This window comes from Aegilops tauschii, chromosome 5, assembly GCF_002575655.3.
Source record: "Aegilops tauschii subsp. strangulata cultivar AL8/78 chromosome 5, Aet v6.0, whole genome shotgun sequence".
Lineage (NCBI taxonomy): Eukaryota > Viridiplantae > Streptophyta > Magnoliopsida > Poales > Poaceae > Aegilops > Aegilops tauschii.
In genome coordinates this window covers 554,640,125-554,712,213 of record NC_053039.3, presented here as the reverse complement: position 1 = coordinate 554,712,213, position 72,089 = coordinate 554,640,125, and the positions used below count along the sequence as shown (strand labels likewise).

Sequence of the window (72,089 nt, the reverse complement as noted above, 5' to 3'; positions counted from 1 at the left end):
CCGCCACCGCACAGCGCCGCCGGGCAAAGACCGGCCGGCGTTGGTGGCGGCGGGGATCTTGCCCCTCCTCGCGGTTGGCGTCCGGCGCGGGACGACGCGGCGCGGGACGGCGCTGGGCTGGGCGGGGCCTAGCGGCGCGGCGGAGGGCGTGCTGGGTGGCGGCGTCCCTGCCTGGCGGCGGGGCTACTGCGGCTTGAGCCCTCTCCAACGCGCGGCGGCTGCGGCTTCTCTAGTGGCGGCTCGAGGTATCCCGGCGGTGGCTTGGCGGCGTGGCGCGGCGAAGCTCCGGCGATGACTCGGCGGCGGCCTCGAGGGCTTGGCATCGTCCAGTGGTGCTGCCTCCGCGGCGGTTACGGCTTGGGGCCCTGGACCCCGATCTGGTTCTGGGGGTGCCGGGGTCTGGGTCATGGCGGCTGGAGGGGTATCGTCAGGGCTTGTCGGCCTCTAGGCACCATGGGGGTGCCGGCGGCGACGCGTGCCAGGCGTGATGACACTGCTGGACGTGGTGGTCATCTTCTTCCCGAGATGGCCGGCCAGAGGCTTGGTGATCGGATCTCGAGATCCATCATCTTGTCCCGGCTGCGAGTAGGGGAGACATGGTTGCCGGTGAAAACCGAGCCAATGGCAGGCGATGGCGGCGTTCTCGCCGTTACCTTGATGAAGGCATCGTCGTGTAACTATTGTCGACCCTCTCGTGCTGCTCCGGGGGAAACCCTAGGATCTGGTGTTCCAGATCGGACGATGGCGGCACTGCGGTGTCGTTTCTCTCTTGGGAGCATCGTTTGCGGAGCAGCGCTGGAGGTCAGAGGCAGGAGGTGGAGCGGCTTCATCTTGCACGGAGCTTCGGTGGTGATGTCAAGTCATGCCTGACCGACAGGTGCTACGCCTTGTCATGCCTGGTCGGCAGGTGCTACGCACGACAGATCTTCCAAGGACTTCAAGCTGTGTCGGCTGGTGATACTTGGCAGCATGGCGCTGAGGTGTATCAGTGGCGACCGCGACGTGTTCAGCTGTTTGCGCGCAGGGAGGAGGTGTCGTTTGGCGCCGTGGTGGCGTCGACGTTAGCTAGACCGAGCAAGGTTGATGCATCAGGACAGTTTTGAAGATGGAGCGGTGGCAGTTGGCGGAGGCGGCATCTGAGTGCACGCCGGACCGGTGAGACCCATGCCTGGCAGGCGTCCTGGATGGGTTCTCAGGTCTTAGATGTTAGGTTTGGCTGCGATGTCTGTTTGGTATTAGGCCCAGGCTATCTGCGCCCCTTCATCAGCGGGATAGAGATGATTAGACGGCGGCTTTAGTCTTACTGTTGTATTACTTTGTAAGGTCTTGTGAGAATAATTAATAAAGTGGCCGTATGCATCGCCCAGATGCAGAGGCCGGGGGTCATCCTCCTTTTCTAAAAAAAAAGGTGTCTTTGTCCGCGTCCGCCTCCCACTGTTTACCAACCATTGTATTCTTGATTCCGTCTACGGCCTACTCCTCCAGAGGGACGAAGACACAGCCGTCCGTCTCCTCCACCCTTTCACCGGTGACATCGTTGAGCTTCCGTGGCTTACCACCCTGGTCTCGCAGAAGCCCGAGGGAGGAGTTTGGCCGCTCGAGCTTGTTGTGATGAGACACATCTCTACTTGTGCTTCCTTTGTTTCAGGAACTGTCACTGTTTTGCTTACCTTCAATGTGTTTGATTATGTGGCTGTTGCTACCTCCCTAGATACGCAATGGACAATGCTAAGTTGGACATGCCCAGGGTCATATATCAATGGGCCGCTGCCATTACACGGAAAGATATACGCGGTTCCTGACTTTATCACTCCTAGGAATGGTGCACCACGGATTTTTGAGATGGACGTATGCCACTATCAAGACCCACCAAAGTTGATCTTCACAGGCCCGATAGAGAAACAACACCTACACTCTTGCCACCTGGTAGAGTATGGTTCGGAGATCTTAGTGGTTGCACACGACGATGCTCAGCTATCCCATATAACGGTTTATAGGCTTGCTGACCTTATCTTGGGAAAATTCATTCCGTTAACAAACATCGGAGAAAACACTATCTTCATGGGACCAAGGAGTATCTGTGTTTCTTCCAGGGCATTTCCCATGGTCAAGGCCAATACTATTGTGTACTTCCGTCCACAAAAGCACCGTTTTGCGCAATACGACATCAGTGCTCGCACCTGGTCACTAGCTATGGATCAGTGCAGCATAAATGGCCTTGCACAAGGCCCTCGTAGCATTATATGTCATATCTTGACATGCTGCTCTCACCAGCATTGGTATGTACTAATCGTGCATGATAGTGAACACATTTGTTATATTATATAAGTAATTGGTTAACTATCTCTTCTCTGTGCTTGTAGGAACAAAGGAGAAGATTACACATATAATGAAACAGGAGGTCCATCACCCAAGTGGAAGGTGAAGGAAGAGTTTCGAGCTGGCTCATACGTATGTCAGTCTTACTTGTTCTCCTTGATATATACAGTAGCATGTACTCTTATACAGTGCAACATTTTCAAAATTTAGGATGTAGGTCTTCAGCTTTCGTACCGTACGCAACCAAGTTAACCATAAGCTTATGAAAGGATAGCACGGCTCTATAATCTATCGATGCATTTTATACAAAAAGATGGACAAAATGAGTGTTGCGGAATACTACTGCATTCTGCTTTCCTATGGTTATTGATCATACTAGCTAGGTGTGTCGTTGGTATTATCCTTATTGTCTTCTTGTTTTCCTCCCAGGCCTAAGTAACATACTCGTAACCAAAGCTAGTGGTGGACGACATTCATTCATCCTTGCGATTCGAAGAAGAGAGGAGTTTTTGTTGATAGAGAAAGTCTGTCACTGAGATATACAAAGGAGAGACACAAGTTTTACAGATTCTCCGCAGAGAGATTGCCGTGGAGTGGGATCCATCCGGCGGCAAGCAATTTGAGGCGGCAGTGGAGAGCGGAGCAACAAGAAGTTAATTTTGTTATACTGATTTTATGAGATGTGATCTACCGTGTGAGATGGAAAGTTTGATGGCTACTTCACCTTAGTATTCTCTGTTAAAGTGTTAATTGTGTCTGGAGTCCCTGAAGCTGGGAGTTGTTAACTTATTATATTTTCTACGTCATTTTTGTCTAGGAACAGACCTTTTGGCAGCTTTGTTGGTTCGCCTGATCTAGCAGCATTTTCTGTTGTTAAAATTTGTGAGATAGAACAGGTTCGCATTGGCTCCACGCCATACACCAAATCACTGAGTCACACAACATATATGGTACTACAGTTTCATGTGATATGTTGTGTGACTTATTGGTACTACAGTTTCGTGTGATATGTTGTGTGACTTATTGGTACTACAGTTTCATGTGATATGTTGTGTGACTCTGCTTTTGTATCTCTGTGTGTGTGAGTAAAACATGAATCCATGCATAAACTGTCCTAAAGATCACACTGTGATACACACTCTTGAGTTCCATCGTCCGAAATCTGGAGGGTCATGGCAGTATTTTTCTCACCAAACCCTTTCGTTTCAGAGTCCAGAATCCTGATGGCTATTCTTGTAAACACAAAGCGTTTTACAACAAAATTCTCCCAAGTTTCTCAGGGTTGAGAAACAAATTGCTTAACCCCATCAAGACCTACACTTGGCCATGAGCAAATGGTTCTCCGGCGAAACATCTGATGGAACGTAGCTTACGAGGTCTGCATCTAGACCCTTGGATCTAAGCCATAGCATCCTCCCGGTGTCAATGATATCTTTGCACATGAATCCCAGTGCGCTCCTCTCCACACCCGGTATACCGCGGATGATCCTCTCGACTCCGACAATCTCCGGATCAGGCTTCTCGGTTCCTCTGTTCCTTGTCCAATAAAACGCGGTGTTAGAAACATAGCAAGCTTTCGGTGGGACCATTAATTGTGCCGAGGTTCCAGTGTTCCAGAATGAATGGTGCGGACTTTTTTAATTTTTTTTGCAATGTTGTAAGTTTAAACTTTTGCTAGTAAAGATGTAATACAAGGGTGTTAAAGATCTAGATATTTTGCAATTAGCAAACTGTAGGGCAGAGTTAAGAAGACTTATTTAGTTGAGACTTGTTCTAATGATTCCTTATTTCACTTCAGAAATGAATGACGAGTTAAAACTTTCGCTAGCCACGAGGGTGATAATAAAGGTCCTAACAAGATTCTAACAGAAGGTCTTCTACAGTTATAGCAACTCGTAGCAGAGTTAAGGCTTAGTTGACACTTGTTTAATGATTTCTTACCTGATTACTTCAGAAGATGTGTCTTCAGAGTCCAAAGAGTCATGGGAGCTGTGGTCACCATCCACAGCCCAACTGCTAAACCATGTCATGGCATGGAACTCTTCCTCCACAATCCCTAGTCGAGAGAGGAAAGCTTTATCTGCAATCACAAAAATATGATTCTCTTCAAAGCAATTCAAACAGCTTTAATATACCTTCCAAAGTATTGAGTATATAACAGACTTTGTTAGTATTATACATGCAACTAAGCAGTAAGTGGCATGATATATCCCAAACAGAATTTGCTGCAAGGCTTGGCAAGCTGTAATTACTTGCATAATGCTTCCATTGGCAAAGATGGTGGCAGCAGGTGGCTAAAGCAAGGCCCCGGAGCTGATGCTTGTCGTGGCCTTTCTCTTCTGTACGATTGTGTAGTTCATGAAGACAGCACATTATGGTCATATCTGTGGAGGAAATAAAAGGTTTCTCAGGAACATTCAGCTAGCCTCACGCACTTCTGTATCAGTACACCTATACATGGAACATTGCATTGTTTACAAATGCAGGAATCACCTGTTGCAGGCCCACATAGATGTTTTCCGATTGCTAGATACGGACTTCCACTCAACGCTTTTACTCCATGCAGGTTCAAATCCTCAACTGCATTCATATCAAAGTAGAAAACATTAGTGTATGACAACTTTGGTTTGCAAAAGCATAACTTCAGCACACAAATACATGAGCAAATGCACAGGATGCAAATACATGAGCAAATGCACAGGTAAAATACTGAGCGCCCAAAGGCGCTCGCAAGGTACCCAGATGCCCCTGTCAACTGTGCAATAAAGAAAGAAAAGAAATCTTACTATCTATCCTCAAACGCTCCAATTTAACACCCTCATTTTGCCTTAAACTTCGATCAGCCTACAAATTAGAGAGAAAAGGAAGACAGGACAACAGTTAACGAGGAAGTGAAAGAACTAATCCTGAGTTGCTCAAAAAAAAAAAAGGAATGGTCCTGGTGAAATTAGGTTTAACAGAACAAGTTGTTTGACTGCCAGAATTTTTTTTGTTTGTTTCATGAACATCATATTTTCTATATCTAGCAGCATGCCAGAATGCTTCAAAATTTACTTCAAGCAATCTGAGATGGTCTTCGTACAACTATGGCACAAAAGATCAGCCATTACATTCAAGTTTTGAGCGCCTTCAAATTAACAATGGCAAATCCGCTAGATATTGAATCTTGAGGAGCTAACTAGGCCGAAAAATAAGCTATATGGTTGCAAAGTTTGACACGAAAATTAAGTTGCATTCAGCAAAAATGGGGTAACTAACAGGTATCATCAATGAACATAATGTAAAGTTGTAAGCTAATCCCCAAAACGAGGTTGTTTGTGCACATAAGCTGACCTTGAGCTTGTACGATCGTCTCTCGACCAAGAAGATATTCTTGATCCCATAACAGTCTGCCAACATCTGAGTCAAGTAACCCCTCCCAGCACCAAATTCAACAACTGCCGGAGCAGTCTTCACTGCTATCTCCTTCATTGCATCCTCAGCACCTCCCCTGGGCAGCAAACCAAATGTCTCCATGTTCCCCACGATCGACACCTGCTGCACAACGTGCTTCTCCTGATACGGCACCTTCCTATCCAAAGCGCCAACATAAATCACTCCTGAAGTCTCACAGGAACCAAAGCACTACAAAAATTATCGCAACCCCCTCAAACTGCCATTGCCAAAGCACCCACCTATCAACTTGTCCCTTCATCCACTTATCACAGGCATCCGGGGCGATGTAGGACTCGCGCATTTGGACGGCCGCTGCCGTATGCGCCGACCGGATCTTCGCAACCAAGGCCCAGAACTCCTCCTCTGAGAGCTTGTGCACGGAGGCGCGCTTGGCGGCGGAGGTGACCGCGGCGACACCGGCCTCTCCCCCGCCGGAGTTGATGCCCTTGGAGTAGTACGGCTGCGCGGCCAGCGCGTCGGCATGCTTCCTGAAGGGGCACTTGCCGACGTGGGCCTCCAGGTTCTCCTCGAACACCGTGCTGCACAGGGGAAAATGAAATCAGCGGATAGGAGAAGAGTGGTGGCGCTGGAGCTACCTGGGGGAGTGGTACAGGGGGCTTACTGGGAGGGGTCGACCGGGCAGGGGACGCGGCGGCGCGAGTCAGAGGAGGACTCCGGTGAGTGGTTCCCGCAGTACCTGAGCAGTAGGGTGGTGGTGAGCACAGGTCAAGGGGGGATATGTGGGAGGTTAGCTGGAGTTACTTACTGGGAAGATGAGAGGTGGGAATTGGCGCAGTGGCGTCGCTTGTTGGGGAGCCAGAAGTGGCAGCGGCCCGGGGGAGGTGGCGGAGGCTGCGGCGCCGGTACGCCGTTCGCCGGAGGGCGGTCCATCGCTGGCGGCGGCGGCGGCGGCGGAGTGGGAAGGGAGAAATCCAACCTGCTGAGAACGCAGCAGGAGGGCCTCGCTGAAGGATCGGCACGCGTGCGCGGCCCAGTAAGCCCGGTTAATTCTGACAGGCGTGGACGGATTTTGGGCTTGGATGCAAGCTTCACTTTTCCTTCCTCCCTCCTTCCTTCACTTTTTCTTTAGCTAGGAGGGATAGATATATTCAGAGGAACCCCCACTATGGGTATCTTACTGCCATGGACCATGCCTCGTTTATTGCTGAAGGCCAGTGTGGTCTTCTTGTTGGAAATATATGCCCTAGAGGCAATAATAAAATGGTTATTATTATATTTTCTTGTTCATGATAATTGTCTATTGTTCATGCTATAATTGTGTTATCCGAAAATCATAATACATGTGTGGATACATAGACCTCAACGTGTCCCTAGTGAGCCTCTAGTTGACTAGCTCGTTAATCAATAGATGGTTACGGTTTCCTAACCATGGGCATTAGGATCACATCATTAGAAGAATGATGTGATGGACAAGACCCAATCCTAAGCATAGCACAAGATCGTGTAGTTCGTCTGCTAAAGCTTTTCTAATGTCAAGTATCTTTTCCTTAGACCATGAGATTGTGCAACTCCCGGATACCGTAGGAATGCTTTGGGTGTGCCAAACGTCACAACGTAACTGGGTGGCTATAAAGGTGCACCACGGGTATCTCCGAAAGTGTCGGTTGGGTTGGCACGAATCGAGACTGGGATTTGTCACTCTGTGTGACGGAGAGGTATCTCTGGGCCCACTCGGTAATGCATCGTCATAATGAGCTCAATGTGTCTAAGCAGTTAGTCACGGGATCATGCATTACGCAACGAGTAAAGTGACTTGCCGGTAACGAGATTGAACGAGGTATTGGGATACCGACGATCGAATCTCGGGCAAGTAACGTACCGATTGACAAAGGGAATTGTATACGGGATTGATTGAATCCTCGACATCGTGGTTCATCCGATGAGATCATCGTGGAACATGTGTGGAGCCAACATGGGTATCCAGATCCCGCTGTTGGTTATTGGCCGGAGAGATGTCTCGGTCATGTCTGCATGATTCCCGAACCCGTAGGGTCTACAAGGTTCGATGACGGTAGGGTTATAGGGAAAGTTTGTACGTGGTTACCGAATGTTGTTCGGAGTCCCGGATGAGATCCCGGACGTCACGAGAAGTTCCGGAATGGTCCGAAGATAAAGATTTATATATGGGAAGTCCTTATTCGGTCGCCGGAAGTGTTCGGGGGTTTATCGGTATTGTACCGGGACCACCGAAAGGGTTCCGGGGGTCCACCGGGAGGGTCCACCTGCCCCGGAGGGCCCTATGGGCTGAATATGGAGGGGAACCAGCCCCTAGGTGGGCTGGGCGCCAAACCCCCCTAGGGCCCATGCGCCTAGGGTTGGGGGGCAACCCTAAAGGGGGCGCCCCCTTGGCTTGGGGGGCAAGCCTTCCCCCCTTGGCCGCCGCCCCCCCTCTAGATCCATCTGGAGGGGGCCGCCCCCCTCTCCCTTGCCCCTATAAATAGAGAGGAGGAGGGAGCGCAGCCGCACCACAATCAAGGCGCAGCCCTCCCCCTCTCCAACACCTCCTCCTCCTTCCGCGGTGCTTGGCGAAGCCCTGCCAGAGTACCACGCCGCTCCAACACCACCACGCCGTCGTGCTGCTGCTGGAGTTGTCTTCCCCAACCTCTCCCTCTCTCCTTGCTGTATCAAGGCGTGGGAGACGTCACCGGGCTGCACGTGTGTTGAACACGGAGGCGCCGTTGTTCGGCGCTTAGATCGGAATCAACCGCAATCTGAATCGCTACGAGTACGACTCCTTCATCCGCGTTCTTGTAACGCTTCCGCATCACGATCTTCAAGGGTATGAAGATGCACTCCCCTCTCTCTCGTTGCTAGTGTCTCCATAGATTGATCTTGGTGATGCGTAGAAAAAATTTAATTTCTGCAACGATCCCCAACAGTGGCATCATGAGCTAGGTCTATGCGTAGTTTCTATGCACGAGTAGAACACAAGTTGTTGTGGGCGTCGATTTTGTCAATTTACTTGCCGTTACTAGTCTTATCTTGATTCGGCGGCATCGTGGGATGAAGCGGCCCGGACCGACCTTACACGTACGCCTACGTGAGACAGGTTCCACAGACTGACATGCACTAGTTGCATAAGGTGGCTAGCAGGTGTCTGTCTCTCCCACTTTAGTCGGATCAGATTCGATGAAAAGGGTCCTTATGAAGGGTAAATAGAAATTGGCATATCACGTTGTGGTTTTGGCGTAGGTAAGAACCGTTCTTGTTAGAAACCTATAGCAGCCACGTAAAAAATTTGCAACAACAATTAGAGGACGTCTAACTTGTTCTTGCAGCATATGTCGTGTGATGTGATATGGCCAAAAGGATGTGATGAATGATATATGTGATGTATGAGATTGATCATGTTCTTGTAATAGGAATCACGACTTGCATGTCGATGAGTATGACAACCGGCAGGAGCCATAGGAGTTGTCTTAATTTATTGTATGACCTGCATGTCAATGAAAACGCCATGTAATTACTTTACTTTATTGCTAACCGTTAGCTATAGTAGTAGAAGTAATAGTTGGCGAGACAACTTCATGAAGACACGATGATGGAGATCATGGTGTCATGCCGGTGACGATGATGATCATGGCACCCCGAAGATGGAGATCAAAAGGAGCAAAATGATATTGGCCATATCATGTCACTATTTGATTGCATGTGATGTTTATCATGTTTTACATCTTATTTGCTTAGAACGACGATAGCTTAAATAAGATGATCCCTCGTTAAAATTTCAAGAAAGTGTTCCCCCTAACTGTGCACTGTTGCGAAGGTTCGTTGTTTCGAAGCACCACGTGATGATCGGGTGTGATAGATTCTAACGTTCGCATACAACGGGTGTAAGCCAGATTTACACATGCAATACACTTAGGTTGACTTGACGAGCCTAGCATGTACAGACATGGCCTCGGAACACGGAAGACCGAAAGGTCGAGCATGAGTCGTATAGAAGATATGATCAACATGAAGATGTTCACCGATGATGACTAGTCCGTCTCACGTGATGATCGGACACGGCCTAGTTGACTCGGATCATGTATCACTTAGATGACTAGAGGGATGTCTGTCTGAGTGGGAGTTCATTGAATAATTTGATTAGATGAACTTAATTATCATGAACTTAGTCTAAAATCTTTACAATATGTCTTGTAGATTAAATGGCCCACGCTAATGTTGCCCTCAACTTCAACGCGTTCCTAGAGAAAACCAAGCTGAAAGACGATGGTAGCAACTACACGGACTGGGTCCGTAACCTGAGGATTATCCTCATAGCTGCCAAAAAAGCATATGTCCTTGATGCACCGCTAGGTGAAGCACCTGTTTTCCTAGCAACTCAAGACGTTACGAACGCCTGGCAGTCACGTAGTGATGATTACTCCCTGGTTCAGTGCGGCATGCTTTACAGCTTAGAACCAGGGCTCCAAAAGCGTTTTGAGCAGCACGGAGCATATGAGATGTTCCAAGAGCTGAAAATGGTTTCCCAAGCTCATGCCCGAGTCGAGAGATATGAAGTCTCCGACAAGTTCTACAGTTGTAAGATGGAGGAGAATAGTTCTGTCAGCGAGCACATACTCAAAATGTCTGGGTTGCACAACCACTTGTCTCAGCTGGGAGTTAATCTCCCGGATGACGCGGTCGTTGACAGAATCCTTCGGTCGCTCCCACCTAGCTACAAGATCTTCGTGATGAATTTCAATATGCAGGGGATGGAGAAAACCATTCCTGAGGTATATTCAATGCTGAAATCAGCGAAGGTGGAGATCAAAAAGGAACATCAAGTGTTGATGGTCAATAAAACCACTAGTTTCAAGAAAGGCAAGGGTAAGAAGAACTTCAAGAAGGACGGCAAGGGAGTTGCCGCGCCCGGTAAGCCAGTTGCCGGGAAGAAGCCAAAGAATGGACCCAAGCCCGAGACTCAGTGCTTTTATTGCAAGGGAAACGGTCACTGGAAGCAGAACTGCCCCAAGTACTTAGCGGATAAGAAGGCCGGCAATACCAAAGGTATATGTGATATACATGTTATTGATGTGTACCTTACCAGCACTCGTAGTAGCTCCTGGGTATTTGATACCGGTGCGGTTGCTCATATTTGTAACTCAAAACAGGAGCAGCGGAATAAGCGGAGACTGGCGAAGGACGAGGTGACGATGCGCGTCGGGAATGGTTCCAAGGTCGATGTGATCGCCGTCGGCACGCTGCCTCTACATTTACCTACGGGATTAGTTTTAAACCTCAATAATTGTTATTTAGTGCCAGCTTTGAGCATGAACATTGTATCTGGATCTCGTTTAATGCGAGATGGCTACTCATTTAAATCTGAGAATAATGGTTGTGCTATTTATATGAGAGATATGTTTTATGGTCATGCCCAGCTGGTCAATGGTTTATTCTTATTGAATCTCAAACGTGATGTTACACATATTCATAGTGTGAATGCCAAAAGATGTAAGGTTGATAATGATAGTCCCACATACTTGTGGCACTGCCGCCTTGGTCACATTGGTGTCAAACGCATGAAGAAACTCCATGCAGATGGACTTTTGGAGTCTCTTGATTATGAATCATTTGACACGTGCGAACCATACCTCATGGGCAAAATGACCAAGACTCCGTTCTCCGGAACAATGGAGCGAGCAACCAACTTATTGGAAATCATACATACTGATGTGTGCGGTCCAATGAGTGTTGAGGCTCGTGGTGGTTATCGTTATGTTCTCACCCTCACTGATGACTTAAGTAGATATGGGTATGTCTACTTAATGAAACACAAGTCTGAGACCTTTGAAAAGTTCAAGGAATTTCAGAGTGAGGTTGAGAATCAACGTGACAGGAAAATAAAGTTCTTACGATCAGATCGTGGAGGGGAATATTTGAGTCACGAATTTGGCACACACTTAAGGAAATGTGGAATTGTTTCACAACTCACGCCGCCTGGAACACCTCAGCGTAATGGTGTGTCCGAACGTCGTAATCGCACTCTATTGGATATGGTGCGATCTATGATGTCTCTTACCGATCTACCACTATCATTCTGGGGTCATGCTATAGAGACTGCCGCATTCACTTTAAATAGGGCTCCGTCGAAATCCGTTGAGACGACACCGTATGAATTATGGTTTGGGAAGAAACCTAAGCTATCGTTTCTGAAAGTTTGGGGATGCGATGCTTATGTCAAGAAACTTCAACCTGAAAAGCTCGAACCCAAATCGGAAAAATGCGTCTTCATAGGATACCCTAAGGAAACTATTGGGTATACCTTCTACCTCAGATCCGAAGGCAAGATCTTTGTTGCCAAGAATGGATCCTTTCTAGAGAAAGAGTTTCTCTCAAAAGAAGTAAGTGGGAGGAAAGTGGAACTTGATGAAGTACTACCTCTTGAACCGGAAAGTAGCGCAGCTCAAGAAAATGTTTCTGTGGTGTCTGCACCGACTAGAGAAGAAGTTAATGATGATGATCAAGGAACTTCGGATCAAGTTACTACTGAACTTTGTAGGTCCACAAGGGCACGTTCCGCACCAGAGTGGTACGGCAACCCTGTCCTGGAAATCATGTTGTTAGACAATGGTGAACCTTCGAACTATGAAGAAGCGATGGCGGGCCCGGATTTCGACAAATGGCTTGAAGCCATGAAATCCGAGATAGGATCCATGTATGAAAATGAAGTATGGACTTTGACTGACTTGCCCGATGATCGGCGAGCCATAGAAAATAAATGGATCTTTAAGAAGAAGACAGACGCGGATGGTAATGTGACCATCTATAAGGCTCGACTTGTCGCTAAGGGTTATCAACAAGTTCAAGGGGTTGACTACGATGAGACCTTCTCACCCGTAGCGAAGCTGAAGTCCGTCTGAATCATGTTAGCAATTGCCGCATTCTACGATTATGAGATATGGCAAATGGACGTCAAAACGGCATTCCTTAATGGTTTCCTTAAGGAAGAACTGTATATGATGCAGCCGGAAGGTTTTGTCGATCCTAAGAATGCTGACAAGGTATGCAAGCTCCAACGCTCAATCTATGGGCTGGTGCAAGCATCTCGGAGTTGGAACATCCGCTTTGATGAGATGATCAAAGCGTTTGGGTTTACGCAGACTTGTGGAGAAGCCTGTGTTTACAAGAAAGTGAGTGGGAGCTCTGTAGCATTTCTCATATTATATGTGGATGACATACTATTGATGGGAAATGATATAGAATTCTTGGAAAGCATAAAGGCATAATTGAATTAGTGTTTTTCAATGAAGGACCTTGGAGAAGCTGCTTACATATTAGGCATCAAGATCTATAGAGATAGATCGAGACGCCTCGTTGGTCTTTCACAAAGCACATACCTTGACAAGATATTGAAGAAGTTCAATATGGATCAGTCCAAGAAGGGGTTCTTGCCTGTATTGCAAGGTGTGAGATTGAGCACAGCTCAATGCCCGACCACGGCAGAAGATAGAGAAAAGATGAGTGTCATCCCCTATGCCTCGGCCATAGGGTCTATTATGTATGCCATGCTGTGTACCAGACCTGATGTAAACCTTGCCGTAAGTTTGGTAGGAAGGTACCAAAGTAATCCCGGCATGGAACACTGGACAGCGGTCAAGAATATCCCGAAGTACCTGAAAAGGACTAAGGACATGTTTCTCGTTTATGGAGGTGATGAAGAGCTCGTCGTAAAGGGTTACGTCGATGCTAGCTTCGACACAGATCTGGATGACTCCAAGTCGCAAACCGGATACGTGTATATTTTAAATGGAGGGGCATTCAGCTGGTGCAGTTGCAAGCAAAGCATCGTGGCGGGATCTACATGTGAAGCGGAGTATATGGCAGCCTCGGAGGCAGCTGAGGGAGTCCTGGATTAGGGGGTCCTTGGACTGCCGGACTCTATACTTTGGCCGGACTGTTGGACTATGAAGATACAAGATTGAAGACTTCGACCCGTGTCCGGATGGGACTCTCCCTTGCGTGGAAGGCAAGCTTGGCAATTCGGATATGTAGATCTCCTCCCTTGTAACCGACTCTGTGTAACCCTAGCCCCCTCTGTTGTCTATATAAACCGGAGGGTTTAGTCCGTAGGACAAGAACAACAATCATAATCATAGGCTAGCTTCTAGGGTTTAGCCTCTACGATCTCGTGGTAGATCAACTCTTGTAATACTCATATCATCAAGATCAATCAAGCAGGAAGTAGGGTATTACCTCCATCGAGAGGGCCTGAACCTGGGTAAACATTGTGTCCCCCGCCTCCTGTTACCATCCGCCTTAGACGCACAGTTCGGGACCCCCTACCCGAGATCCGCCGGTTTTGACACCGACATTGGTGCTTTCATTGAGAGTTCCACTGTGCCGTCACCATAAGGCTTGATGGCTCCTTCGATCATCGGCAACGATGCGATCCAGGGTGAGATTTTTCTCCCCGGACAGATCTTCGTATTCAGCGGCTTCGTACTGCGGGCCAACTCCCTTGGCCATCTGGAGCAGATCGAAAGCTACGCCCCTGGCCATCAGGTCAGGTTTGGAAGTTTGAACTATACTGCCGACATCTGCGGAGACTTGATCTTCGACGGATTCGAGCCCATGTTAGGTGTGCCGCACAGTCACGACGAGCATGACTTAGCTCTGCCGCAGGACAGTGTTCAGGAGATCACACCTGCGGCTACTCCGGCCCTCAATCTGGAGCAGATCTTGTCGTCCGAGGAAGGGTGGATAGACCCCACCCCGGAGGCCGCGCACTCAACGGCGATAGAGCCGAATGCTGACTTCACCCCCTATGAGACCTGTGCTGCCGGACACTTGGATTCGTCCCCGGCCACGGGCTCCAAACCGCCTGCGTCCGTGCCTATCGAATTTGATTGGGCACCGATCATGGAGTTTTCCTCCGCGGATATCTTTCAGCACTCACCCCTGGGTGACGTGCTAAATTTATTAAAGTCTCACTCCTTGTCAGGAGACCCTTGGCCGAACTATGTCCGGCTCGAGTGGGAAGCGGACGACGAAGAAATGCGTTCGCCACCCACCACCCACTTAATAGCCACTGTCGACGACTTAACTGACATGCTCGATTTCGGCTCCGAAGACATCGACGGTATGGACGACGATGCAGGAGACGAACAGGAACCACCGCCCACAGGGCGCTGGACTGCCACCTCATCATATGATATATACATGGTGGACACCCCCAAAGGAAGCGATGGCGACAAGGCAACGGAGGATAATCCTCCCGAAAATCAATCTAAGCACCGGTGTAATCGGCGCCGCTCTAAGCCCCGCCATAGCAAAAGCAGCGATACCGGCACAAGAGACAATAACGCTGGGGATATTGCCGAAGACAAAGACAATCCCCTCCAGCCAGGTTTCGAGCGGGAGGATGGGCAAGCTAGCCCTAAGGAACAGGCAGCAGACGGAGAATCAGAGGATGACAATTACATGCCTCTCTCCGAAGACGAGGTGAGCCTCGGCGACGAAGAATTTATCGTGCCTGAGGATCCCGTCGAACAGGAGTGCTTTCAGCGCCGGCTTATAGCCACATCAAAAAGCCTGAAGAAAAAACAACAGCAGCTTAAAGCTGACCAGGATCTGCTAACGGATAGATGAACCGAGGTCCTGGCGGCCGAGGAATACGAACTCGAGCGCCCAACAAAAAGTTACCCAAAGCGCAGGTTGCTACCCCAACTCGAGGAGGAAGCATTAAAACCTACATTACCAGCGTATGATGCAGCTGATCGGCACCTCGTGGCCGAGACAGAGCGGCATATCAGCCCGAAGTCCAGCCCGCACCCCGTCGCGAGTCAAACAAAAACACCAAGGCCCGGGGCAACACGCAGGACCTGCGAGACGTATTGGAAAACAAAGCAGGACATACAAGATCGATCTACGGATCACGGGGGCGCGCCCCAACACGTGACGACGATCGTCACGCCGGATAGACTAAAAGCAAATCCGGCCGGGCCGAATACAGCAGACAAGACTCGTATGAACTACGTCGTGACATAGCCCGGCACAGAGGCGCCGCACACCCCCTATGCTTCACTGATGAAGTGATGGATCACGAATTCCCAGAAGGATTTAAACCCGTGAACATTGAATCATATGATGGTACTACATACCCCGCGGTATGGATCAAGGATTTCCTCCTCCACATCCACATGGCCCGTGGTGACAATCTACATGCCATCAAGTACCTCCCACTAAAACTCAAAGGACCAGCTCGACATTGGCTGAATAGCCTGCCAGCAAACCCCATTGGCAGTTGGGAGAATTTGGAAGATGCATTCCTTGACGACTTCCAGGGCACTTATGTGCGACCAACGGATGCTGATGACTTGAGCCACATAACCCAACAGCCAGGGGAATCGGCGAGGAAATTCTGGACTCGGTTCCTAACTAAAAAGAACCAAATTGTCGACTGTCCGGATGCCGAGGCTTTAGCGGCATTTAAGCATAACATCCGTGACGAGTGGCTCGCCCGACACCTCCGCCAAGAGAAGCCGAAGTCCATGGCAGCCCTCACGATACTCATGACCCGCTTTTGCGTGGGCGAGGACAGCTGGCTGGCTCGCAGCAACAACACATCAAGAAATCCCGGCAATTCAGATGCCAAAGATACTAACGGCAGACCACGTCGCAACAGACACAAGCGCCGCAACAACGGCGACAACGCCGAAGACACGACAGTCAATGCCGGATTCAGTGGCTCTAAATCCGGTCAGCGGAAAAAGCCGTTCAAAAGAAGCAATCCGGGCCCGTCCAGTTTGGACCGCATACTCAATCGTTTGTGCCAAATTCACGGCACCCCCGATAAACCAGCCAACCACACGAACAGAGAATGCTGGGTGTTCAGACAGGCCGGCAAGTTGAACGCCGAGAACAAGGAAAAGGGGCTGCATAGCGACGACGACGAGGAGCCCCAGCCGCCGAACAAAGGAGGACAGAAGAAATTTCCTCCGCAAGTGAAAACGGTAAACATGATATACGCAACCCATATTCCCAAGCGGGAGCGGAAGCGTGCACTGAGGGACGTCTGTGCGATGGAGCCAGTCGCCCCAAAGTTCAACCCATGGTCTTCTTGTCCGATCACCTTTGATCTCAGGGACCACCCCGCCAGTATCCGTCATGGCGGTTCGGCCGCTTTGGTCCTTGACCCCATCATTGACGGATTTCACCTCACTCGAGTCCTTATGGACGGTGGCAGCAGCCTGAACCTGCTTTATCAGGATACAGTGCGCAAAATGGGTATAGACCCCTCGAGGATCAAACCCACCAAAACCACCTTTAAAGGTGTCATCCCAGGTGTAGAGGCCTGTTGCACGAGCTCAATCACACTGGAAGTGGTCTTCAGACCTCCGGATAACTTCCAAAGCGAGGAGTTAATCTTCGATATCGTCTCCTTCCGCAGTGGCTATCATGCACTGGTCGGACAAACCGCATTCGCCAGATTCAATGCGGTACCACATTATGCATACCTCAAGCTCAAAATGCCAGGACCTCGCGGAGTTATAACAGTTAATGGAAACACAGAACGCTCGCTCCGCACGGAGGAGCACACTGCGGCCCTCGCAGCGGAAGTACAAAACAGCCTTCTGAGGCCAACCGCCAATTCGGCGAAAAGGCCCCCGGACACCTTCAAGCGAGTCCGGAGTAACCTGCAACAGGACCTCCAGGCACGTTCAGAGCTCGGGTAGCAATTCGGCCTCTGTCATAGTCCCAGTCAAGCGGAAATTTGTGCCGCGCGTACATAACAACGCACTCAAGATACCATGGGCATAGGCGGAGGCACGACTATGGCACGTCCCACAATGCGGCTCAACCGCCCCAGGGGCCGTATACCTTTATCATTTTCTCTCTTTCAGGACCTTACTCTCTGGAAGCCCTTTCCGGTAGTCTGATTGTTGGACCCATTACGGGAAGGAAATCCAAGGAAGCAGGAAGCTCCGACGTACAAGGGAATTCTCAGGTGCTCTCTGATAACGATCGATGTACCTGTTTTTACATACCCATACGCAGCTTGCCCTTGGATAGGACATGTCAAATAGTCCTATTTTTTGCTTATTGCACTAATTGTATACGTACGCTTTGACGTATTATTTAAAAAACAATGTATAGCGTTAGCCTATTATTGCATTTCATTTTTCTCATTTTCCGCTTATTTATGACAAATGGCACTCGTACATTCTGGTACGACCAGTGCGACAGGGGATTCAATGTACCCCATAACACGGCACGAAAAGTCCGAACACTTTCGACAGTGCGGCACCCCGAACTTATAGCACTATATGCATCAGCTCGGAATCCTGTCTTGGGTCAATAGTTGGGTTTGCCCGGCTCCCATGTTTTGGTACCTTACGTTCCGCTATATCGGCTAAGGTAGCGCTGGGAGAACACTACGATTGTGTCTCAGTTCTTCCGGACGAGCACTTCAGTAGAGAAAGCCGAAAACTGACTGTCATGATGCGGCGAGAGCTGGTCGCTGTTCGAGAGGTTTCAAATCCTTAAAGATTTTTTCCGCTTCGGGCAAAGAGTCGGCCTTGTCCAATTTAGGCGTACATAGTGCCCCAAGTTCGGCCTTCCGAATACTAGGGGATTCGTCAAAATTTAAAATTGTAGACTTCTATGGCTAAGTGGGAGTGATAAAGCCTTATAGTCCGATTGCCTGGTTCGTTGTGCTGAACACCTCCTTCGAAGGACCCAAAACTAGGATAAAGAGTGATCAGGTTTATCCCGAACACCTCAGTACTAGTTACATGGGGGCAGAAGCCGACGACTGGCCAACTCTCAGATTTTATAAACGGCCGCACAGAAGGTAACATTTTAAATTAACAAAGCGTTACATAGCGCACATGAACTTGTTTGATATTACAGGATCACATGAGTACATTCATTCAAATATTACATCCTTAGCACATTCCTCCACCACAAGGCGAGCACCCTTCAGGACACTGTCATAATACTTTTCGGGGTGGCGATGCTCCTTGCCCTCCGGCGGCTCCTCCTTCACCAGCTTTTCGGCGTCCATCTTCGCCCAGTGCACTTTCGCCCTGGCAAAAGCCCTGTGCGCACCCTCGATGCAGACGGACCGCTTTATGACTTCAAGCCGTGGGCAGGCGTTCACAAGTTGCCTTACCAGGCCGAAATAGCTGCCAGGCAGGGGCTTGCCAGGCCACATCCGGACTATAAGGCCCCTCATGGCCAGTTCGGCCGCCTTGTGAAGCTCGACCAGTTTCTTCAACTGGTCGCTCAAGGGCATCAGATGTTCGGTCCCAGTATACTGAGACCAGAACAACTTCTCCGTCGAGCTCCCCTCCTCGGCCCGGTAGAACTCTGCGGCAACCGACACACTGCGGGGTAGGTCTACGAACGCTCCTGGAGAGCTCCGAATTCAGGTAAGTAAAAGGAAAGTTTCCTTCACATGCTTGCTTTGCATAATGAATGCCTTACCCGCCACTACCTTCTTAACCGCCTCAATTTCCTGGAGGGCCTTCTGGGCTTCGACCTTGGCATTTTGTGCGTTCTTGCGGGCCTTTGCAAGCTCGGACCCTTGCGTCTTAGAGTCATGCTCCAAGGACTCGTACTTCTTGACATAGTCCTGGAGCTCTTGCTGCACCTCGCCGACTCGGGCCTCTAGCTTCTCGCGCTCGGCGCGCTCCATGGCCTCCTTGCCTTCAGCTTCGGACAGGGCCTTCTTCAGGGCCGGCACTTCGGTCGTGGCCCCTAGCAAAATTTATGACGATCATGTGATCTAACAAACCACCTTTATTTTTCTTTATCAATAAACAGACGGGGTATTACTTACCTTTGTTCTCTTCGAGCTGCCTCTTGGTAAGGCCGAGATCTTCCTCGGACCGCTCAATGTCCCACTTAAGTGCGCTGACCTCCGCCGTGCGAGCGGCAGCGGCCAGAAGCGAAGCCTGCTTATTCACATAGACATATTTTGATTAGACTCCTGTGATTATTATTTGATCCTCTGTTCGGCCTTTCTTTGCGAACACCAAACAGAGCATCAGGGGCTACTGTCTATGCTGTAACATTTTCTTATAATTTGATTACTCACCTCAAAGCCTATTAGGAGGCTGGCACAGGCTTCAGTCAGTCCACTTTTGGCGGACTGAACCTTCTTGACCACCGCACTCATAACAGTGCGGTGCTCTTCGTCAATGGAAGCGCCGCGAAGCGCTTCCAGCAAGTTGTCCGATGCCTCTAGATGGACAGAGGCCATCGGCATGGACGGCTTGGCCCTCTTAGTGAGGGGTCGCCTGACAGAGTCCAGAACCACTGCTGGTTCCGGCGCAGTGTTCGGCTGGGGGCCAAACTTGCTGCCCCCGTCATTAGAACCCATGGGAGTCTTGCCCCCCATGCGCCTAGAGTCTGGGATGTCGCCTTGAGGCGCCTCCAGGACTATCTCCCCTTGGATCAATACCCTTTGAGACAACACCTCGGCGTCGTCCGTAGGATGGGGACAGGTGGCGGTCGGGAGTGAATCGCTGTTCATCGCCGACGGGCCCAAAGACCCATCCGAAGAGGATACGTCGATATGGGCTTTGGAGGGACTGCATGATCATGTTCGGCATGATGAGAAGCAATAAAACAGAACATAGCAGGACTATCATGGTATCCGAATACTTACGACTTCGCCAGGGGCTTGTCCCTGGGCAACCACTCCTCGTCGCTGAAAGCGGCTGTTGTGGAGCAGTCCGGAAGGAGAGTCCTTCCCTTCTTGGACCCTTCGGCCTCCCCAGATGGGGCAGTCTTCCTTTTCTTGTCTCCCCCGACTGGGGGGGAGAACTTTCCACTTCCTCCTCCTCGTTTTCGTGGGAGGAGTGCGCCTCGGTGTTTTCGGACGATGAGTCCGATATGACCTTGCGCCGGAGACCTTTCCTGGTCCCCGTGGCCTTCTTCTTGGCCTTCTTCTCCGGCGCCTCATAAGGCGCTGGAACCAGCATCTCCGTTAGGAGAGCATCTGCTGGATCTTCGGGCAGGGGGGCTGGACAGACGATCTGATCCGCTGTCGCTACCCAGTCCTGTTAAAATGGCATGGAGGCTCAGACCCCTCACACTATTATGCTGGGCAAAGAAACATTTTGTGAGATATAAAAGACTTACCGGATTGGCAGGGCGCTTCGCGCTGAGTCCGCGATCGTCGGTAAGAGGAGGAGGTACCTCGGCACCCTTGAACAACACCTTCCAGACGTCTTTGTGCGTCGTGTCGAAGAGCTCTCGCAGTGTCTGGTGCTTAGCCGAGTCGAACTCCCACAAATTGAATTCCCGACTTTGACACGGGAGGATCCAGCGGAAGAGCATGACTTGGACCACGTTGACAAGCTTGATTTTCTTGCTTAGCATATTCTTGATACATTTCTGTAGTCCGGTCAGCTCCACCGACGAACCCCAGGACAGTCCCTTCTCTTTCCAGGAGGTGAGCCGCATGGGGATACCGGATCAAAATTCGGGGGCCGCCACCCAGTTGGTGTCGCACGGCTCGGTGATGTAGAACCACCCCGATTGCCACCCCTTCACGGTCTCCACATAGGAGCCTTCGAGCCAGGTGACGTTGGGCATTTTGCCCACCATGGCGCCTCCGCACTCCGCCTGCTGACCAACTACCACCTTTGGCTTCACGATGAAGGTCTTTAGCCATAGGCCGAAGTGGGGCTCGATGCGAAGGAAGGCCTTGCACACGACGATAAACGCCGAGATGTTGAGGATGAAGTTAGGGCCAGATCATGGAAGTCCAGCCCATAGTAAAACATGAGCCCGCGGACAAACGGGTGGAGGGGAAATCCCAGTCCGCGGACGAAGTGGGTAAGAAATACCACCCTCTCATGGGGTTCTATAATAGGGACGATCTGCCCTGCTTCTGGGAGCCGGTGCGCGATGTGTGCGGCTAGGTATCCAGCTCCCCGGAGCTTCGTAATGTCCTCCTCCGTAACGGAGGAGACCACCCACTTGCCTCCCGCTCTGGACATACTTGGAGTGGTTTTGTGGAGAAAATGCGAACTTGGGCGCTGGAGCCCGAGTGTGCAAGAATGGATGAGCAAGGAAGAAGAAGGCGTGGGTAAAGAGGAAGAGTCCTTGCCCCTTTATAAGGGCGGTAGAAACTGTGCGCGTCCCCACCTGCCTGGTAAACTCGCTTATTCCCCAAGCGTCGTAATTGATGGCGCGGTTGGGTTACCCACACCCGTATTGATGAGAATCCCGTGATAAGGGGACACGATCTCTGCTTCGACAAGACGTGCCAAGAAAACCGCCTCGCAATATGTGCAGTAGCTGGTTGAGCAGAAAAAAGGTTCGAATGATGATCGGGCCATGGCGTGATGTCACGCTACGAAATGTGTCAGCAGATTAGATTTGTGGGATACTATACGCTCTACGGTGGTATGTGGAATTTGTTCTGCAGAGCCGGACACGATCCTTGTGTTTGAAATCTTCTATGGAGTATTCGGAGGAAGAACCCGCCTTGCAATGCTGAAGACAATCTGCGTGCCGGACTCATCGTCATTAAAGCCTGGTTCAGGGGCTACTGAGGGTGTCCTGGATTAGGGGGTCCTCGGACTGCCGGACTCTATACTTTGGCCGGACTGTTGGACTATGAAGATACAAGATTGAAGACTTTGTCCCGTGTCCGGATGGGACTCTCCTTAGCGTGGAAGGCAAGCTTGGCAATTCGGATATGTAGATCTCCTCCCTTGTAACCAACTCTGTGTAACCCCAGCCCCCTCCGGTGTCTATATAAACCGGAGAGTTTAGTCCCTAGGACAACAACAACAATCATAATCATAGGCTAGCTTCTAGGGTTTAGCCTCTACGATCTCGTGGTAGATCAACTCTTGTAATACTCATATCATCAAGATCAATCAAGCAGGAAGTAGGGTATTACCTCCATCGAGAAGGCCCGAACCTGGGTAAACATTGTGTCCCCCGCCTCCTGTTACCATCCGCCTTAGACGCACAGTTCGGGACCCCCTACCCGAGATCCGCTGGTTTTGACACCGACATTGGTGCTTTCATTGAGAGTTCCACTGTGCCGTCACCATAAGGCTTGATGGCTCCTTCGACCATCGGCAATGATGCGATCCAGGGTGGGATTTTTCTCCCTGGACAGATCTTCGTATTCGGCGGCTTCGTACTGCGGGCCAACTCCCTTGGCCATCTGGAGCAGATCGAAAGCTACGCCCCTGGCCATCAGGTCAGGTTTGGAAGCTTGAACTATACTGCCGACATCCGCGGAGACTTGATCTTCGACTGATTCGAGCCCAGGTGCGCCGCACAGTCACGACGAGCATGACTTAGCTCTGTCGTCGGACAGTGTTCGGGAGATCACACCTGCGGCTACTCCGGCCTTCAATCCGGAGCAGATCGTGCCGTCCGAGGAAGGGTGGATAGACCCCGCCCCGGAGCCGCGCACTCAGCGGCGATAGAGCCGAATGCTGACTTCACCCCCTATGAGACCTGTGCTGCCGGACACTTGGATTCGTCCCCGACCACGGGCTCCGAACCGCCTGCGTCCGTGCCTATCGAATCTGATTGGGCACCGATCATGGAGTTTTCCCCCGCAGATATCTTTCAGCACTCACCCCTGGGCGACGTGCTAAATTTATTAAAGTCTCTCTCCTTGTCAGGAGACCCTTGGCCGAACTATGTCCAGCTCGAGTGGGAAGCGGACGACGAAGAAATTCATTCCCCATGCACCACCCACTTAATAGCCACTGTCGACGACTTAACCGACATGCTCGATTTCATCTCCGAAGACATCGACGGTATGGACGACGATGCAGGAGACGAACAAGAACCACCGCCCACAAGGCGCTGGACTGCCAGCTCATCATATGATATATACATGGTGGACACCCCCAAAGGAAGCGATGACGACAAGGCAACGGAGGATAATCCCCCCCGAAAAGCAATCTAAGCACCGGCGTAATCGGCGCCGCTCTAAGCCCCGCCATAGCAAAAGCAGCGATACCGGCACAAGAGACAATAACGCTGCGGAAATTGCCGAAGACGAAGACAATCCCCTCCAGCCAGGTTTCGAGCGGGAGGATGGGCAAGCTAGCCCTAAGGAACAGGCAGCAGACAGAGAATCAGAGGATGACAATTACATGCCTCTCTCCGAAGACGAGGTGAGCCTCGGCGACGAAGAATTTATCATGCCTGAGGATCCCGTCGAACAGGAGTGCTTTCAGCGCCGGTTTATAGCCACAGAAAAAAGCCTGAAGAAAAAACAACAGCAGCTTAAAGCTGACCAGGATCTGCTAACGGGTAGATGGACCGAGGTCCTTGCGGCCGAGGAATACGAACTCGAGCGCCCAACAAAAAGTTACCCAAAGCGCAGGCTGCTACCCCAACTCGAGGAGGAAGCATTAAAACCTACATTACCAGCGTATGATGCGGCTGATCGGCCACCTCGTGGCCGAGACAGAGCAGCATATCAGCCCGAAGTCCAGCCCGCACCCCGTCGCCAGTCAAACAAAAACACCAAGGCCCGGGGCAACACGCAGGACTTGCGAGATGTATTGGAAAACAAAGCAGGACATACAAGATCGATCTACGGATCACGAGGGCGCGCCCCAACGCGTGACGACGATCGTCACGCCGGATACACTAAAAGCAAATCCGGCCAGGCCGAATACAGCAGACAAGACTCGTATGAACTACGTCATGACATAGCCCGGCACAGAGGCGCCGCACACCCCCCTATGCTTCACTGATGAAGTGATGGATCACGAATTCCCAGAAGGATTTAAACCCGTGAACATTGAATCATATGATGGTACTACAGACCCCGCGGTATGGATCGAGGATTTCCTCCACATCCACATGGCCCGCGGTGACGATCTACATGCCATCAAGTACCTCCCACTAAAACTCAAAGGACCAGCTCGGCATTGGCTAAATAGCCTGCCAGCAAACTCCATTGGCAGTTGGGAGAATTTGGAAGATGCATTCCTTGACAACTTCCAGGGCACTTATGTGCGACCACCGGATGCTGATGACTTGAGCCACATAACCCAACAGCCAGGGGAATCGGCCAGGAAATTCTGGACTCGGTTCCTAACTAAAAAGAACCAAATTGTCGACTGTCCGGATGCCGAGGCCTTAGCGGCATTTAAGCATAACATCCGTGACGAGTGGCTCGCCCGACACCTCGGCCAAGAGAAGCCGAAGTCCATGGCAGCCCTCACGACACTCATGACCCGCTTTTGAGCGGGCGAGGACAGCTGGCTGGCTCGCAGCAACAACACATCAAGAAATCCTGGCAATTCAGATGCCAAAGATACTAACGGCAGACCACGTCGCAACAGACACAAGCGCCGCAACAACAGCGACAACGCCGAAGACACGGTAGTCAATGCCGGATTCAGTGGCTCTAAATCCGGTCAGCGGAAAAAGCCGTTCAAAAGAAGCAATCCGGGCCCATCTAGTTTGGACCGCATACTCGATCGTTCGTGCCAAATTCACGGCACCTTTGATAAACCAGCCAACCACACCAACAGAGAATGCTGGGTGTTCAAACAGGTCAGCAAGTTGAACGCCGAGAACAAGGAAAAGGGGCTGCATAGCGACGAGGAGGAGGAGCCACGGCCGCCGAACAAAGGAGGACAGAAGAAATTACCTCCCCAAGTGAAAATGGTAAACATGATATACGCAACCCATATTCCCAAGCGGGAGCGGAAGCGTGCACTGAGGGACATCTATGCGATGGAGCCAGTCGCCCCAAAGTTCAACCCATGGTCTTCTTGTCCGACCACCTTTGATCGCAGGGACCACCCCACCAGTATCCGTCATGGCGGTTCGGCCGCTTTGGTCCTTGACCCCATCATTGACGGATTTCACCTCACTCGAGTCCTTATGGACGGTGGCAGCAGCCTGAACCTGCTTTATCAGGATACATTGCGCAAAATGGGTATAGACCCCTCGAGGATCAAACCCACCAAAACCATCTTTAAAGGTGTCATCCCAGGTGTAGAGGCCTGTTGCACGGGCTCAATCACACTGGAAGTGGTCTTCGGACCTCCGGATAACTTCCGAAGCGAGGAGTTAATCTTCGATATCGTCCCCTTCCGTAGTGGCATCACGCACTGCTCGGACGAACCGCATTCGCCAGATTCAATGCGGTACCGCATTATGCATACCTCAAGCTCAAAATGCCAGGACCTCGCGGAGTTATAACAGTTAATGGAGACACAGAACGCTCGCTCCGCACAGAGGAGCACACTGCGGCCCTCGCAGCAGAAGTACAAAGCAGCCTTCTAAGGCCAACCGCCAATTCGGCGAAAAGGCCCCCGGACACCTTCAAGCGAGTCGGGAGTAACCTGCAACAGGACCTCCAGGCACGTTCAGAGCTCGGGTAGCAATTCGGCCTCCGTCATAGTCCCAGTCAAGCGGCAAAATTTGTGCCGCGCGTACATAACTACACACTCAAGATACCATGGGCGTAGGCGAAGGCACGGCTATGGCACGTCCCACAATGCGGCTCAATCGCCCCAGGGGCCGTATACCTTTATCATTTTCTCTCTTTCAGGACCTTACTCTCTGGAAGCCCTTTCCGGCAGTCTGATTGTTGGACCCATTACGGGAACGAAATACCAAGGAAGCAAGAAGCTCCGACGTACAAGGGAATTCTCAGGTGCTCTCTGATAACGATCGATGTACCTGTTTTTACATACCCATACGCAGCTTGCCCTTGGATAGGACATGTGAAATAGTCCTATTTTTTGCTTATTGCACTAATTGTATACGTATGCTTTGACGTATTATTTAAATAACAATGTATAGCGTTAGCCTATTATTGCATTTCTTTTTTTTCATTGTCTGCTTATTTACGACAAATGGCACTCGTACATTCTGGTACGACCAGTGCGCCAGGGCTTCAGTGTACCCCATAACATGGCACGAAAAGTCCGAACACTTTCGACAGTGCGGCACCCCGAACTTATAGCACTATATGCATCAGCTCGGAATCATGTCTTGGGTCAATAGTTGGGTTTGCCCGGCTCCCATGTTTTGGTACCTTACGTTCCGCTATGTCGGCTAAGGTAGCACTCGGAGAACACTGCGATTGTGTCCCGGTTCTTCCGGATGAGCACCTCAGTAGAGAAAGCCGAAAACTGACTGTCATGATGCGGCGAGAGCTGGTCGCTGTTCGAAGGTTCAAATCCTTAAAGATTTTTTCCGCTTCGGGCGAAGAGTCGGCCTTGTCCGATTTAGGCGTACATAGCACCCCAAGTTCGGCCTTCTGAATACTAGGGGCTTCGCCAAAAATTAAAATTGTAGACTTCTATGGCTAAGTGGGAGTGATAAAGCCTTATAGCCCGATTGCCTGGTTCGTTGTGCTGAACTCCTCCTTCGAAGGACCCAAAACTGGGATAAAGAGTGACCAGGTTTATCCCGAACACCTCAGTACTAGTTACATGGGGGCAGAAGCCGACGGCTGGCCAACTCTCAGATTTTATAAACAGCCGCACAGAAGGTAATATTTCAAATTAACAAAGCGTTACATAGCGCACATGAACTTGTTTCATATTACAGGATCACATGAGTACATTCATTCAAATATTACATCCATAGCACATTCCTCCGCCACAAGGCGAGCACCCTTCAGGACACTATCATAATACTTTTTGGGGTGGCGATGCTCCTTGCCCTCCGGCGGCCCCTCCTTCACCAGCTTTTCGGCGTCCATCTTCGCCCAGTGCACTTTCGCCCGGGCAAAAGCCCTGCGCGCACCCTCGATGCAGACGGACCGCTTTATGACTTCAAGCCGTGGGCAGGCGTTCACAAGTCGCCTTACCAGGCCGAAATAGCTGCCAGGCAGGGGCTCACCAGGCCACATCCGGACTATAAGGCCCCTCATGGTCAGTTCGGCCGCCTTGTGAAGCTCGACCAGTTGCTTCAACTGGTCGCTCAAGGGCATCGGATGTTCGGTCCCAGTATACTGAGACCAGAACAACTTCTCCGTCGAGCTCCCCTCCTCGGCCCGGTAGAACTCCGCGACATCCGACACACTGCGGGGTAGATCTGCGAACGCTCCTGGAGAGCTCCGAATTCGGGTAAGTAAAAGGAAAGTTTCCTTCACATGCTTGCTTTGCATAATGAATGCCTTACCCGCCGCTATCTTCTTAACCGCCTCAATTTCCTGGAGGGCCTTCTGGGCTTCGGCCTTGGCATTTTGTGCGTTCTCGCGGGCCTTTGAAAGCTCGGACCCTTGCGTCTTAGAGTCACGCTCCAAGGACTCGTACTTCTTGACATAGTCCTGGAGCTCTTGCTGCACCTCGCCGACTCGGGCCTCTAGCTTCTCGCGCTCGGCGCACTCCGTGGCTGCCTTGCCTTCGGTTTCGGACAGGGACTTCTTCAGGGCCGCCACTTCGGTCGTGGCCCCTAGCAAAATTAATTACAATCCTATGATCTAACAAACCACCTTCCTTTTTCTTTATTAATAAACAGACGGGGTATTACTTACCTTTGTTCTCTTCAAGCTGCCTCTTGGTAAGGCCGAGCTCTTCCTCGGACCGCTCAAGGTGCCGCTTAAGTGCGGTGACCTCCGCCGTGTGAGCGGCAGCGGCCAGCAGCGAAGCCTGCTTATTCACATAGACATATTTTGATTAGACTCCTGTGATTATTATTTGATCCTCTGTTCGGCCTTTCTTTGCGAACACCAAACAGAGCATCAGGGGCTACTGTCTATGCTGTAACATTTTCTTATAATTTGATTACTCACCTCAAAGCCTATTAGGAGGCTGGCACAGACTTCAGTCAGTCCACTTTTGGCGGACTGAACCTTCTTGACCACCGCACTCATAACAGTGCGGTGCTCTTCGTCAATGGAAGCGCCGCGAAGCGCTTCCAGCAAGTTGTCTGATGCCTCTGGATGGACAGAGGCCATCGACACGGACGGCTTGCCCCTCTTAGCGAGGGGTCGCCTGACAGAGTGCGGAACCACTGCTGGTTCTGGCGTAGTGTTCGGCTGGGGGCCAAACTTGTTGCCCCCGTCATTAGAACCCATGGGAGTCTTGCCCCCCATGCGCCTAGATTCCGGGATGTCGCCTTGGGGCGCCTCCAGGACTATCTCCCCTTGGATCAATACCCTTTGAGACAACACCTCGGCGTTGTCCGTAGGATGGGGAGATGTGGCGGTCGGGAGTGAATCGCTGTTCATCGCCGACGGGCCCAAAGACCCATCCGAAGAGTATACGTCGATATGGGCTTTGGAGGGACTGCATGATCATGTTCAGCATGATGAGAAGCAGTAAAACAGAACATACCAGGACTATCATGGTATCCGAATACTTACGACTTTGCCAGGGGCTTGTCCCTGGGCAACCACTCCTCGTCGCTGAAAGCGGCTGTTGTGGAGCAGTCCGGAAGGAGAGTCCTTCCCTTCTTGGACCCTTCGGCCTCCCCAGATGGGGCGGCCTTCCTTTTCTTGTCTCCCCCGACTGGGGGGGGGGGGAGAACTTTCCTCTTCCTCCTCCTTGTTTTCGTGGGAGGAGTGCGCCTCGCTGTTTTCGGACGATGAGTCCGATATGACCTTGCGCCGGAGGCCTTTCCTGGTCCCCGTGGCCTTCTTCTCCGGCGCCTCATAAGGCGCTGGAACCAGCATCTCCGTTAGGAGAGCATCTGCTGGATCTTCGGGTAGGGGGGCTGGACAGTCGATCTGCTCCGCTCTCGCTACGCAGTCCTGTTAAAATGGCATGGAGGCTCAGACCCCTCACACTATTATGCTGGGCAAAGAAACATTTTGTGAGATATAAAAGACTTACCGGATTGGCAGGGCGCTTCCCGCTGAGTCCGCGATCCTCAGTAAGAGGAGGAGTTACCTCGGCGCCCTTGAACAACACCTTCCAGACGTCTTTGTGTGTCGTGTCGAAGAGCTCTCGCAGCGTCTGGTGCTTAGACGAGTCGAACTCTGACAAATTGAATTCCCGACTTTGACATGGGAGGATCCGGCGGAAGAGCATGACTTGGACCACGTTGACAAGCTTGATTTTCTTGCTTAGCATATTCTTGATACATTTCTGTAGTCCGGTCAGCTCCACCGACGAACCCCAGGACAGTCCCTTCTCTTTCCAGGACGTGAGCCGCATGGGGATACCGGATCAAAATTCGGGGGCCGCCACCCAGTTGGTGTCGCACGGCTCGGTGATGTAGAACCACCCCGATTGCCACCCCTTCACGGTCTCCACATAGGAGCCTTCGAGCCAGGTGACGTTGGGCATTTTGCCCACCATGGCGTCTCCGCACTCCGCCTGCTGACCAACTACCACCTTTGGCTTCACGATGAAGGTCTTCAGCCATAGGCCGAAGTGGGGCTCGATGCGAAGGAAGGCCTTGCACACGACGATAAACGCCGAGATGTTGAGGATGAAGTTAGGGGCCAGATCATGGAAGTCCAGCCCATAGTAAAACATGAGCCCGCGGACAAACGGGTGGAGGGGAAATCCCAGTCCGCGGACGAAGTGGGTAAGAAATACCACCCTCTCATGGGGTTCTGGAGTAGGGACGATCTGCCCTGCTTCTGGGAGCCGGTGCGCGATGTGTGCGGCTAGGTATCCGGCTCCCCGGAGCTTCGTAATGTCCTCCTCCGTAACGGAGGAGACCATCCACTTGCCTCCCGCTCCGGACATACTTGGAGTGGTTTTGTGGAGAAAATGCGAACTTGGGCGCTGGAGCTCAAGTGCGCAAGAATGGATGAGCAAGGAAGAGGAAGGCGTGGGTAAAGAGGAAGAGTCCTTGCCCCTTTATAAGGGCGGTAGAAACTGTGCGCCTCCCCACCTGCCTGGTAAACTCGCTTATTCCCCAAGCGTCATAATTGATGGCGCGGTTGGGTTACCCACACCCGTATTGATGAGAATCCCGTGATAAGGGGACACGATCTCTGCTTCGACAAGACGTGCCAAGAAAACCGCCTTGCAATATGTGCAGTAGCTGGTTGAGAAAAACGGTTCGAATGATGACCGGGCCATGGCGTGATGTCACGCTACGAAATGTGTCAACAGATTAGATTTGTGGGATATTATACTCTCGACGGTGGTATGTGGAATTTGTTTTGCAGAGTCGGACACAATCCTTTTGTTCGAAATCTTCTATGGAGTATTCGGAGGAAGAACCCGCCTTGCAATGCCGAAGACAATCTGCGCGCCGGACTCATCGTCATTGAAGCCTGGTTCAGGGGCTACTGAGGGAGTCTTGGATTAGGGGGTCCTCGGACTGCCGGACTCTATACTTTGGCCGGACTGTTGGACTATGAAGATACAAGATTGAAGACTTCGTCCCGTGTCCGGATGGGACTCTCCTTTGCGTGGAAGGCAAGCTTGGCAATTCGGATATGTAGATCTCTTCCCTTGTAGCTGACTCTGTGTAACCCTAGCCCCCTCCGGTGTCTATATAAACCGGAGGGTTTAGTCCGTAGGACGACAACAACAATCATAATCATAGGCTAGCTTCTAGGGTTTAGCCTCTACGATCTCGTGGTAGATCAACTCTTGTAATACTCATATCATCAAGATCAATCAAGCAGGAAGTAGGGTATTACCTCCATCGAGAGGGCCCGAACCTGGGTAAACATTGTGTTGCCCGCCTCCTGTTACCATCCGCCTTAGACGCACAGTAGCACATGAAGCAATCTGGATGAAGGAGTTCATTACCGACCTAGGAGTTATCCCAATGCGTCGTGCCCGATGACTCTCTTCTATGACAACACTGGAGCTATTGCCCTTGCCGGAGCCCAGGTTTCACAAGAAAACCAGGCATATCAAGCGTCATTTCAACTCCATTCGTGAAAATGTTCAAGATGGAGACATAGATATTTGTAAAGTGCATACGGATCTGAATGTCGCAGATCCGTTGACTAAACCTCTTCCACGAGCAAAACATGGTCAACACCAGAACTCTATAGGTGTTCGATTCTTCACAATGTAACTAGATTATTGACTCTAGTGCAAGTGGGAGACTGTTGGAAATATGCCCTAGAGGCAATAATAAAATGGTTATTATTATATTTCCTTGTTCATGATAATTTTCTATTGTTCATGCTATAATTGTGTTATCCGGAAATCGTAATACATGTGTGGATACATAGACCTCAACATATCCCTAGTGAGCCTCTAGTTGACTAGCTCGTTGATCAATAGATGGTTACGGTTTCCTGACCATGGGCATTCGATGTCGTTGATAACGGGATCACATCATTAGGAGAATGATGTGATGGACAAGACCCAATCCTAAGCATAGCACAAGATCGTGTGGTTCGTCTGCTAAAGCTTTTCTAATGTCAAGTATCTTTTCCTTAGACCATGAGATTGTGCAACTCCCGGATACCGTAGGAATGATTTGGGTGTGCCAAACGTCACAACGTGACTGGGTGGCTATAAAGGTGCACTACGGGTATCTCCGAAAGTGTCTGTTGGGTTGGCACGAATCGAGACTGGGATTTGTCACTCCGTGTGACGGAGAGGTATCTCTGGGCCCACTCGATAATGCATCATCATAATGAGCTCAATGTGTCTAAGCAGTTAGTCACGGGATCATGCATTACGGAACGAGTAAAGTGACTTGCCGGTAACGAGATTGAACGAGGTATTGGGATACCGACGATCGAATCTCGGGCAAGTAACGTACCGATTGACAAAGGGAATTGTATACGGGATTGATTGAATCCTCGACATCGTGGTTCATCCGATGAGATCATTGTGGAACATGTGGGAGCCAACATGGGTATCCAGATCCCGCTGTTGGTTATTGGCCGGAGAGATGTCTCGGTCATGTCTGCATGATTCCCGAACCCGTAAGGTCTACACACTTAAGGTTCGATGTCGCTAGGGTTATAGGGAAAGTTTGTACGTGGTTACCGAATGTTGTTCGGAGTCCCAGATGAAATCTTGGACGTCACGAGGAGTTTCGGAATGGCCCGGAGATAAAGATTTATATATGGGAAGTCCTTATTCGGTCGCCGGAAGTGTTCGGGGGTTTATCGGTATTGTACCGGGACCACCGAAAGGGTTCCGGGGGTCCACCGGAAGGGTCCACCTGCCCCGGAGGGCCCTATGGGCTGAATATGGAGGGGAACCAGCCCCTAGGTGGGCTGGGCGCCAAACCCCCTAGGGCCGATGCGCATAGGGTTGGGGGGAAACCCTAAAGGGGCCGCCCCCCTTGGCTTGAGGGGCAAGCATTCCCCCTTGGCCGCCGCCCCCCTCTAGATCCATCTGGAGGGGGCCGGCCCCCCTCTCCCTTGCCCCTATAAATAGAGGGGAGGAGGGAGGGCAGCCGCACCACATCCAAGGCGCAGCCCTCCCCCTCTCCAACACCTCCTCCTTCCGCGGTGCTTGGCGAAGCCCTGCCGGAGTACCACGCTGCTCTAACACCACCATGCCGTCGTGCTGCTGCTGGAGTTGTCTTCCCCAACCTCTCCCTCTCTCCTTGCTGGATCAAGGGGTGGGAGACGTCACCGGGCTGCACGTGTGTTGAACGCGGAGGCGCCGTTGTTCGGCGCTTAGATCGGAATCAACCGCGATCTGAATCGCTACGAGTACGACTCCTTCATCCGCGTTCTTGTAACGCTTCCGCATCGCGATCTTCAAGGGTATGAAGATGCACTCCCCTCTCTCTCGTTGCTAGTGTCTCCATAGATTGATCTTGGTGATGCGTAGAAATTTTTTAATTTCTGCAACGATCCCCAACACTTCTTGGTCTCGACGTTTGTTCACATTTATGGGCCGGTTCTACATGCAGTTGGTCTGGTCTTCAACCGTACAAGCGCTAACCAATTTATTACGGCGCCAACACCACTAGTCCCACTTTTGATCCCCTACCGTCCCTACTTTGTTCATCTCGTTTCACTTCCTCTTCCGAGTCGCATATGGCTTTGAGGAACCATCAGATAGTCTACATGGCTATTGCACCAACACAGTGCTGATAGTTTGACACCTCAGTTCGCTTACAACACTTCACGAATAATTGGTTTAAAAACCATGACTCTAACCTACCGTCAGCCACACATCGGCTTTGAAATAAACATAACCAGTTCCATGTTTTAACTCACCAACTGTCTTTCTGCCTGCTGCTCGAAAGTGTTCTTCATGTGCCCTTATCGCAAGTGTTCTTCATGTGCTCCATTTGCTGCATTTCCCTTCCTTCCATGGTTGCTTAGGGAGATCCACTCTTTTTCGGACACGTTGTTCTTTTGTGTCCTTGTGTTTGCAAATATTGCAAAACCTAGTTCTTTGCCCCATCCCCTTATAAGGTGCCTTGTCCCTCTTCTTGCTGGGGCCGTTAAGCAACTAGAGGCTCCATGATTCCTTACATCCTATCATCTGCACCTGCACTTTGCATAGGATGTTCACTGCTCGCCTGCAGGGCCGGCCCTGATGGGGGGGCAGGGGGGCGGCCGCCCCGGGCCCCCAATATCTTGGGGCCCCCTCCTACCTGGCCTGCTTACATACGTACGTTAGTGATCTGGACCTTGCTGGGTGAGGCGAAGAAAAATGCAAACTGGGCTTCGTGGAACCGTGCAAGTACGTGCTTTGGCAGCCTAACCGTACATTACACACGTACTATCGATCCATCCGATGGATCTAGGTTTGCGTATGGATTGCCGGCCCTCGTCTCTATCTCCACTAATCGCGATTTGTAAAGTCGCCTGAGCCACCGAGCGCTGAGCGCTGGCCGCCGCCCGCCGCCCGCCAGCGGACGCAGCAGAATGCCCACCGCGCATAGGCTACCTCGGTCCTTGCCATACACACCATCGTCGATTTCAAATAAGGTAGCTTATGTCTTAGTGATTTGGTCTTATCTTCTGCCCTAGAATTTTTCCATAAGACCTTGTGTTAAGTTTTTAATTAGTACTTGTCTCTTCTAAATTTCAGATCTACTATGTCCGATGGTGAGAAAAAAGAGATGAGAAAATTATTTGATGAGTTGATAGTATCACAGAGATCGTTGTGGATGAGAAAACTAATGCTAATCAAGGTACGATGACCATATAGAAGTCAATGTTGACATCATGGAATGTTTGAAGAAAATTCTAAGGTAATCTATAAATGTTCTTGGTAACATTTCATGTATGAAGAAAATATTTGATATACTTATTATTTCATCTATATTCTATATATACTATCTAAAAGAATGAGGTTATGTATTACGTTTGTCCTTCGTTTAACCTTTCTACGTCCTCGCGCCTGTTTTTGTTTATCTCTCTCCCATCTTTGATCCTCAACTGTCCCAATGTTTTATTAACTTATTACCATCTCTACTATTTATAAAGAACGCAATGTTCCGTCTTAAGTTTGTCCTTAGTCCAACCTCCCTATGCCTCCTCCTTATTTTGATTTTTTTTCTTTCATATTTGGTTTTTCCCACAATTTTTTTCTCAAAACCGCCTCAACTAACCCATGTTTTATTGACTTACTGTTTGGTAAGCTAATAAGTGTCTTCGTTGTAGTGCAAAAAAAATTATCTAGTATGCTAATAAAAGGGCCCCGGATTTTAGTTTCGCCCCGGGCCCCCGAAATCTCAGGACCGGCCCTGCTCGCCTGTGTCACCTTATTGTTGTCAACCCGGTCCTCAAGGCCTAGTCTCTCACGACACTTACCGAACATCGCCATCACCGACATATCATGCTCGAAAAGTCCCATCGAAGTTTCATACGCCTGCACACTTGCGTCTATAAGCCGAACCGGCTCCAATGCCTTGACGTACATTCAGTTATCCCAGAAAGTTAGGATGTTTTACTAATCTGGTCTGGCTGGTGGTGCTTCAAGTGATCAGGCAAAATATCTCTTGCATCCTTCGTCTACCTTTTCACTATATGCCTCTCCGGTGTTTCTGTCATCCCGACGTTATCCATAACCTACAAGTACAACATAGGTTAGTAAGCTTGCCCAAATCTTGCATGCCATGCAGACTAGTAAAAACATCTACCTTCAGAAATGTGGCAACAGAGCATCCCCATGTGTTCAAACAAGCCACCTTCATATTCAAACCATGCTCCACCGTAAATCATTTGTCACTAAGAAAGTCACCCTGCTCCATTTCTCCCAATGGTCTGCTTGTGTGTGTCTCAATCTGCACAACAAATCTTTCTGCAATTCTTCGACCCGATTTGCACAAATTGCTCGAACATATATAGCTCTTGTGTACACTTTGCTTGTGTGACTCTTGAATGTCAAATTCACCCGTAGACCCACTCCGCCTGCATGCCACAAATCAGGTCTACCAATAACATAAAGCATCAACACAAGTGCATTGAATTGTTCACACAATTTTAAAAAAAATCATCGCTTTGTAATCAACCAACATATCAGGCGCAAAAGAAACCACAAGTCGCACATGCAAGCAAGATGCTCAAGCACACCACACGTCGAAATGTAGCCCACAAACAGCTCACGTCTACAACGACAAGTACAGTACTTCCACTATGCTATCCATCATTTCCCCCCTACAAATGTGCTGCACCAACAACAACATACCGACTACGCTATGTGTCAGTTTACAGAGCCCCCCCTCCGAAAGGTTGAGCCTGTAGTCACAGTACAAAGCAAACAGTACTATTTTCTCTGAATTTTTCACCAAACCAAAGTAATTAGCTTTAAATTTAATAAATTATGAGAGGGCTGAGGTGACAATGGAGATGTCTTGAGAAAGTCAAGAGAGGTTGGAATTTAGTTAGGAAAGGTTGGAAGAAAAAGAATTGAGTTTAAAACCAAACAACCTTTCGAGGAAAAATTCAAATTCAAACTCCAAATGGAAATCCATATAAAATCCAAAGAAAAAGGAAGGGGCAAAATCAGGGTGTCACAATAATCTGATACTTGCCAGTATAGAGATATCTTGCGTGTCAAGGAATATCTCCCAAATCCACCTAAACCAATCCTTGTAATCTCTTTTATATATACAAGCAGGTGTCCCTGCGGAAGTGCATACACTTAACCCATATGTTCATTAATTTTAAACAAGTGGTTATTGCGGTTTTCAAAACCTTGTATGACGAGAGCGTTTGCAGGTATCCCTTTCCCTTACTGCTTGTATGGTCATAGTATCATGCTCCAGCAAGCGATGAACAATCGAAAGTAAAAGACAACTGAATGGTTTTGGGTGTAATTATACCTTTTACATGTGATTTTGTGTCAAGTTGTCCTTTTTTATCTATACTGGCCATTTCCCCCTGATAAATATTAGGTACTATAAAACACCCTTTGTGTGTCTTTTCTATAAGAAAAAGTGAAGATTGTCCGTGATTTGATATATGAGTTCTTAAGGCTCAGCCGCCGGCTAAATAAGATTCCATCTAGCTTGTATATATTATTGAAGAAACTTATTGGCGCACTGGCCCGTCGTTTGCCAAAAGCCGCCAGTCGTAACCATGGATATTCTACTAGGAGGCGGGTCCGAATTCTCCTAGTATTGACTTGTTTATTTTATGTTTGCGGGTCCCATCCCATGCAAACCTGATGTACGTACTATAAGTATGCATCACATTTCACACACATCTTGACTTAAATCTGCAAGCAAGGCAGTTTGGTTGACAGACAGACTTGCTAATTACAGTAAGCTGCATGCATGCCATTGCCATGGAGGTGTCAAGCTTGTGTCTTGTTGCCTTAGCCACAGTAATCATCTTTGCTTGGTTTCTTAAGAAGCTTACGGCTTGGTCCACCGAGAAAAGCAAATCCAAGAGGCCGCGGCTGCCCCCGGGGCCATGGACGCTTCCGATCATCGGCAGCCTCCACCACCTCTTGGGCGGTCTCCCGCACCGTAGGATGATGGAGCTGTCTCGCCTGCACGGCCCTCTCATGTTCCTCAGGTTCGGAGAGGTCCCGAACGTGGTGGTCTCCAGCGCCGAGGCGGCGGAGCTGGTGATGAAGACGCATGACCTCACCTTCGCGACTCGGCCGCGGAGCGCGACGATCGACGTTATCAGCGGCGGCGGCAAGGGAATCGCGTTGGCCCCGTACGGCGACCACTGGCGCCAGATGCGGAAGATATGCATCGTGGAGCTTCTGAGCGCCAAGCAGGTGAAGCGCATGGAGTCCATCAGGTCACAGGGAGTGATGAAGCTCCTCCGGTCCGTCGCTGACGCCGCCGCCGCCTCCGGTTCCGGCATCGTCAACCTCAGCAACCTGGTGGCGGTGCTCTCCAACGACATCACGGCGCGAGCGGTGTTCGGTGGCATGTGCGCGCAGCAGGGCGAGTACCGCCGCGAATTGGGCCAGATCGTTAAACTCATCGGAGGTTTCTGCCCGGCCGACCTTTTCCCGTCGTCGCGGTTAGTGCGGTGGCTGAGCTCAGGGGAGCGCAGCCTGAGGAAGAGCTATGGCGGCATGCAGCGCATCATCGACAACATCATCGATGGACGCAAGGCCGAGCGTGAGTCCCACGTCGGCTGCAGCGCCGAGGATGAAGACCTGCTGAGTGTGCTGCTCCGGCTCAGGGAGGAGGACTCGTTGGCATTCCCTCTAACCTCAGAAAGTATAGGGGCCGTCATCACTGTGAGTATCCTCTCTACCATAGATTAACTCTGTCTTTCGTCTAGTGTTATAGACTCTGCAGTTACATTATTTGCAAGCAAGTGCTGTGTTGCACACCCTCCTCTCTTTTCTTGTCCAATATACATTAATTTCATCCATGGTTCTTTCCTCTGAAAAATGTTTACGAAACCAAGTTCTCATGTAAAATGTTACACGGGCCCTGCCTGACCTGGCCTGAGCAGAAATCGTTGGAATCGCCCCAAGTCTGACTTAGCAACAAACAATAATATTTAGCAGCTAGCATCATGAACAATCATAGTAAGTAGCTTCAATAATGTTCGTTCTATATATTGACAATCATATATGGTTAGTAGCATCAATAATGTTCGTCCTGACTTGACAAACTCATAGATTGTGACACATCTGAATATTAAGGACATTTTATATGTCTTGAAACAGACTTTCACCTCGCTTTATATATAAAGCAACAAACCAAAGTACACGGCCGAACGATACAATATAGTGGGAATGCCCCCTTACAAAGCAGATCAAAAGATAACATGAGCCTAGAACAAGTCTAACACCTCGCCGAGGCCCGAACAAAGACCCTTGAGCTCTATGACAGTGCCCCCAAGAGGGTGACGGCACGAAGCGTCGCCACTGTCAAGTTGGAGAACAGATAAAGGACATTATATGTCATGCACGCTGATTTGAATTATTATTTTTATTGTATCTTGTGCTGTCACTCTTTTAGCTTACTGTAGAATATCGAGTAATGCCATGTCTACAGATATGTTCCTACTGATTAAGCATACATGGTAACATGGGGTAAGGAGTTTAATCCACGGGGCGTATGTTATGGAAGCAGTTGAAATCATGGGAGTGATTGACCGTCGGATTAGTCCATAAGATCCCTTTCGTAAGTCTAGGATTGTCGGTAGAGCATTTAGTATGCCGCCTTGGTTAGGTATTTTATCACCTGTGGTCTACATGTTTCATCTATTTACCTTTTCATAATCACTATTTATTTTATATATGTCACATATGCATGACCTTTTATTTCTAGGACATATTTGGAGCTGGTAGTGAATCTTCATCGACCACTTTGGTGTGGGCTATGTCGGAGCTCATGAAAAACCCTGAAGCAATGGCGAAGGCTCAAATAGAAGTTCGGAAAGTGCTAGGTCGAGGACGTGTTGTCATCGCAAATGCTGATCTTGGTGAACTCCATTACTTACAGATGATCATCAAGGAAGTGCTTAGGTTACATCCTCCTGCTACTCTGCTCGTCCCTCGAGAGGCTAGAAACAACTGTGAAATCATGGGTTATGACATTCCTAAGGGCGCCAAAATAAATGTTAATGCCTTCGCAATTTCTAGGGATCCTAGATATTGGGAAAATCCTGAAACCTTCAAACCAGAGAGATTCAGCAACAACAATATAGATTATAAGGGAACAAACTTTGAGTTCACTCCCTTCGGTGCTGGGCGACGCCTGTGCCCTGGGATGTTGTTTGGCACATCAACCTTGGAGATCGCATTGGCGAATCTTCTCTACTACTTTGACTGGGTGCTCCCTGATGGGGCATGCCCGTACACATTAGACATGTCCGAGAAGTTTGGGATAACTGTAAGTAGAAGGTATGACTTGCAGCTCATAGCTATTCCAAGTACATAGTCTCAAGACCTATGTAAATATGGACGTGGAAATGCACATGGGTATATCTATTCTTCTATACCTCCCTTATATATATATGCGAGTGTTTACGTCTTGCATTGTAATCCTATATACAATAATAATGAAATATTATTGTTGCAACTATGGTTTCTTAATTATTCCTTTGTGCATAATTGCAGGTACAAAACATAGAAAAGGAATAAATTACCGCATTGATATGGGCCAGAAATATTTGATTCATTAATTATGTTAGACAAATAATAAAGGTGCAGACTTTCTGTGTATGTTTTTATAGAAACACAGTATGGACGCAGACACTTACATACACGCACTCACCCAAAAAACGCACACGCACACAACACAATATGGAGTACGAAAATTGACAAGCATGCATTGGTGGTATAGATAAAAACTTGCATGAACTATTTCCAAAGTTATAAACTTGGGAATTGGATTCTTTACAATCGTTTTGAGATAACGATGATGTAATAGATGAACATGTTGGTCAATAGTTGCGCTAGTTAGTGATAGATGATGTTAAATATTGGATCAAAATCCCCTTACTTTTAATAAACATAAGTTGGGAACTTTAAGTTTTACTTGCGTCAATCATCGTCGAATGGTAATTGTAAGTAGGACATCGACTAGGCTTAGGCCGGTTTGCGCAATGGAGTTCGGCACTGACAAACTACCCCCTTGTACTGCTTGATTACGTTGTTCTATGTTGATGCTGTGAAACGCTTGTAATAAGTATTTGAGTTTTTATGACAAATTTTGAGTTGAATTTTTTTTATGCACTTCCAATTTATCTATATTTGCTAACCTCTTCGGCATCCAGCATAGTCCACTCTCACATCAAGTCATCGTGCATAAGTTCATAAATTTGAACCCCGTGAAAGAATTTCATCTTGTTCTCGTACACATAAACCACCTATTTTCCTCAAAATAGCCACCATACCTTCATTTGAGTATATATCATGTTTATTATCATTGAGGATACAAAAAAAGAGGCACCAAAAATGTGTCACAAAATAGGAGAAAACGAGAGAGGAAGTAACACTAGTATTCCTTTTTAGTATACACGTACCGCGCATTTCATCATTAGGTGAACATGGACACAGTCCAGATTAAAATTAGTGACCCCAGCCTGAGATGGGTTCGGTATATAGTGCAAAGCGAAATGATTGGTGGTACGATAAGGATAGCACTAGCATAACAGTTTAAGAACCATGTACTAACCTCAGCGAACATGTCGTAACAACACGCAAACGAGCGGTTAAACTGACGTAGGCACCATTGCTTGGATCAGGAATAAGTTGGAACGGCAAGACATCAATGTAATCAGATTCAAATAACAACACCATAGTTTTAGTGGCTTAATTATGTTAGAAGGAATGGTGTTTGCCTTATGTTTGCAACACCCATGAAATCATTGCCGTACATCTTCGTACCTGTAAGGGGTGCATAAGTTTAGTCATTGTAATAAGGAATGTCTAACAGTCAACCGTCTGGTTTTCATTTGGGTTTAGGTCGGGTTTTTTTGTCCAATGTCATGTTGACAACTGTCTTGATTTGGAGTTAGTCCTTCATCCCAAAATTCGACTAATTTCTCCTCCTCGTTAGGCAGGATTTCTCTTTGGGCTGGACTAGGATACCTCATCGACCATCATTTCCTTTCGACGTACTCAAAAAGGAATGCACCCTCCCCAACTCCGCCTCCTCTCCCAAATTCACTTGAAAAACACAGACACACAACAACACAGATCAGAGAGAAAGTCCAAGAGAAAACAAGAGATTAGAGTGGACAAATGCAAGAAGATATAGGAGGACAAGTGGATTTGCCGAAGGAGGAGATGCTTCGTGCAACCATTGGCTACCGGATCCGCTGCTAGCCCACGTACACCGACATCTACTCTGTGTCCCTTCCTGGGGTGAGCATAAGGCAACTAAAATTCCCTATGCTTGATGTGCAGAAACAAAAAACATGCGCAAACATAAATTGGTGTTTGTTGTTTATGAAAAAGAAATCAACTATGCCTATTATTTTCATCATGTGTCCATCTCCCTGCCAACTGTATGAACAAAATGTATAGCTGAAAAAAGAAAAATAGAAAAAGAAATGTGAAGTAAGTAAGTGGGATGTTTTTCATCCATGCCAGCTTTCCTATCAATTAATTTGAGCCCGAATGGATGCCTGAAATTGTCACTGTCCATCAACCAGGAAGGGCAGGAATTTTTGGGTTTTCTGTGAAGTCATGAAATCGCGTGCGAGAAATAGGACAAAACAATGTGATGTTCGCATCCGTGTCTTGGCAGTAGGAGAAACACGCTTGGCGCGTCATCCTATGCAGGGAAAAAGCACAAACAAACAGAGATACTGAATAATTAAAACATGAAGGGATTGAACAAATTTAACTGAATAACAATGACTGAATAAAACTGACAAAATAAGAGAAGGAGACTGAATGACTGAGTAAAACAAACATGAAGGAACTGAAAATATTTAACTGAATACATTACACTGAATAAGACTCAATATAAATAACTAAGACCAACAAGATGTCTAAGGCTAACAGAACGAATTCCTACTGAACAATGAAAGGCTGAAGAACTGATAGCTAATTACAAAATACAGAAAATAAAAATAAAAATCTTAATAGTACAAATGGTTCATTGAATAATGGTTAAATGAGAAACATCCTGATGAATGAATGAACAAATAAACTAGTTCACAAATAATCTAAATAGCTAAAAAAATAATCTAGTTGCAAAAGTGTCCTATGCATAAATCATTTTGTGTTCATGTGTGCTAAAACTTCACAAAAAATATATATATGGAGCAGTGTTGAGTACTTGAGTTAGAGAAGGCTTACTTGGGTCCTTGATAGTCTACTTAGCAGCGAAGAATTCAAGGAAGTACTATGATGATCTTCCTGCAAAACTGAATATACTGAATTTTAGATAATAATGTTGAGCGAATATACGGTGGCAGTGCACCTTAACCTAGCAAGATAAACCTAAGAGAATGACTAATGCTGATAAATGATAATGTACTGAAGATACTGAATTTCAAATAATTGAAAACAGAAATACACTTAATTAGATTGAAATAAAGTACACCGGATACACTGAACTACACTAAGAACTTAATATACTCATAACTGAATTTACTTAATTGGACTAAAATAGACTAAGAACTCTTATAATACACACTGAATTTTTGTAACGATCCTGAAAACTGAAGTACACTCAATTGGAATAAATACAAACATGAATATACTTAATTAGACTGAAGAAGACTAAGATCTTCTATAATACGCAAAACAAATTTTTATAATGAGGAAACATAATTAAGCCTCAAAAATGGTAAAATAATAAGGTTGAAAACTGAAAATGAACATAAAATTGATGACAAAGGCAGATGAAAGACTGAATAAAAATGAAAGTTGACTAACTTACCAAACAAATAGCCAATTTACTAATTATTATACTAATTGAAAATAATGATGGAATGAGCCAATCAAGAAATAAGGCTTTCGCTGAAAATGATATAACTGAAGAATGAATTTATATGGCTAAATAAATTGCACTCACCATACAAGAGACCGAATACAAGTCAAGATGGAACAATACCTCGTTAGTACAAAAAGGTGCGTTCGGGACGGTGCAACAAAAAGAAAGAGGGCTCCTCTCCATGTACAATAGTTTTGATATGGCTCCACATAAAAGACTTGCATGCAAAAAATGCCCAAAGAAACACACACAAAATCACTTTTAAAAACTATGTCCGGCAAAAAGACAATCAGCATTGTCGAACGTAAAAAATAATAAAATTTGTCTAGCACAACCTGGATTCTTTGCAGATGCACATCCCCAGAAAAAGATTGTGCACGTTGAGCAAATCGATTCAGATGAAACAAAAGAGAGAGCTCTCTAGCTTGTTATCCATTCTTCCTGACCCAAGAAAGAACAACAATTTTCTTTTGACCACATTGTCAAACAAAATCACCCTGAAGAAAGATGGATGAAAAATTGGGCTTGCTGCACTCATATGAAGTCTCAATTGTCAGAACTCGTGGGCAACCCCCTTGTATATATTCCACAGACAAAAATCACAAACATCGTCTTGTATATAAAAGTAATAACTTAACTCCGCAATTTTAAGCACAGAAAAAAAGGAACCTAACTGGTTGACCAAAAGTAAGAACTGAAGTCCACAAATTTAAGCACTTGAAAGAAAAACCTTAAGTGGTTGACAAAGACAAAAATGATTTGCTTCACATCTTTTACTGAACTTCACATAGAACCAAAAAGCCTGCTTAGCTAAAATGACTTCATACATATAAATTGGGCCCTGCATTTGCTTGGTTTTCTATAGCTTTGGAAAAAACTCATAAAATAAGTGATAGAATGGGAAAAAGAGACTAAATCACACCTCTAACCCCCGCACACAGCTAGGGTGACCTAGGGTTACAGGCCGACAGAACAGGCCCAGCTAGAAGTAAGTAGTGATAGCTTTTGCCTCGGCAAAGCTAATGCATTAGCTTCATTAAGAGATTTCTGGATGAGCTAGATATAGCTAATTTGCGCACCCCCAGGGTACTTGAAGGACGAGTGGTCCGGACGAGAGCTAAAGTGTGGCTACCACTTTCGGGCGAGGCTGCAAAATTTAACTGTGATGGTGGCATGTCAACTCTAGGAGAGAAAGGTGCAGCAGGAGTGGCCTGCCGAGACAAATTTGGGAAATTCTTGGGTGCGTCAGCGATGGTTTTTGACGGCCTCACCGACCCGGCAAGCTTGGAGGCACAAGCATGCAGCAAGGCGCTAGCCCTCGCACGGGATTTGAATCTGCAGGATCTTGTGATTGCCTCAGACTGTGCAGCAGTGATATCGAACATCAAAACTGCAGGTTCACCATCTTATGCTCCTATCCTTAGGGAGATTCAAACTGGTAGAAACAATTTTTCTTCTGTTGATTTCCGTTTTAAGAGTAGAGACAATAATTTTGAGGCCCAATCGCTAGCAAAGGGAGTTGTGTCTCTCGCGGTGGGTCGCCATGTGTGGCTAGGGGTTTTGCCAGAGATTGCTTGTATTCCTGATGTCCTGAATTTTGAATAAAATCCCTAGTTACCCTAAAAAAGCCAATGCATTAGCTTTGCAGCCGGCAAGCACTTGGCTATTTAAGCCACAAAGCACGTTCGAAGCTAAGCCGGGTGGTACTAAACAGCCCCACACTGTTTTTTTTGAGACAATCAGCAAAGCTTTATTGATCCGTCACACAATTTACATGGACGGAATGAAGATTCCCGGGGTGGCCCAACCAAACATGGCGACCAAGCCCCAGTTTTAGTGCGTGCTTTGCTAGATTGTGAGCTTCGACATTCGAGCCCCTAAATTCATGAACAAAATTACACGAAGTAAAACTAGTAGAGTACTCTAGTATTTCATGTATAATAGCCCCATAGCCAGCCCCGCTTCTCCTCTTGATATCATCTATCACCACTGAGCAATCTCAAGCCACCTGTATAGCTTGTAGGTTTAGATCCTCCGCCAAAGCCATGGCCTCCCTCACCGCTAGAGCTTCCAGAGTCGTGGGATCAATTATACCTCTGAAAACCACGGATGAAGCACCTAGATAGAGTCCTTGCCCGTTCCTGCATATCACTGCCACTGAGCCTACTCCTCGACGTCCCATCACCGCAGCATCTACATTCACCTTCATCAAGTGCTCCGGCGGTTGGATCCAATGTGACGGCCTCGCCGGCCTGGGCTGTGAATGCTGGATGTGTGGCTTCTTTAAAACTTGGAGATCACTCCAATAGGACTCAATATATAAGTGTGTTGACATTGGGCTTTGAAAGATGTCCTTGTAAACTGCTTTCCTTCTCACTCCCCATATAGCCCATAGCGTGATCACCATGCGAACTACCTGGTCATGCGATAGTTTGCTATTCATTTGGAAGATCCAGTCCTTCGCGTTGTCGCTTTCATTCTGACACATCACTTCCACAATTTCTTCATCAGCTAACGCCCACACACTTCGAGCCATCGAGCAATTTATAAGCGCATGTCGCCAAGAATCTCTTGCGCCGCATAATCTGCATGCCGCCAAGGTAGCCATGTTCCGATGCTGAAGAAGATCCGCAGTTGGCATCGATGATCTAGCCGGCCGCCACAAGAACATTTTCAGTTTTGATGGAACATCAATCTTCCAAAGCTTCGACCAGTCATTTGCTTCTCTGTTATCACCCGACGCGCCCTCGGCCTCCTCTATCCAATTCTCCCTTGAGATTTTCGTGTGAAGTATCATCTTGTAGGCTGATTTGACAGTGAACATGCCTCCATTGTCAGCACTCCACGACCAGAAGTCCTCGATGTTTCTGGTACACAGGGGGATCGAAAAAATTGCTTCAACATCGATAGGCAAGAATACCTGACGTACCAACGGCTCGTTCCAAGATGCTATTGTGGGATTATCATATCAGACACAAGCTCTGGTGGGTTATTAATCAAAGGCGCGATTGGTCTCATCATGCCCGGGCGCGGTAGCCAGTTGTGTCTCCATATTTCTGTAGTCTGACCGTTGCCAATTCTCCTTATAATTCCCTGTTTCAACATATCTCGTCCATGAAGGACTGCCCGCCATATTTGCGAGGGCTTGCTCCCTAATTCTGCATCAAGCAAGGAAGTCTCTGGGAAGTAAGCTGCTTTCAAAATGCTCACACTAAGAGAAGATGGATCGCTCAAGATTCTCCAAGCTTGCCTGGCGAGTAGTGCTAGATTGAAAATTTCCATGTCTCTGAAGCCCAAACCCCCAAGATGTTTAGGTCTAACCATGTCATCCCAAGCCACCCAACTGGGCTTGCGGCCCCCGCCTTACTGCCCCACCAAAACTGCCGGATGATCGATGTGATATTGTCACATAGTCCTCTGGGTAACCTGAAACAAGCCATGGAGAAGACCGGGAGCGCTTGTGCCACTGCTTTAATCAAAATCTCCTTCCCCGCATAAGACAAGATTTTTTGCATCCACCCCTTCACCTTCTCTCAAACACGGTCTCGAAGATTGCGGAAGGTTCCCATTTTTGATTGACCAACATCAGTTGGCATTCCCAAATAGCGATCACTGAGGGTCTGAACATTGAGGATGTACTTGATACTATCTCTCCTCTGTTGTGGGCACCCCTTGCTGAAAAAAATATACGTCTTACTGTGATTGACTCTCTGACCTGATGCATCACAATAGGTATTCAATAGGGTTGACACCGCCGTCGCCCCCTCATTACTAGCCTTGAAAAGTTGATGCGTCCATTTTGCATCATGCTTTATATCGATATTTATTGCATTATGGGCTGTTATTACACATTATGTCACAATACTTATGCTTATTTTACAAGGTTTACATAAGGAGGGAGAATGCTGGCAGCTGGAATTCTGGGCTGGAAAAGGAGCAAATATTAGAGACCTATTCTGCACAACTCCAAAAGTCCTGAAACTCCACGAAAGTTATTTTTGGAAATAATAAAAAATACTGGAAGAAGAATCCACGTCAGGGGGGCCTCCACCTGTCCACGAGGGTGGGGGGCGCGCCCCCTGCCTCGTCGGCCCCCTGTTGGCCCTCTGGTGCCCATCTTCTGCTATATGAAGTCTTTCGTCCGAAGAAAAATCATAAGCAAGCTTTCGGGACGAGACTCCGCCGCCACGAGGCGGAACCTTGGCGGAACCAATCTAGGGCTCCGGCAGAGCTGTTCTGCCGGGGAAACTTCCCTTCGGGAGGGGGAAATCATCGCCATCGTCATCACCAACGCTCCTCTCATCGGGAGAGGGCAATCTCCATCAACATCTTCACCAGCACCATCTCCTCTCACCCTAGTTCATCTCTTGTATCCAATTCTTGTCTCATAGTCTGGGATTGGTACCTGTAGGTTGCTAGTAGTGTTGATTACTCCTTGTAGTTGATGCTAGTTGGTTTATTTGGTGGAAGATCATATGTTCAGATCCTATATGCATATTAATACTCCTCTGATTATGAACATTAATATGCTTTGTGAGTAGTTACGTTTGTTCCTGAGCACATGGGAGAAGTCTTGCTATTAGTAGTCATGTGAATTTGGTATTCGTTCGATATTTTGATGAGATGTATGTTGTCTATCCTCTAGTGGTGTTATGTGAACGTCGACTACATGACACTTCACCATTATTTGGGCCTAGAGGAAGGCATTGGGAAGTAATAAGTAGATGATGGGTTGCTAGAATGACAGAAGCTTAAACCCTAGTTTATGCGTTGCTTCGTAAGGGGCTGATTTGGATCCATATGTTTCATGCTATGGTTAGGTTTACCTTAATACTTTTGTTGTAGTTGCGGATGCTTGCAATAGAGGTTAATCATAAGTGGGATGCTTGTCCAAGTAAGGACAGCACCCAAGCACCAGTCCACCCACATATCAAATTATCAAAGTACCGAACGCGAATCATATGAACGTTGAAAACTAGCTTGACGATAATTCCCATGTGTCCTCGGGAGCGCTTTTCTCCATATAAGAGTTTGTCCAGGCTTGTCCTTTGCTACAAAAAGGATTGGGCCACCTTGCTGCACTTTATTTACTTTTGTTACTTGTTGCTCGTTACAAATTATCCTATCACAAAACTATCTGTTACCTATAATTTCAGTGCTTGCAGAGAATACCTTGCTGAAAACCGCTTATCATTTCCTTCTGCTCCTCGTTGGGTTCGACACTCTTACTTATCAAATGGACTATGATAGATCCCCTATACTTGTGGGTCATCAAGACTCTTTTCTGGCGCCGTTGCCGGGGAGTGAAGCGCCTTTGGTAGGTGGAATTTGGTAAGGAAAAATTTATATAGTGTGCTGAAATTTACTGTCACTTGTTACTATGGAAAGTAATCCTCTAAGGGGCTTGTTCAGGGTATCTTCACCCCGACCAGTAGAGCAAAGAGTTGCTCCTCAACCTACTGAACCTACTGAAAATGAATATGTCCACTTTGAGATTCCTTCGGGTATGTTAGAAAAACTGCTAGCTAATCCTTTTGCAGGAGACGGAACAAAGCATCCTGATGAGCACCTAATATATGTGGATGAAGTTTGTGGATTATTTAAGCTTGCAGGTATACCCGGTGATGTTATTAAGAAGAAGGTCTTCCCTTTATCTTTGAAGGGAGATGCATTGACATGGTATAGGCTATGTGATGATACGGGATCATGGAACTACAAACGATTGAAATTGGAATTTCATCAGAAGTTTTATCCTATGCATCTTGTTCATCGTGATCGCAATTATATATATAATTTTTTGCCTCGCAAAGGAGAAAGCATCGCTCAAGCTTGGGGGAGGCTTAAATCAATGTTATATTCATGCCCCAATCATGAGCTCCCAAGAGAAATAATTATTCAAAGTTTTTATGCTCGGCTTTCTGATAACAATCACACCATGCTCGATACTTCTTGTGCTGGCTCTTTTATGATGAAGACTATTGAATTCAAGTGGGATTTATTGGAAAGAATTAAATGACACCTAAGTTTTATTGTGTTAAATCTTTTATGGATACCGATGTTTTCCGGAAATCTAGCACTAAATATGGTCTTGACTCTGAGATAGTAGCTTCCTTTTGTGAATCTTCTGCTGCTCATATTGATCTCCCTAAGGAGAAGTGGTTTAAATATCATCATCCCATAGAAGTAAAAGTAGCTGCACCTATTAAAGTTGAAGAAAAGACCATCACTTATAATGATCCTATTGTTCCTACTTCTTATGTTGAGAAACCACCTTTCCCTGTTAGGATAAAGGATCATGCTAAAGCTTCAACTGTGGTTCGTAAAAGCAATATTAGAACTTATACACCTCCTGAGCAAATCAAAGTTGAACCTAATATTGCTATTGTTAAATATCTCTTGGCCAATAATATTGATGGGCATGTTATTTATTTCTGTGATGAAACTGCTAGAATTGTCAAACCTTGTGCTAAAGATAAACATAGACCTGTGGTAGGCATGCCTGTTATTTCTGTTAAAATAGGAGATCATTGTTATCATGGCTTATGTGATATGGGTGCTAGTGCTAGTGCAATACCTATTGACTTATACAAAGAAATTAAGCATGATATTGCACCTACTGAGTTAGAAGATATTGATGTCACAATTAAACTTGCCAATAGAGATACTATTTCACCAATGGGAATTGTTAGAGATGTTGAAGTCTTTTGTGGGAAAACTAAATATCCTGCTAATTTTCTTGTTCTTGGTTCCCCACAAGATAGCTTTTGTCCCATTATATTTGGTAGACCCTTCTTGAACACCGTTAATGCTAGGATAGACTGCGAAAATGATGTTGTTACTATTGGTTTGGGTGATATGTCTCATGATTTCAATTTCTCTAAATTTCATAGACAACACCGTGAAGAGGAATTGCCTAGTAAGGATGAAATTATTGGTCTTGCTTCTATTGCGTACCTCCTAGTGATCCTTTAGAACAATATTTGCTAGACCATGAAAATGATATGTTTATGAATGAAAGAAGGGAAATAGATGAAGTATTCTTTAAACAGGAACCCATCCTGAAACACAATTTGCCTGTTGAAATCCTAGGGGATCCTCCTCCACCCAAGGGTGATCCCGTGTTTGAGCTTAAACCGTTACCTGATACTCTTAAATATGCTTATCTTGATGAGAAAAAGATATACCCTGTTATTATTAGTGCTAACATTTCAGAGCATGAAGAAGAGAGATTATTGAAAACTCTGAAGAAGCACCGTGCTGCTATTGGATATACTCTTGATGATCTTAAGGGCATTAGTCCCACTCTATGTCAACACAAAATAAATTTGGAGAAAGATGCCAAACCAATTCGTGATCACCAACGACAACTGAATCCTAAGATGAAAGAAGTGGTAAGAAAGGAAATACTAAAGCTCCTTGAGGCAGGTATAATTTATCCTGTTGCTGATAGTCAGTGGGTAAGTCCTGTCCATTGTGTCCCTAAGAAGGGAGGTATTACCGTAGTTCCTAATGATAAAGATGAATTGATCCCGCAAAGAATTATTACAGGTCATAGGATGGTAATTGATTTCTGTAAATTAAATAAAGCTACTAAAAAGGATCATTACCCCTTACCTTTTATCGATCAAATGCTAGAAAGATTATCTAAACATACACATTTTTGCTTTCTAGATGGTTATTCTGGTTTCTCTCAAATAACTGTGTCAGCCGATGATCAATCAAAAACCACTTTTACTTGCCCTTTCGGTACTTTTGCTTATAGACGTATGCCTTTTGGTTTATGTAATGCACCTGCTACCTTTCAAAGATGCATGATGTCTATATTCTCTGAGTTTTGTGAAAAGATTTGTGAGGTTTTCATGGACGATTTCTCCGTTTATGGATCCTCTTTTGATGATTGCTTGAGCAACCTTGATCGAGTTTTGCAGAGATGTGAAGAAACTAATCTTGTCTTGAATTGGGAAAAGTGCCACTTTATGGTTAATGAAGGCATTGTCTTGGGGCATAAAGTTTCTGAAAGAGGTATTGAGGTTGATAAAGCCAAGGTTGATGCCATTGAAAAGATGCCATGTCCCAAGGACATCAAAGGTATAAGAAGTTTCCTTGGTCACGCCGGTTTTTATAGGAGGTTCATTAAGGACTTCTCAAAAATTTCTCGGTCTCTGACTAATTTATTACAAAAAGATATACCATTTGTCTTCGATGATGATTGTGTAGAAGCATTTGAAATACTTAAGAAAGCATTGATCTCTGCACCTATTGTTCAGCCACCTGATTGGAATTTACCCTTTGAAATCATGTGTGATGCTAGTGATTATGCTGTAGGTGATGTTCTAGGGCAAAGAGTTGATAAGAAATTAAATGTTATTCAATATGCTAGTAAAACTCTAGACAATGCTCAGAGAAATTATGCTACTACTGAAAAGGAATTCTTAGCAGTCGTATTTGCTTGTGATAAGTTCAGACCTATATATTGTTGATTCTAAAGTAACTATTCACACGGATCATGCTGCTATTAAATATATTATGGAAAAGAAAGATGCTAAACCTAGACTTATTAGATGGGTTCTCTTGCTACAAGAATTTGATTTGCATATTGTTGATAGAAAAGGAGCTGAGAACCCCGTTGTAGACAACTTGTCTAGGTTAGAAAATGTTCTTGATGACCCACTACCTATTGATGATAGCTTTCCGGATGAACAACTAAATGTCATAAATGCTTCTCGTACTGCTCCATGGTATGCTGATTATGCTAATTACATCGTTGCTAAATTTATACCACCTAGTTTCACATACCAGCAAAAGAGAAAGTTTTTCTATGATTTGAGACATTACTTTTGGGATGACCCACATCTTTATAAAGAAGGAGTAGATGGTGTTATTAGACGTTGTGTACCTGAGCATGAACAGGAACAGATCCTACGCAAGTGTCACTCCGAGGCTTATGGAGGACACCACGCTGGAGATAGAACTGCACATAAGGTATTGCAATCCGGTTTTTATTGGCCTACTCTCTTCAAGGATGCCCGTAAGTTTGTCTTATCTTGTGATGAATGTCAAAGAATTGGTAACATTAGTAGACGTCAAGAAATGCCGGTGAACTATTCACTCGTTATTGAACCATTTGATGTTTGGGGCTTTGATTATATGGGACCTTTTCCTGCCTCTAATGGTTACACACATATTTTAGTCGCTGTTGATTATGTTACTAAGTGGGTAGAAGCTATTCCAACTAGTAGTGCTGATCATAACACTTCTATTAAAATGCTTAAAGAAGTTATTTTCCCGAGGTTTGGAGTCCCTAGATATTTAATGACTGATGGTGGTTCACATTTTATTCATGGTGCTTTTCGTAAAATGCTTGCTAAATATGATGTTAATCATAGAATTGCATCTCCTTATCACCCGCAGTCTAGTGGTCAAGTAGAATTGAGTAATAGAGAGCTCAAATTAATTTTGCAAAAGATTGTTAATAGATCTAGAAAGAATTGGTCCAAGAAACTTGATGATGCATTATGGGCCTATAGAACTGCATATAAAAATCCTATGGGTATGTCTCCGTACAAAATGGTTTATGGAAAAGCATGTCACTTACCCCTCGAACTAGAACATAAGGCATATTGGGCTATTAAAGAACTCAATTATGATTTCAAACTTGCCGGTGAGAAGAGGTTATTTGATATTAGCTCACTTGATGAATGGAGAACCCAAGCCTATGAAAATGCCAAGTTGTTTAAAGAAAAAGTTAAAAGATGGCATGACAAAAGAATGCAAAAGCGTGAGTTTAATGTAGGTGATTATGTATTGCTATACAACTCTTGTTTAAGATTCTTTGCAGGAAAACTTCTCTCTAAATGGGAAGGTCCTTACGTTATCGAGGAGGTCTATCATTCCGGTGCCATAAAAATCAACAATTTCGAAGGCACAAATCTGAAGGTGGTGAACGGTCAATGAATCAAACATTATATCTCAGGTAATCCTATAAATATTGAAACTAATGTTATTGAAACCGTAACACCGGAGGAATACATAAGGGACACTTTCCGGAACGTTTCAGACTCCGAAAATGAATAGGTATGTGGTACGGTAAGTAAACCGACTCCAAAAACAGTTCTAATGGCAATATTTCTCCATTTTGGAATATTTAGAAAAATAGAAAAATAAGAGGCAGTCCGGGAAGGACACAAGGCCTCCACGAGGGTGGAGGGCGCGCCCTACCCCCCTAGGCGCGCCCCCTACCTCGTGGGCACCTCGTGTGCTCTCCGGACTCCGTTTTCTTGCACGATACGTATTTTGGTCGGTAAAAATTCATTATATAATCTCCCGAAGGTTTTGACTCCTGTATCACGCAATTATCCTCTGTTCTTGTTTCGAGTTGTTTCTTGTCAGGGTTGTCAAGGCCAGGCATCATGTCGCCCCCTCCTCCAACAATGGTGATAACAATGCGTGGCTAATGAAGATAGAGCTAAAGAGGGAAGAACCCATGGAGATCAACAAGGATGAAGGGATCAAGAAGGCCACGGAGGACCAAGCTCCGGCAGCAGAAGATATCCTTCAACTTGATCACGATCTTCTTACCCCAACTGAGATCAAAGCTTTCAAGATGATTGAGTTAGCTCGTATACAGAACAAGTATCTCACACGTGAAAATATTTTGTTGAAGGAGCATATCGTTGCACTCAAGGGCATTATCCGCAAGCTGGAGGACCTCTTACGCTCGATGTGCGATTATCCATCATCTTCTTCACCAACAAAGAAGGAGACATAATCACATGGGTATGGGCACTCCCCTTAGCAACTGCCAAGCTTGGGGGAGATGCCCCGGTATCGTATCACAACCACATCTCCCTTCTTTACCGTTCTTCTTAGTTCGATCCTATTAAGTATTATCTCGATCTAGTAGAATAAAGTTTTGGTATGATCTAGTTTTGAGTTTTGCTTTATGATCCCTCTTTGTAATCGAGTCCGTGAGCTATATAATAAAGATTAGTGTTGAGTCAAGGGCTTGATTATTTTGCCATGATCTTGAGTGAATAAAAAGAAAAGAGAAAAGAATAAAAAAGAAATAAAGAGATCATATTGATCTTGTTGAGAGTAATGACTTCACATAGAAAGAGTATGATGATTAAAAATTGTTGAGAGTTGGCAAACATAGCTTTGGTCATCGTTGCAATTAATAGGAAGTAATAAAGAAAGAGAGGCTTCACATATAAATATACTATCTTGGACATCTTTTATGGTTGGGAGCACTCATTAAAATATGACATGTTAAAGAGTTGATGTTGGACAAGGAAGACAACGTAATGGGTTATGTTTTCTTATATCTGAGATAAAGTATATTGTCCTGGATCATCCAACATGTTGAGCTTGCCTTTCCCCCTCATGCTAGCCAAATTCTTTGCACCAAGTAGAGATACTACTTGTGCTTCCAAAAACCCTTAAACCAATTTTGCCATGAGAGTCCACCATACCTACCTATGGATTGAGTAAGATCCTTCAAGTAAGTTGTCATGGGTGCAAGCAATAAAAATTGCTCTCTAAATATGTATGATTGATTGGTGTGGAGGAAATAAGCTTTATACGATCTTGTGATGTGGAAGAAATAAAAGTGACGGACTGCATAATAAAGGTTCATATCACAAGTGGCAATATAAAGTGACGTTCTTTCGCATTAAGATTTTGTGCATCCAACCCTGAAAGCGCATGGCAACCTCTGCTTCCCTCTGCGAAGGGCCTATCTTTTATTATTATCTTCTACCTTATGCAAGAGTCATGGTGATCTTCACCTTTCCTTTTTATATTTTATCCTTTGGCAAGCACAGGATGTTCGAAAGATCCTGATAGATATATCTAATTGGATGTGGGTTAGCATGAACTATTATTGTTGACTTTACCCTTGAGGTAAAAGGTTGGGAGGTGAAACTATAAGCCCCTATCTTTCTCTGTGTCTGATTAAAACTCCGTAACCACAAGTATTGCATTAGTGTTAGCAATTATGAAAGACTAAATGATAGTTGAGTATGTGGACTTGCTAGAAAGCTCTGACATAGACTCTTTCAGATGTTATGATAAATTGCAATTGCTTCAATGACTGAGATTATAGTTTGTTAGTTCTCAATAATGTTTCTGATTCATACTTTTCATTGTGAGTAGATTATTACTTGAGCATAAGAAATCATATGACAATATCCATAGATGTTGCTGTTATGAGAGTAATCATGATGCCCTCATGTCTGTATTTTATTTTATCGACACCTCTACCTCTAAACATGTGGACATATTTATCGTTATCGGCTTCCGCTTGAGGACAAGCGAGGTCTAAGCTTGGGGGAGTTGATACGTCCATTTTGCATCATGCTTTTATATCGATATTTATTGCATTATGGGCTGTTATTGCACATTATGTCACAAGAATTATGCCTATTCTCTCTTATTTTACAAGGTTTACATAAGGAGGGAGAATGCCGGCAGCTAGAATTCTGGGCTGGAAAAGGAGCAAATATTAGAGACCTATTCTGCACAACTCCAAAAGTCCTGAAACTCCACGAAAGTTATTTTTGGAAATAATAAAAAATACTGGAAGAAGAATCCACGGTAGGGGGCCTCCACCTGTCCACGAGGGTGGGGGCGCGCCCTACCCCCCTGGGCGCGCCCCCCTGCCTCGTGGGCCCCCTGTTGGCCCTCCGGTGCCCATCTTCTGCTATATGAAGTCTTTCGTCCGAAGAAAAATCATAAGCAAGCTTTCGGGACGAGACTCCGCCGCCACGAGGCGGAACCAATCTAGGGCTCCGGCAGAGCTATTCTGCCGGGGACACTTCCCTCCGGGAGGGGGAAATCATTGCCATCGTCATCGCCAATGCTCCTCTCATCGGGAGAGGGCAATCTCCATCAACATCTTCAGCAGCACCATCTCCTCTCAAACCCTAGTTCATCTCTTGTATCCAATTCTTGTCTCATAGTCTGGGATTGGTACCTGTAGGTTGCTAGTAGTGTTGATTACTCCTTGTAGTTGATGCTAGTTGGTTTATTTGGTGGAAGATCATATGTTCAGATCCTATATGCATATTAATACTCCTCTGATTATGAACATGAATATGCTTTGTGAGTAGTTACGTTTGTTCCTGAGGACATGGGAGAAGTCTTGCTATTAGTAGTCATGTGAATTTGGTATTCGTTCGATATTTTGATGAGATGTATGTTGTCTATCCTCTAGTGGTGTTATGTGAATGTCGACTACATGACACTTCACCATTATTTGGGCCTAGAGGAAGGCATTGGGAAGTAATATGTAGATGATGGGTTGGTAGAGTGACAGAAGCTTAAACCCTAGTTTATGCGTTGCTTCGTAAGGGGCTGATTTGGATCCATATGTTTCATGCTATGGTTAGGTTTACCTTAATACTTTTGTTGTAGTTGCGGATGCTTGCAATAGAGGTTAATAATAAGTGGGATGCTTGTCCAAGTAAGGACAGCACCCAAGCACTGGTCCACCCACATATCAAATTATCAAAGTACCGAACGCGAATCATATGAACGTGATGAAAACTAGCTTGACGATAATTCCCATGTGTCCTCGGGAGCGCTTTTTTCTCCATATAAGAGTTTGTCCAGGCTTGTCCTTTGCTACAAAAAGGATTGGGCCACCTTGCTGCACTTTATTTACTTTTGTTACTTGTTGCTCGTTACAAATTATCCTATCACAAAACTATCTGTTACCTATAATTTCAGTGCTTGCAGAGAATACCTTGCTGAAAACCGCTTATCATTTCCTTCTGCTCCTCGTTGGGTTCGACACTCTTACTTATCGAAAGGACTACGATAGATCCCCTATACTTGTGGGTCATCAAAAAGCAGCAGGCTATCGTCCGCAAACAGGTGATGGTTCACAGCCGGAGCTGTCGGAGCCACCTTAATCCCACTGAGCAAAGACGACTGAGAACTGTGTTTTAGGAGGCACGAGAGGCCCTCTGCTGCAATCAAGAATAGATAAGGGGAAATCGGATCTCCCTGTCGAATACCACATGGTGTAAGAGGTTCCAACTTCTGTCCATTAAAAGAAACCGAGAAAGAAACTGAGCTGATCATACCCATTATAATGTCCACCCACTGCTGCATCAATCCAAGCTTGATCATAATCGCCCGAAGATAAGACCATTCTAACCTGTCATAAGCTTTCATCATGTCAAGCTTGAGCGCACAATGACTATTTGATTCGGCCTTACTCCTCTTCATGAAATGCAAGCACTCGTAAGCACAAATAATATTATTTGTGATGAGACGGCCCGGGACAAAGGCTGATTGCTCTTCTGAAATGATCTCTGGTAGGATCACTTTCAACCTGTTTGCTATAACCTTGGAAGCGTTCTTATAGATGACATTACATAAGCTAATGGGGTGAAACTGAGATAAGAGGGTAGGGTTCATCACCTTTGGAATTAGCACAAGTACTGTGTCATTAACACATGCCGCACTTTCCTCCCCCATTACGATTCGGATATCCCAGTGCCGCTGATAGAATTGTGCAGGAAAACCATCGGGTCCCTGTCGGTGTCAAAACCGGCGGATCTCGGGTAGGGGGTCCTGAACTGTGCGTCTAAGGCGGATGGTAACAGGAGGCGGGTGACACGATGTTTACCCAGGTTCGGGCCCTCTCGATGGAGGTAATACCCTACTTCCTGCTTGATTGATCTTGATGATATGAGTATTACAAGAGTTGATCTACCACGAGATCGTAGAGGCTAAACCCTAGAAGCTAGCCTATGGTATGATTGTTGTTGTCCTACGGACTAAACCCTCCGGTTTATATAGACACCGGAGGGGGCTAGGGTTACACGGAGTCGGTTACAAGGGAGGAGATCTACATATCTGTATTGCCAAGCTTGCCTTCCACGCCAAGGAGAGTCCCATCCGGACACGGGACGAAGTCTTCAATCTTGTATCTTCATAGTCCAACAGTCCGGCTAAAGTATATAGTCCGGCTGTCCGAGGACCCCCTAATCCAGGACTCCCTCAGTAGCCCCAGAACCAGGCTTCAATGACGATGAGTCCGGCGCGCAGATTGTCTTCGGCATTGCAAGGCGGGTGTTGGGGAACGTAGTAATTTCAAAAAAATTCCTACGCACACGCAAGATCATGGTGATGCATAGCAACGAGAGGGGAGAGTGTTGTCCACGTACCCTCGTAGACCGAAAGCGGAAGCGTTAGCACAACACGGTTGATGTAGTCGTACGTCTTCACGATCCGACCGATCAAGTACCGAACGCACAGCACCTCCGAGTTCAGCACACGTTCAGCCCGATGACGTCCCTCGAACTCCGATCCAGCCGAGTGTTGAGGTAGAGTTTCGTCAGCACGACGGCGTGGTGACGATGATGATGGTCTACCGACGCAGGGCTTTGCCTAAGCACCGCTACAGTATTATCGAGGTGGACTATGGTGGAGGGGGGCACCGCACACGGCTAAAAGATCAAACGATCAATTGTTGTGTCTCTAGGGTGCCCCCCTGCCCCCGTATATAAAGGAGCAAGGGGGAGAGGTGCGACCGGCCAGAAGGGGCGCGACAGGAGGAGTTCTACTCCCACCAGGAGTAGGACTCCCTCCCTTTTCCTTGTTGGACTAGGAGTGGAGGGGGAAAGAGGAGGGAGAGAGGAAGGAAAGGGGGCGCCGCCCCCCTCTCCTTGTCCTATTCAGACTAGGGGGGAGGGGCGCGCGGCCCTGCCCTGGCCGCCTCTCCTCTCTTCCACTAAGGCCCACTATGGCCCATTAAGCCCCCGGGGGGTTCCGGTAACCTCCCGGTACTCCGGTAAAATTCCGATTTCACCCGGAACACTTCCGATATCCAAACATAGGCTTCCAATATATCAATCTTCATGTCTCGACCATTTCGAGACTCCTCGTCATGTCCGTGATCACATCTGGGACTCCGAACAACCTTCGGTACATCAAAACATATAAACTCATAATATAACTGTCATCGAAACTTTAAGCGTGCGGACCCTACGGGTTCGAGAACTATGTAGACATGACCGAGACATGTCTCCGGTCAATAACCAATAGCGGAACCTGGATGCTCATATTGGCTCCCACATATTCTACGAAGATCTTCATCGGTCAGACCGCATAACAACATACGTTGTTCCCTTTGTCATCGGTATGTTACTTGCCCGAGATTCGATCGTCGGTATCTCAATACCTAGTTCAATCTCATTACCGGCAAGTCTCTTTACATGTTCCATAATACATCATCTCGCAACAAACTCATTAGTTGCAATGTTGCAAGGCTTAAGTGATGTGCATTACGGAGAGGGCCCAGAGATACCTCTCCGACAATCGGAGTGACAAATCCTAATCTCGAAATACGCCAACTCAACAAGTACCTTCGGAGACACCTGTAGATCACTTTTATAATCACCCAGTTACGTTGTGACGTTTGGTAGCACACAAAGTGTTCCTCCGGTAAATGGGAGTTGCATAATCTCATAGTTATAGGAACATGTAAAAGTCATGAAGAAAGCAATAGCAACATACTAAACGATCGAGTGCTAAGCTAACGGAATGGGTCAAGTCAATCACATCATTATCCTAATGATGTGATCCCGTTAATCAAATGACAACTCATGTCTATGGCTAGGAAACATAACCATCTTTGATCAACGAGCTAGTCAAGTAGAGGCATACTAGTGACACTTTGTTTGTCTATGTATTCACACATGTATTATGTTTCCGGTTAATACAATTCTAGCATGAATAATAAATATTTATCATGATATAAGGAAATAAATAATAACTTTATGATTGCCTCTAGGGCATATTTCCTTCAGTGGGTTCCTCCTTCGAATACTCCATAGAAGATTTCGAACACAAGGATAGTGTCCGGCTCTGTAAAAGAAATTCCACATACCACCATAGAGAGAATAATAATATTTCCACAAATCTAATCTGCTGACAACTTTTCATAACGTGACATCACACCACGGCCTGGTCGAACCGTTTCTCCCAGCCTGCCACTGCATGTTTCGCGAGGCAGTTTTATTGGCACGTCTTGTCGAAGCGGAGATCGTGCTCCCCTTATCACGGGATTCTCATCAATACGGGTATGGGTAACCCAATCGTGCCTGTTGGTATGACTCCTCGATTTTAGGCAAGTTCCAAACGGCCACGCGGAGGACGCTTGATATTCACCCTGTTTATAAAGGGTCCAAGGCCTGTCCTTTTCTTCTCGCACTCAATTGAATCCTTCCCCCACCTTGAGTTCCAACACCCAAGGCTCAGGCTAGGCGCTTCGGACCTTCAATCATGTCCGGATCCAACCTTCAAGGTCGGTGGATGCCCTCCTCTGTCACAGAGGAGGACATCAAGAAGCTAAGAGAAGCCAGGTATCTGACCGCCGAAATCTCGCACAGGCTGCCTACTCGAGGGCAGGTCATTCCCACTCCCGAACGCAGCGAGAGTGTCGTATTCGTCTCCCACTTCTCCGAGGGCTAGGCTTTAGTCTAGATCCCTTTGTTAGAGGGCTTATGTTCTATTACGGGCTCGATTTCCATGATCTGGCCCCGGATTCCATCCTTCACATCTCGTCGTTCATCGTCGTGTGTGAGGCCTTCCTCCACGTCACCCCACACTTCGGCTTATGGCTCAAGACCTTTAATGTGAAGCCAAAGATGATTAATGGGCAACACGCAGAATGCGGAGGTGCCATAATAAGCAAAGGCGCCGATGCTCCATGGCCAAAGGGTTCCTTCCCGGAGGTGTCCAGCTTATGGCAACGGGAGTGGTTTTACATCACAGCTCCCCGAGGTACTAAGTGGGTAGCCGCCCCTGCCTTCCGCTTGGGCCCCCCGCCACAACTGGCGTCATGGGTCAACAAGGGGCTGGACTGGGGGCCAGTAAATGATGTGCCGACATTGCAGAGTCGCATCCGAGATCTCCTCGAGAGAGATGTCAGCATTGTCAAGGTAATGCAAGTCATGCTAGTTCAGCGAGTCCTGCCTTGCAAATGTCGACCTCTCCGTATGCGGGAGTTCAACCCGGAAGGACCGCGAACTATTCAGCAATTCTTCGGCATGACGCTCGAAGAGATGTATGGATTGTTCTTCGGATCACAAATAAAGTGTTCGGACACCACCGAGGATGCGGGTATGAGCTGCAATCGTCCAGATACCCAAGTAAGTAACTCTTCGGCCGAACATGTTGTCTCTTTATTTATCACAACATCAGTCGGTCTTTGACCAGGACTGGATAAAAAAGGCGAAGATGATCAGGTGTTCGGCCCCCCTTCCCGAAGGCTCAACGGATCCAGTACTGGCCAGAATGCTTGAGCTCGCGCCTTATCAAGCGCCATCAGGGGAAGATAAAGGGAGGAATAAAGAAGCCGAAAGCGGGCCTCACTCATTATTCATCCAAACCGGGGGAATCAGTGCCTCTGCGAAGGAGGATAACCGGGGAGAAGGATCTAAAATCCCCTCTCCCCAAGGAAGGAAGAGGACCGCCTCTGAAGACTTGGAAACAATGGTTTCCAAACGAGGGAAGAAATCTTTGTCAGGGGGCCCTATCCCGGAGGGTATCCTTACCGCACAGTGCCCGCAAGGGGATCAGCCCTCCACCGAGTTGTAAGTAAACAAAAGTACTCTATAGTAAATATATCCTGATTTATTTCCGAGGACAATAACCGAGACGTATGTCTTGTAGTTCGGATCGTAGCCCTTCTCGACAGAGTTCGTCCTCGGGGGATCTTATTCCGGAGATGATGGAGAGCGAAACACCTCCCCATGCCTCCCCGCCTCATGAGGCAGATGACCCTGAGGTGTCGTCACGAAGGATTTCTCCTGATCCGCCAAGGCCGGAAGGTAACCCTTCGGCCACCCGGAGTCCAGAGTATTCGGCTCCTAAGGGGAGCAACAGAAAGAGTCCGGAACTGTCCGGTGCGCGACCAGACTCACTGAGGAATCTTCTGGAGCAAGCGGCTATCTCAGAAGCGCATCGTACGTTAATGGGTACGGTAGTTGAGAAGATTTCATCCGCCGAAAGCAGGTTGCAAGAAGCTTTTATGAGCCTGCTGAGAGGCTTTGAGGTACGCAAAGTAATATGTATATTTTTGACGGTACCGCTCACGCCAGGTGTGCCCTATGCAGATAGTAGCCCCTGAGACTCTGGTTGCTGTCGAAAAAGGCAGCAAACAGAGGATCATAGTCCCAGGTAATAATCATGCCGCCTTCATGTGCAGGTGGCTGAGGGTCCGGTGGCTAGCCGGACTGGTGAGTTTGCCGAACTGAAGCGGCAACTTGATGCGGCAGATGCCGACATCGTGCTTGTAAACAGGCGGCTTGACAAGGCACAGGGTATGTATTCTCCGGTGGTCAACATATATTAAGAGGAGCATAATGCTAGTATCTATAATATGCTATGACTGTAGATGGAGCTGCCGCCGTGGAGACCCTTTGGGCGGAACTTGCCCGAGCCAAGGAACAAACCAGGAGGAGTGATGCGGCCGCCCTAAAGGCGGTTGAAGAGTTAAGAGCCGAACAGGCTGCGCATTGCCAGAGCAAAGAGAAAATAGCCAAGATGGCTGTTGAGTTGAAAGATGCCGCCGACCGTTATGAGCTTCTCGAAAGGGAAAGTCAAACGAAGACGGCGGACCTGGAGAAAGCCATGGTAGCAGCTAAGGAAACCGCTGAAAGATCGAGGATGTCGCCTAGGGGGGTGAATAGGCGCTTTAAAATAATTACGGTTTCGGCTTGAACAAATGCGGAATAAACCTAGCGGTTAATTTGTCAAGCACAAAACCTACAACAACTAGGCTCACCTATGTGCACCAACAACTTATGCTAAGCAAGATAAACTACTAGGTGATAGCAAGATATATGACAAGAAACAATATGGCTATCACAAAGTAAAGTGCATAAGTAAAGAGCTCGGGTAAGAGATAACCGAGGCACGCGGAGATGACGATGTATCCCGAAGTTCACACCCTTGCGGATGCTAATCTCCGTTTGGAGCGGTGTGGAGGCACAATGCTCCCCAAGAAGCCACTAGGGCCATCGTAATCTCCTCACGCCCTCGCACAATGCAAGATGCCGTGATTCCACTAAGGGACCCTTGAGGGCGGTCACCGAACCCGTACAAATGGCAACCCTTGGGGGCGGTCACCGAACCCGTACACTTTGGCAACCCTTGGGGGCGGTCACCGAACCCGTCAAATTGCTCGGGGCGATCTCCACAACCTAATTGGAGATCCCGATGCTTGCCCAGAGCTTTACACCACAATGATTGAGCTCCGAACACCACCAACCGTCTAGGGCGCCCAAGCACCCAAGAGGAACAAGCTCAAGGGTACCAAGCACCCAAGAGTAATAAGCTTCTCAACTTGTAACTTCCATGTATCACGTGGAGAACTCAAACTGATGCACCAAATGCAATGGCAAGGGCACACGGAGTGCCCAAGTCCTTCTCTCTCAAATCCCACCAAAGCAACTAATGCTAGGGTGGAAAATGAGAGGAAGAACAAGAAGGAGAACACCAAGAACTCCAAGATCTAGATCCAAGGGGTTCCCCTCACATAGAGGAGAAAGTGATTGGTGGAAATGTGGATCTAGATCTCCTCTCTCTTTTCCCTCAAAAACTAGCAAGAATCCATGGAGGGATTGAGAGTTAGCAAGCTCGAAGAAGGTCAACAATGGGGGAAGAACACCAGCTCAAGAGATAAGGTTCATTGGGGAAGAAGACCCCCTTTTATAGGTGGGGAAAAATCCAACCGTTATGGTCACAGCCCGGACCGAGCGGTACTACCGCTCCAAGGAGCGGTACTACCGCTAGGGCGGTAGTAGCCCTTTGAAACACAACAGCGAGGAGGCAAAAAAGCCAGAAGAACCGTCGGAGCGGTAGTACCGCTTGACCTCACGGTACTACCACTAGGGGTAGCGGTACTACTGCTAAGGGTAGCGGTACTACTGCTTGCGAGCGGTACTAAAAAATTACATCCGTGCCTACCACCGCTGGACTTGTGACGAGTTTTTGGTCCCGAGCGGAAGTAGCCACGGAAGTAGCCGCGGTAGTACTTATCCAAGCGGTAGTACCTCTCCCAAGAGCGGTAGTAAAAAATTACATCCGCTCCTGTCCACGGTAGTACCGCTGTAGCCTTTTCAGAACACCAAAACTGACACAACTTCTGCAAACGGACTCCGAATTCGACGAAACCAAGTTTGTTGGAAAGCTAGCAACAAGGGCTAACACAATATTGATAGAAATACCAATAAGAAGCAAATGAGAAAAGGCCCAAAAGAAAATGGTGAGAACTCTTCCTCGGATAAGACCGGTAAAACCTCCAACATCGAAAACATCATAGAAGACGCATGCAAACTCCGTTTTCGATGAACTCAAGCTTGTCATCAAGATGACCATAAGCTCTAAGACTCACAAAGAGAACCAAACAAGAACCAAGAAACATGATGCAAGGATGCAATGGTTTGAGCTCTCGACGAACGATACGATCAAGCTACTCACTTGAGAGCCCCCCTTGATAGTACGGCTATCGATCCTATAACCCGGTCTCCCAACTACCACCATGAGACCGGTAAAATAGAAAACCTATCAAGGGAAAACCTTTGCCTTGCACATGGTCCACTTGAGCTAGATGATGACGATCTTGACTCCCTCAAGTTGGACCACCTTTGTTGATTGCGTTGGCTCGATGAAGACTAGATGATTACTCCCCCATAGTCCACTATGGGTGAGCCACTCTTCGGCACATCTTCACAAGTCCATTGTCACCACAATGGACGGCAAGCTTCAAGCACTTGATCTCTTCGTGATGCTCCACTTGAACTTGCACACGGCAATCTTGATGACGATCACCACTTGATGTCATCCTCTCCATGGGTTGAGTGATATCTTCCTCTTGACGCAAGCCCATGAACACGTACCTAACCCCACATAGAACTCTCACATAGACCATGGGTTAGTACACAAAGCACAATGGACAATCCTTACCATACCATGGGATCACTTGATCCCTCTCGGTACATCTTCTACACTTTGTGAGTTGATCAACTTGATTCACTCTTGACTTAGTCTTGATCAACCTAGAATCTTTCCAACTCTCTTCATTTGGATGATGTCTTGAAGGTAAACATGAATGATCACACAATCTTCTTCTTCAAGACATGCTTGCAATAAGCTCAACTCCCACATGACCAATCTTTGGATAATTCCTTAATAGCACCTTGGTCAACACAAACTCTCCTTGAAACCAACACATGTACTCCAAGAAAAGCCTATGGACAAAACCTTCAAATATAACTCAAGGCAACCATTAGTCCACAGAGATTGTCGTCAATTACCAAAACCAAACATGGGGGCACCACATGTTCTTTCACCCGCCCTAAAATCAGAGCGGCGAGGGAGGAGCTATGTCAAGCCAGAAATATCACGGCTGGGAAGCCCTTTTTGTTGCTGATGAAGTTCGGAGATCCTAAGTATGCCCTTCTGGATCAATTATGGAGTTCTGCGGACGCGTACCTGGATTTGGCAGCGAGTGCTGCTGATGCGACCAAGTTTTTCGAAGATCAAAAAGATCACGAAGTGGAAAAGTTGTTCTGGTCGCAGTTCAATGCTCCAGCGCGTCCGCTGTTGTTAAATGAGCAAATGGCCAAGTGGGCCGAGCTCCATAGGTTGTCTGGGCTTGCCATGAGGTCTGTCGTGGATCGTCTCTGGCCGGAAGGACCAAGGCCGAATAGTTATTTTGGTCTTGTGCAACGATTCCTTGGTGTTGTGCCGCATATCGACGTTGTAAAGAGGTCGGCGTGCATAGAGGGTGCGCGGATGGCTCTTGCCCGTGTCAAGACATACTGGGCAGAGATGGAGGCCACCGCTATTGCAACGCAGAATCCGGCCGTAGGCCAGGTTTCGGCCGAGCACTATTTTGAAGAAGTCCTAGAAGGTGCTCGTTTAATAGAGGCTCAGTGCTCGAAGAGTGTCATGTTCGAGTGACATGTATCTCGATTGTAAGAACAATGCTATTTAAATTATAAAGGCTGTGTTTATACTTTTGCCTGAAAGTATTACGATGCCTCCTTTGCGGCCGTTTATGTATATATGTATATAACCTGAAAGTTTGCAGTCGTCGGCTTCAGCCCCCACGCATATAATGCGGGGGTGTTCGCAAAAGCGCGTGTTCACACTTGATCCAACGTCTTGGTCCATTAAGGAGGTGGTAGCGCGGCGAACGAGGCAATCAGACTATATTGCTTTAAAACTTTCATTTAACCAAAGGAGTTTGACAGTGGGGCTACTATATAGCCCCTGGTACTTCCGCGCTCATCCGAGTATGGGGCGCGTACGTACATGACCGGAAAAACCGGCCCTTCGTTAATGCGGAGGAATCCCGAAGATTCTACTAAGTCATCGAGTGGTTGACCAGTCTCGCGCTTTATCATGACAGTCAGTTTTCGGCTTTCTCTACTGAGGTGCTCATCCGGATGAACCAGGGCACAATCACAGTAGTTCTCCCGGTGCCACCTTAGCCGATAGAGCGGAACATAAGGTAGCAAAACGCGGGAGCCGGGCAAACCCAACATTTGACCAAAGACATGATTCGGAGCTGATGCATATAAGGCCAAACTCGCGACGCCGAACACTCCCTAAGGTATTCGGTCTTTACAACATATACCGGGCTGAGTAACGCCCTTGATAATGAACCCTGAGTGTCCAGGTACGTGCATCATTCTGACGTGGCGAAATGCCAACAACGTCAGCATCCCTCTCGGTTATGCTGAGTATCCGGAGGATGTGAAGCAACAAGAGACAGTAAAAAAGGTTTACACAGGGTCTTAATCTAAAAGGAAACCTTTGAGCGAGGCCCTGCTGCATGTCTGCGCCTGTGTCTCCGTTGTGCCGTATCCTGGAAGGGTGTAGCACGATTATCATCTGTAAAAGAGAAGAACTTAGGTGAAAGTTGTTGTGCGAAAAATTGGTTATTCTCAATAAACCATTAAAATTCAAGATAAGTAAGGTCGAGCCGAACTGTAGTCCTTTTTACATGCGGGAAGCCCCTGGTACCGCATATGGGGGTATATCCATCAAACCAATCTCAGGTTTATCTAAGCTGTTACAGCTAGTGGTGCGCCAGACTCGTCTAGCCGTGTCCGTGGTCTTGACGACCGGTCATTTATTCTGGTTGGAGAGGCCGTTTAGTATTCGGCTACTAAAGCCGCCACACGTTCTTCTGCGCGTAAGGAACGCTCAACATTTCCGCTAACTGTGATGATGCCACGTGGACCGGGTATCTTAAGCTTAAGAGAAGCGTAATGCGGTACTGCATTAAAACGAGCGAAAGCTGTTCTTCCGAGTAGTGCTTGATAGCCGCATCGGAATGGAGCGATGTCGAAGGTTAACTTTTCACTTCGGAAGTTGTCGGGAGAACCGAATACAACCTCTAGTACAAGAGAGCCCGTACAGCGAGCCTCTGGGCCTGGTATTACCCCTTTAAAGGTAGTATTGCTTTGGCTGATTCTTGTCGGGTCTATCCCCATTTTGCGGACTGTGTCCTGATATATCAGATTAAGACTACTGCCGCCGTCCATGAGGACTTGGGTGAGGTGGTATCCGTCGATAATTGGGTCTAGCACCAAGGCAGCCAATCCTCCGTGCCGGATACTTGTCAGGTGATCCCTGCGATCAAAAGTGATCGGGCAGGCTGACCAAGGGTTGAACTTAGGGGTGACGGGCTCTACGGCGCATATGTCTCGGAGTGCATGTTTGCTCCTTCTTTTGTTACGTGAATCATGTTCACTGTTTTGACCTCTGGTGGGAATTTTTTCTGTCCCCCAGTGTTTTGCTGGCGAGGCTCATCCTCGTCTTCACTTGGTGTCTCCCTCCCCTTGTGTTCGGCGTTTAGCTTGCTGGCCTGCTTGAAGACCCAACATGTCTGTGGGTGTGATTTGTAGGTTTATCGGAGGTGCCATGAATCTGACATAATTTGTCTAGAATCTTGTTTAGGCTGGACGGTCCATCTCTGTTGCCTTTGAAAGGATTTTTCCGCTGACCGGGTTGAGAGCCCCTAAATCCGGCGTTTACCGCCGTGTTGTCTGGGATGTCTTCGTTATTTCGACGCTTGCTTTTACTGCGTCGTGTTTTTCCATTGCCATCCCTGACTTCAGATGTGCCTGGGTCGCTGGTGCTACTACGGGCCAGCCAGCTATCTTCGTCCGCGCAAAAGCAGGTCATGAGGCTTGTTAGGGCTGCCATTGTCCTCGGTTTTTCTTGGCCGAGGTGTCTGGCGAGCCATTCGTCTCAGACGCTGTGTTTGAAAGCTGCTAAGGCTTCGGCGTCCGGGCAGTCGATGATTTGATTCTTCTTAGTAAGAAATCTGTTTCAAAGCTTTCGGGTTGACTCTCCGGGCTGTTGAATTATATGACTTAAATCGTCTGCGTCCGGAGGTCGGACAGAGGTCCCTTGAAAGTTAGCCCTAAAAGCATCCTCAAGCTCCTCCCAACTTCCAATTGAATTTTCGGGGAGGCTCTTCAGCCAGTGCCGAGCTGGTCCTTTCAACTTGAGGGGCAAGTATTTGATGGCGTGGAGATCGTCTCCGTGAGCCATATGGATATGGAGGATGAAGTCCTCAATCCAGACCCCAGGGTCTGTTGCTCCGTCGTACGCCTCTATGTTCACGGGTTTGAATCCCTCTGGAAATTCATGATCCAGCACCTCATCGGTGAAGCATACGGGGTGCGCGGTACCCCTATATTTGGATGTGTCATGGCGTTCTGGCTGTTGTAGTGTTCAGTTTTGATTCTGCGCTGGAGCGCGCTTCCTAGACCCGTAGATGGATCTGGTCATGCCGGCTTTTTGATGCAAGTCCTCACGTGAATCATGTGCTGACTTATGTGCGGCCTCGTTAGCCGCCCTATCACGGCCACGAGGTGGTCGATCCGACCGGTCGGCCATTTTATTTTTTGGATGTGTAGGCTCTAAGGCCTCGTCATCGAATTCAGGCAGCAGCTTGCGCTTTGGGTAACTCTTTGTGTGGCGACTGCCACCGTACTTTTCAGCAGTGTCCAGCACTTTGTTCCATCTACTGACGAGTGTATTTTGCGCGGCCTTAAGCCTTTGTTTCTGCTTCTTAAGACTCCTCGCGGTGGCAATAAGCCTTCTGTGGAGGTTCTCTTGTTCCAAGTTCCTTTCCGGTATGATGTGTGTATCGTCATCCGGACTATTCTCCTCTCCGGAGACAGGTTGATGATTTCTACCCTCGGCGTCGCCGTGATCGGACAGTGGCTCCGTACTATGTTCGCCGTTCGCTGGCTCGTCCTATTCTGTTGCTTTGGAGTCGACCGGGGTCTCGTTCTTTCTTGCGCTGTTATCGCTGTTTTTGCCGAGGCGGGATTTGGAGCGGCGTCTGCGTTGTCGCTTTGGTGCTTCTCGAGGGGGTTATCCTTCGCTGCATCCTCCCGTCCCTCATCATTGTCTTCTTTGGGTGTATCCACCATGTATATATCATGTGATGAAGTGGCTATCCAGCGCCCTGTGGACGATGGCTCCTGTTTGTCTCCTGCATCGTCGTCCATACCGTCGATGTCTTCGGAGCCGAAATCGAGCATGTCGGTTAAATCATCGACAGTGGCTACTAAGTGGGTGGTGGGTGGGGAGCAAATTTCTTCGTCGTCCGCATCCCATTCTAGCCGGACATAGTTCGGCCAAGGGTCTCCTGACAAGGAGAGAGACCTCAATGAGTTTAGCACATCGCCCAAGGGCGAGTGCTGAAAGATATCCGCGGAGGAAAACTCCAAGATCGGTGCCCGATCAGATTCGGTAGGCACCGACACAAGCGGTTCGGGGCCCGCGGCCGGGGACGAATCCAACGGTTCGGCAACACGGGTCTCGTAGGAGGTGAAGTCAGTATTCGGCTCTATCGCCACTGAGTGGGCGGCCTCCGAGGCGGGGTCCATCCACCCGTCCTCGGATGACGCAATCTGCTCCGGTTTGAGGGCCGGAGTAGTCACAGGTGTGATCTCCCGAGCACTGTCCGACGGCAGAGCTAAATCATGCTCGTCGTGACTATGCGGCGCACCTGACATGGGCTCGAATCCGTCAAAGATCAAGTCTCCGCGGATGTCGGCAGTATAGTTCAAGTTTCCAAACCTGACCTGATGGCCAGGGGCGTAGCTCTCGATCTGCTCCTGATGGCCAAGCGAGTTGGCCCGCAGTACGATGCCGCCGAATACGAAGATCTTCCTGGGGAGGAATACCTCACCCTGGATCGCATCGTTGCCGATGATCGAAGGAGCCATCAAGCCTTACGGTGATGGCACAGTGGAACTCTCAATGAAAGCACCAATGTCGGTGTCAAAACCGGCGGATCTCGGGTAGGGGGTCCCGAACTGTGCGTCTAAGGCGGATGGTAACAGGAGGCGGGGGACACGATGTTTACCCAGGTTCGGGCCCTCTCGATGGAGGTAATACCCTACTTCCTGCTTGATTGATCTTGATGATATGAGTATTACAAGAGTTGATCTACCATGAGATCGTAGAGGCTAAACCCTAGAAGCTAGCCTATGGTATGATTGTTGTTGTCCTACGGACTAAACCCTCTGGTTTATATAGACACCGGAGGGGGCTAGGGTTACACAGAGTCGGTTACAAGGGAGGAGATCTACATATCCGTATTGCCAAGCTTGCCTTCCACGCCAAGGAGAGTCCCATCCGGACATGGGACGAAGTCTTCAATCTTGTATCTTCATAGTCCAACAGTCCGGCTAAAGTATATAGTCCGGCTATCCGAGGACCCCCTAATCCAGGACTCCCTCAGTCCCGGCGCCTTAGTCGGGGCCATCTGAAAGAGTGCCGTTTTAACTTCCTCTCGGGTATAAGGGGCAACCAGCGCCTCGTTCATGCTTTGGGTGACCTTTGTAGGAACATGTTGGAGGACTTGATCCACATTACTGACCCCCGCGGATGTGTATAGAGACTTGTAAAAATCAGTCACGAGTGTTCTTAGTTCAGCCGGATCACTAATATTCACCCCAAGTGCATTCTCTAGGGCTTTAATCATGTTATTCTTTCTCCTCATCGAAGCCATCATACGAAAAAAAATTGTGTTCTTGTCACCTGATGCAAGCCACTCGAACCTAGACCTTTGACGCCACATCAGTTCTTCCCTATGGTAGAGCTCAACGAGCTTTTCATTGATCTTAAGTTCTGTATGAGACGGTCCGATCCTCATCGGGTCCCCTCTCAGTCGTTCTAGTTCAGCTGACAGGTTCTTTATTTCTTTACGGACACTTCCAAAAGTATTCCTATTCCAATTACCAAGACTGTCAGAAATACCTCGCAGCTTTACTTGCAACTCTTCCAAGCTCACAATCGGTTGTCCCTCGCTCCAGCACTGTGAGAATGTATCCTGCCATGTTTCATGCGTCTCCCACATAACCTCATACCTGAAGGGGGGTTTTGCCGGTGGACGAGTCTCGCCATCCTGAATTTTCAAGAGAATTGGGGCATGGTCCGAGGTCGCTGCCGTAAGATGCAAAACCGTAGCTGTGGGAAACTTCAGCGCCCATGCACTCGTCGCAAGTGCTCTATCCAGGCGTACTCTAGTATAGCTCCCTCCCGAGACCATTTTTTCAAACGTCCAAAAATTACCTTGATAGCCCCTACCAGCAGCTACAGTACCGGATCGCTGGGCCCTCGCCTTCGGC

The 72,089-nt window shown here is 47.6% G+C and overlaps 2 protein-coding genes across 3 annotated transcripts; one reads left to right on the top strand and one right to left on the bottom strand.

Moving 5' to 3' along the window:
• Positions 1–3,401: 3,401 nt before the first annotated feature.
• LOC109755505 (tRNA:m(4)X modification enzyme TRM13) lies at positions 3,402–6,777 on the bottom strand. 2 transcript variants are annotated; one of them, XM_020314406.4, is made up of 9 exons: positions 6,521–6,777; positions 6,377–6,451; positions 5,994–6,293; positions 5,653–5,890; positions 5,106–5,163; positions 4,813–4,899; positions 4,572–4,703; positions 4,261–4,399; positions 3,402–3,855 (listed from the first exon to the last, which is right to left on the bottom strand). In XM_020314406.4, exons 1-9 carry the CDS (start codon positions 6,643–6,645, stop codon positions 3,627–3,629), a joined length of 1,383 nt encoding a protein of 460 aa, XP_020169995.1. In that variant the 5' UTR covers positions 6,646–6,777; the 3' UTR covers positions 3,402–3,626. The 2 variants fall into 2 exon arrangements, with proteins under 2 accessions (XP_020169995.1, XP_020169996.1); XM_020314407.3 differs by having other exon boundaries at positions 3,402–3,849; positions 6,521–6,776.
• Positions 6,778–37,255: 30,478 nt separating this feature from the next.
• LOC109755497 (desmethyl-deoxy-podophyllotoxin synthase) lies at positions 37,256–40,237 on the top strand. Its single transcript, XM_020314399.3, has 2 exons — positions 37,256–38,231; positions 39,277–40,237. Exons 1-2 carry the CDS (start codon positions 37,299–37,301, stop codon positions 39,886–39,888), a joined length of 1,545 nt encoding a protein of 514 aa, XP_020169988.1. The 5' UTR covers positions 37,256–37,298; the 3' UTR covers positions 39,889–40,237.
• The last annotated feature ends 31,852 nt before the right edge of the window (positions 40,238–72,089 follow it).

What these genes read in the sequence shown, in the direction of transcription:
- LOC109755505 (XM_020314406.4), bottom strand. Translation starts at nt 6,645, where the DNA reads ATGGACCGCCCTCCGGCGAACGGCGTACCGGCGCCGCAGCCTCCGCCA. An exon ending in TGCCCGGTCGACCCCTCCCA is followed by an intron (nt 6,294 to 6,376) that starts GTAAGCCCCCTG and finishes TCCCCTGTGCAG; the next exon opens with CACGGTGTTCGAGGAGAACC. An exon ending in TCTATGTGGGCCTGCAACAG is followed by an intron (nt 4,704 to 4,812) that starts GTGATTCCTGCA and finishes TTTCCTCCACAG; the next exon opens with ATATGACCATAATGTGCTGT.
- LOC109755497 (XM_020314399.3), top strand. Translation starts at nt 37,299, where the DNA reads ATGCATGCCATTGCCATGGAGGTGTCAAGCTTGTGTCTTGTTGCCTTA. An exon ending in GTATAGGGGCCGTCATCACT is followed by an intron (nt 38,232 to 39,276) that starts GTGAGTATCCTC and finishes TTTTATTTCTAG; the next exon opens with GACATATTTGGAGCTGGTAG.